Genomic DNA, 72089 nt, shown 5'->3' with positions numbered 1-72089 from the left:
TTTCCTGTGGTAGGGTGCACTATTACCCTGTAATATAATACCTGGTCCAATTTAAATATTATGGGTCAATATTAAGGTCTGATATTGCGCCTTACGCTAGTTAACCATTGAAAGATGTGTTTGAATTTTTAAAGCATTTTAGAACGCTTATTTCTTCATTTTAAGCTTCTCAGAACACTTTATTTCGCATAGGCATACATAGTAAAATTTAGGGTCACGCTGTGTACCCCCTAAATGACCTATAATTATTTCCTGTGGTAGGGCACACTATTACCCTGTAATATAATACGTGGTCCAATTTAAAAATTATAGGTCAAAATTAAGGTCCGATACCGTGCCGTTAGTTAACATAGAAAAATGTCTTTGAATTTTTAAAGCATTTTAGAACGCTTATTTCCTCATTTTAAGCTTCTCAGAACACTTTATTTCGCATAGGCATACATAGTAAACTTTAGGGTCACTCTGTGTACCCCCTAATTGACCTATAATTATTTCCTGTGGTAGGGTACACTATAACCCTGTAATATAATACGTGGTCCAGTTTAAAAATTATAGGTCAATATTAAGGTCCGATACCGTGCCGTTAGTTATTATAGAAAAGTGTCTTCGTATTTCCTTGTTTTAATGCACTATTTAAAATATACATAGTGTATCCCCTAATTGACCTATAATTATTTCCTGTGGTAGGGTACACTATTACCCTGTAATATAATACCTGGTCCAATTTAAATATTATGGGTCAATATTAAGGTCTGATATTGCGCCTTGCGTTAGTTAACCATTGAAAGATGTCTTTGAATTTTTAAAGCATTTTTGAACGCTTATTTCTTCATTTTAAGCATCTCAGAACACTCTATTTCGCATAGGCATACATAGTAAAATTTAGGGTCACGCTGTGTACCCCCTAAATGACCTATAATTATTTCCTGTGGTAGGGTACACTATTTCCCTGTAATATAATACGTGGTCCAATTTAAAAATTATAGGTCAATATTAAGGTCCGATACCGTGCCGTTAGTTAACATAGAAAAATGTCTTTGAATTTTTAAAGCATTTTAGAACGCTTATTTCCTCATTTTAAGCTTCTCAGAACACTTTATTTCGCATAGGCATACATAGTAAACTTTAGGGTCACTCTGTGTACCCCCTAATTGACCTATAATTATTTCCTGTGGTAGGGTACACTATAACCCTGTAATATAATACGTGGTCCAATTTAAAAATTATAGGTCAATATTAAGGTCCGATACCGTGCCGTTAGTTAACATAGAAAAGTGTCTTCGTATTTTCTTGTTTTAATGCACTATTTAAAACATACATAGTGTACCCCCTAATTGACCTATAATTATTTCCTGTTGTAGGGTACACTATTACCCTGTAATATAATACCTGGTCCAATTGAAATATTATGGTTCCATATTAAGGTCTGATATCGCGCCTTGCGTTAGTTAACCATTGAAAGATGTCTTTGAATTTTTAAAGCATTTTAGAACGCTTATTTCTTCATTTTAAGCTTCTCAGAACACTCTATTTCGCATAGGCATACATAATAAATTTTAGGGTCATGCTGTGTACCACCTAATTGACCTATAATTATTTCCTGTGGTAAGGTACACTATTACCCTGTAATATAATACGTGGTACAATTTAAAAATTATAGGTCAATATTAAGGTCCGATACCGTGCCGTTAGTTAACATAGAAAAGTGTCTTCGTATTTCCTTGTTTTAATGCACTATTTAAAATATACATAGTGTACCCCCTAATTGACCTATAATTATTTCCTGTGGTAGGGTGCACTATTACCCTGTAATATAATACCTGGTCCAATTTAAATATTATGGGTCAATATTAAGGTCTGATATTGCGCCTTGCGCTAGTTAACCATTGAAAGATGTCTTTGAATTTTTAAAGCATTTTAGAACCCTTTTTTCTTCATTTTAAGCTTCTCAGAACACTTTATTTCGCATAGGCATACATAGTAAAATTTAGGGTCACGCTGTGTACCCCCTAAATGACCTATAATTATTTCCTGTGGTAGGGCACACTATTACCCTGTAATATAATACGTGGTCCAATTTAAAAATTATAGGTCAATATTAAGGTCCGATACCGTGCCGTTAGTTAGCATAGAAAAATGTCTTTGAATTTTTAAAGCATTTTAGAACGCTTATTTCCTCATTTTAAGCTTCTCAGAACACTTTATTTCGCATAGGCATACATAGTAAACTTTAGAGTCACTCTGTGTACCCCCTAATTGACCTATAATTATTTCCTGTGGTAGGGTACACTATAACCCTGTAATATAATACGTGGTCCAATTTAAAAATTATAGGTCAATATTAAGGTCCGATACCGTGCCGTTAGTTAACATAGAAAAGTGTCTTCGTATTTCCTTGTTTTAATGCACTATTTAAAATATACATAGTGTACCCCCTAATTGACCTATAATTATTTCCTGTGGAAGGGTACACTAATACCCTGTAATATAATACCTGGTCCAATTTAAATGTTATGGGTCAATATTAAGGTCTGATATTGCGCCTTGCGTTAGTTAACCATTGAAAGATGTCTTTGAATTTTTAAAGCATTTTAGAACGCTTATTTCTTCATTTTAAGCTTCTCAGAACATTCTATTTCGCATAGGCATACATAGTAAATTTTAGGGTCATGCTGTGTACCACCTAATTGACCTATAATTATTTCCTGTGGTAAGGTACACTATTACCCTGTAATATAATACGTGGTACAATTTAAAAATTATAGGTCAATATTAAGGTCCGATACCGTGCCGTTAGTTAACATAGAAAAGTGTCTTCGTATTTCCTTGTTTTAATGCACTATTTAAAATATACATAGTGTACCCCTAATTGACCTATAATTATTTCCTGTGGTAGGGTGCACTATTACCCTGTAATATAATACCTGGTCCAATTTAAATATTATGGGTCAATATTAAGGTCTGATATTGCGCCTTACGCTAGTTAACCATTGAAAGATGTGTTTGAATTTTTAAAGCATTTTAGAACGCTTATTTCTTCATTTTAAGCTTCTCAGAACACTTTATTTCGCATAGGCATACATAGTAAAATTTAGGGTCACGCTGTGTACCCCCTAAATGACCTATAATTATTTCCTGTGGTAGGGCACACTATTACCCTGTAATATAATACGTGGTCCAATTTAAAAATTATAGGTCAAAATTAAGGTCCGATACCGTGCCGTTAGTTAACATAGAAAAATGTCTTTGAATTTTTAAAGCATTTTAGAACGCTTATTTCCTCATTTTAAGCTTCTCAGAACACTTTATTTCGCATAGGCATACATAGTAAACTTTAGGGTCACTCTGTGTACCCCCTAATTGACCTATAATTATTTCCTGTGGTAGGGTACACTATAACCCTGTAATATAATACGTGGTCCAGTTTAAAAATTATAGGTCAATATTAAGGTCCGATACCGTGCCGTTAGTTATTATAGAAAAGTGTCTTCGTATTTCCTTGTTTTAATGCACTATTTAAAATATACATAGTGTATCCCCTAATTGACCTATAATTATTTCCTGTGGTAGGGTACACTATTACCCTGTAATATAATACCTGGTCCAATTTAAATATTATGGGTCAATATTAAGGTCTGATATTGCGCCTTGCGTTAGTTAACCATTGAAAGATGTCTTTGAATTTTTAAAGCATTTTTGAACGCTTATTTCTTCATTTTAAGCATCTCAGAACACTCTATTTCGCATAGGCATACATAGTAAAATTTAGGGTCACGCTGTGTACCCCCTAAATGACCTATAATTATTTCCTGTGGTAGGGTACACTATTTCCCTGTAATATAATACGTGGTCCAATTTAAAAATTATAGGTCAATATTAAGGTCCGATACCGTGCCGTTAGTTAACATAGAAAAATGTCTTTGAATTTTTAAAGCATTTTAGAACGCTTATTTCCTCATTTTAAGCTTCTCAGAACACTTTATTTCGCATAGGCATACATAGTAAACTTTAGGGTCACTCTGTGTACCCCCTAATTGACCTATAATTATTTCCTGTGGTAGGGTACACTATAACCCTGTAATATAATACGTGGTCCAATTTAAAAATTATAGGTCAATATTAAGGTCCGATACCGTGCCGTTAGTTAACATAGAAAAGTGTCTTCGTATTTTCTTGTTTTAATGCACTATTTAAAACATACATAGTGTACCCCCTAATTGACCTATAATTATTTCCTGTTGTAGGGTACACTATTACCCTGTAATATAATACCTGGTCCAATTGAAATATTATGGTTCCATATTAAGGTCTGATATCGCGCCTTGCGTTAGTTAACCATTGAAAGATGTCTTTGAATTTTTAAAGCATTTTAGAACGCTTATTTCTTCATTTTAAGCTTCTCAGAACACTCTATTTCGCATAGGCATACATAATAAATTTTAGGGTCATGCTGTGTACCACCTAATTGACCTATAATTATTTCCTGTGGTAAGGTACACTATTACCCTGTAATATAATACGTGGTACAATTTAAAAATTATAGGTCAATATTAAGGACCGATACCGTGCCGTTAGTTAACATAGAAAAGTGTCTTCGTATTTCCTTGTTTTAATGCACTATTTAAAATATACATAGTGTACCCCCTAATTGACCTATAATTATTTCCTGTGGTAGGGTGCACTATTACCCTGTAATATAATACCTGGTCCAATTTAAATATTATGGGTCAATATTAAGGTATGATATTGCGCCTTGCGCTGGTTAACCATTGAAAGATGTCTTTGAATTTTTAAAGCATTTTAGAACGCTTATTTCTTCATTTTAAGCTTCTCAGAACACTTTATTTCGCATAGGCATACATAGTAAAATTTAGGGTCACGCTGTGTACCCCCTAAATGACCTATAATTATTTCCTGTGGTAGGGTACATTATTACCCTGTAATATAATACGTGGTCCAATTTAAAAATTATAGGTCAATATTAAGGTCCGATACCGTGCCGTTAGTTAACATAGAAAAATGTCTTTGAATTTTTAAAGCATTTTAGAACGCTTATTTCCTCATTTTAAGCTTCTCAGAACACTTTATTTCGCATAGGCATACATAGTAAAATTTAGGGTCACGCTGTGTACCCCCTAAATGACCTATAATTAATTCCTGTGGTAGGGTACACTATTACCCTGTAATATAATACGTGGTCCAATGTAAAAATTATAGGTCAATATTAAGTTCCGATACCGTGCCGTTAGTTAACATTGAAAAATGTCTTCGTATTTCCTTGTTTTAATGCACTATTTAAAATATACATAGTGTACCCCCTAATTGACCTATAATTATTTCCTGTGGTAGGGTACACTATTACCCTGTAATACAATACCTTGTTCAATTTAAATATTATGGGTCAATATTAAGGTTTGATATTGCGCCTTGCGTTAGTTAACCATTGAAAGATGTCTTTGAATTTTTAAAGCATTTTAGAACGCTTATTTCTTCATTTTAAGCTTCTCAGAACACTTTATTTCGCATAGGCATACATAGTAAACTTTAGGGTCACGCTGTGTACCCCCTAATTGACCTATAATTATTTCCTGTGGTAGGGTACACTATTACCCTGTAATATAATAGGTGGTCCAATTTAAAAATTATAGGTCAATATTAAGGTCCGATACCGTGCCGTTAGTTAGCATAGAAAAATGTCTTTGAATTTTAAAAGCATTTTAGAACGCTTATTTCCTCATTTTAAGCTTCTCAGAACACTTTATTTCGCATAGGCATACATAGTAAACTTTAGGGTCACACTGTGTACCCCCTAATTGACCTATAATTATTTCCTGTGGTAGGGTACACTATTACCCTGTAATATAATACGTGGTCCAATTTAAAAATTATGGGTCAATATTAAGGTCCGATACCGTGCCGTTAGTTAACATAGAAAAGTGTCTTCGTATTTCCTTGTTTTAATGCACAATTTAAAATATACATAGTGTACCCCCTAATTGACCTATAATTATTTCCTGTGGTAGGGTACACTATTACCCTGTAATATAATACCTGGTCCAATTTAAATATTATGGGTCAATATTAAGGTCTGATATTGCGCCTTGCGCTAGTTAACCATTGAAAGATGTCTTTGAATTTTTAAAGCATTTTAGAACGCTTATTTCTTCATTTTAAGCTTCTCAGAACACTTTATTTCGCATAGGCATACATAGTAAAATTTAGGGTCACGCTGTGTACCCCCTAAATGACCTATAATTATTTCCTGTGGTAGGGCACACTATTACCCTGTAATATAATACGTGGTCCAATTTAAAAATTATAGGTCAATATTAAGGTCCGATACCGTGCCGTTAGTTAACATAGAAAAATGTCTTTGAATTTTTAAAGCATTTTAGAACGCTTATTTCCTCATTTTAAGCTTCTCAGAACACTTTATTTCGCATAGGCATACATAGTAAACTTTAGGGTCACTCTGTGTACCCCCTAATTGACCTATAATTATTTCCTGTGGTAGGGTACACTATAACCCTGTAATATAATACGTGGTCCAATTTAAAAATTATAGGTCAATAATAAGGTCCGATACCGTGCCGTTAGTTAACATAGAAAAGTGTCTTCGTATTTTCTTGTTTTAATGCACTATTTAAAACATACATAGTGTACCCCCTAATTGACCTATAATTATTTCCTGTGGTAGGGTGCACTATTACCCTGTAATATAATACCTGGGCCAATTTAAATATTATGGGTCAATATTAAGGTCTGATATTGCGCCTTGCGCTAGTTAACCATTGAAAGATGTCTTTGAATTTTTAAAGCATTTTAGAACGCTTATTTCTTCATTTTAAGCTTCTCAGAACACTTTATTTCGCATAGGCATACATAGTAAAATTTAGGGTCACGCTGTGTACCCCCTAAATGACCTATAATTATTTCCTGTGGTAGGGCACACTATTACCCTGTAATATAATACGTGGTCCAATTTAAAAATTATAGGTCAATATTAAGATCCGATACCGTGCCGTTAGTTAACATAGAAAAATGTCTTTGAATTTTTAAAGCATTTTAGAACGCTTATTTCCTCATTTTAAGCTTCTCAGAACACTTTATTTCGCATAGGCATACATAGTAAACTTTAGGGTCACTCTGTGTACCCCCTAATTGACCTATAATTATTTCCTGTGGTAGGGTACACTATAACCCTGTAATATAATACGTGGTCCAATTTAAAAATTATAGGTCAATATTAAGGTCCGATACCGTGCCGTTAGTTAACATAGAAAAGTGTCTTCGTATTTCCTTGTTTTAATGCACTATTTAAAATATACATAGTGTACCCCCTAATTGACCTATAATTATTTCCTGTGGAAGGGTACACTTATACCCTGTAATATAATACCTGGTCCAATTTAAATGTTATGGGTCAATATTAAGGTCTGATATTGCGCCTTGCGTTAGTTAACCATTGAAAGATGTCTTTGAATTTTTAAAGCATTTTAGAACGCTTATTTCTTCATTTTAAGCTTCTCAGAACATTCTATTTCGCATAGGCATACATAGTAAATTTTAGGGTCATGCTGTGTACCACCTAATTGACCTATAATTATTTCCTGTGGTAAGGTACACTATTACCCTGTAATATAATACGTGGTACAATTTAAAAATTATAGGTCAATATTAAGGTCCGATACCGTGCCGTTAGTTAACATAGAAAAGTGTCTTCGTATTTCCTTGTTTTAATGCACTATTTAAAATATACATAGTGTACCCCTAATTGACCTATAATTATTTCCTGTGGTAGGGTGCACTATTACCCTGTAATATAATACCTGGTCCAATTTAAATATTATGGGTCAATATTAAGGTCTGATATTGCGCCTTGCGCTAGTTAACCATTGAAAGATGTCTTTGAATTTTTAAAGCATTTTAGAACGCTTATTTCTTCATTTTAAGCTTCTCAGAACACTTTATTTCGCATAGGCATACATAGTAAAATTTAGGGTCACGCTGTGTACCCCCTAAATGACCTATAATTATTTCCTGTGGTAGGGCACACTATTACCCTGTAATATAATACGTGGTCCAATTTAAAAATAATAGGTCAATATTAAGGTCCGATACCGTGCCGTTAGTTAACATAGAAAAATGTCTTTGAATTTTTAAAGCATTTTAGAACGCTTATTTCCTCATTTTAAGCTTCTCAGAACACTTTATTTCGCATAGGCATACATAGTAAACTTTAGGGTCACTCTGTGTACCCCCTAATTGACCTATAATTATTTCCTGTGGTAGGGTACACTATAACCCTGTAATATAATACGTGGTCCAGTTTAAAAATTATAGGTCAATATTAAGGTCCGATACCGTGCCGTTAGTTAACATAGAAAAGTGTCTTCGTATTTCCTTGTTTTAATGCACTATTTAAAATATACATAGTGTATCCCCTAATTGACCTATAATTATTTCCTGTGGTAGGGTACACTATTACCCTGTAATATAATACCTGGTCCAATTTAAATATTATGGGTCAATATTAAGGTCTGATATTGCGCCTTGCGTTAGTTAACCATTGAAAGATGTCTTTGAATTTTTAAAGCATTTTTGAACGCTTATTTCTTCATTTTAAGCATCTCAGAACACTCTATTTCGCATAGGCATACATAGTAAAATTTAGGGTCACGCTGTGTACCCCCTAAATGACCTATAATTATTTCCTGTGGTAGGGTACACTATTTCCCTGTAATATAATACGTGGTCCAATTTAAAAATTATAGGTCAATATTAAGGTCCGATACCGTGCCGTTAGTTAACATAGAAAAATGTCTTTGAATTTTTAAAGCATTTTAGAACGCTTATTTCCTCATTTTAAGCTTCTCAGAACACTTTATTTCGCATAGGCATACATAGTAAACTTTAGGGTCACTCTGTGTACCCCCTAATTGACCTATAATTATTTCCTGTGGTAGGGTACACTATAACCCTGTAATATAATACGTGGTCCAATTTAAAAATTATAGGTCAATATTAAGGTCCGATACCGTGCCGTTAGTTAACATAGAAAAGTGTCTTCGTATTTCCTTGTTTTAATGCACAATTTAAAATATACATAGTGTACCCCCTAATTGACCTATAATTATTTCCTGTGGTAGGGTACACTATTACCCTGTAATATAATACCTGGTCCAATTTAAATATTATGGGTCAATATTAAGGTCTGATATTGCGCCTTGCGCTTGTTAACCATTGAAAGATGTCTTTGAATTTTTAAAGCATTTTAGAACGCTTATTTCTTCATTTTAAGCTTCTCAGAACACTCTATTTCGCATAAGCATACATAGTAAAATTTAGGGTCACGCTGTGTACCCCCTAAATGACCTATAAATATTTCCTGTGGTAGGGTACACTATTACCCTGTAATATAATACGTGGTCCAATTTAAAAATTATAGGTCAATATTAAGGTCCGATACCGTGCCGTTAGTTAGCATAGAAAAATGTCTTTGAATTTTTAAAGCATTTTAGAACGCTTATTTCCTCATTTTAAGCTTCTCAGAACACTTTATTTCGCATAGGCATACATAGTAAACTTTAGGGTCACTCTGCGTACCCCCTAATTGACCTATAATTATTTCCTGTGGTAGGGTACACTATAACCCTGTAATATAATACGTGGTCCAATTTAAAAATTATAGGTCAATATTAAGGTCCGATACCGTGCCGTTAGTTAACATAGAAAAGTGTCTTCGTATTTCCTTGTTTTAATGCACTATTTAAAATATACATAGTGTACCCCCTAATTGACCTATAATTATTTCCTGTGGAAGGGTACACTAATACCCTGTAATATAATACCTGGTCCAACTTAAATGTTATGGGTCAATATTAAGGTCTGATATTGCGCCTTGCGTTAGTTAACCATTGAAAGATGTCTTTGAATTTTTAAAGCATTTTAGAACGCTTATTTCTTCATTTTAAGCTACTCAGAACACTCTATTTCGCATAGGCATACATAGTAAATTTTAGGGTCATGCTGTGTACCACCTAATTGACCTATAATTATTTCCTGTGGTAAGGTACACTATTACCCTGTAATATAATACGTGGTACAATTTAAAAATTATAGGTCAATATTAAGGTCCGATACCGTGCCGTTAGTTAACATAGAAAAGTGTCTTCCTATTTCCTTGTTTTAATGCACTATTTAAAATATACATAGTGTACCCCTAATTGACCTATAATTATTTCCTGTGGTAGGGTGCACTATTACCCTGTAATATAATACCTGGTCCAATTTAAATATTATGGATCAATATTAAGGTCTGATATTGCGCCTTGCGCTAGTTAACCATTGAAAGATGTCTTTGAATTTTTAAAGCATTTTAGAACGCTTATTTCTTCATTTTAAGCTTCTCAGAACACTTTATTTCGCATAGGCATACATAGTAAAATTTAGGGTCACGCTGTGTACCCCCTAAATGACCTATAATTATTTCCTGTGGTAGGGCACACTATTACCCTGTAATATAATACGTGGTCCAATTTAAAAATTATAGGTCAATATTAAGGTCCGATACCGTGCCGTTAGTTAACATAGAAAAATGTCTTTGAATTTTTAAAGCATTTTAGAACGCTTATTTCCTCATTTTAAGCTTCTCAGAACACTTTATTTCGCATAGGCATACATAGTAAACTTTAGGGTCACTCTGTGTACCCCCTAATTGACCTATAATTATTTACTGTGGTAGGGTACACTATAACCCTGTAATATAATACGTGGTCCAGTTTAAAAATTATAGGTCAATATTAAGGTCCGATACCGTGCCGTTAGTTAACATAGAAAAGTGTCTTCGTATTTCCTTGTTTTAATGCACTATTTAAAATATACATAGTGTATCCCCTAATTGACCTATAATTATTTCCTGTGGTAGGGTACACTATTACCCTGTAATATAATACCTGGTCCAATTTAAATATTATGGGTCAATATTAAGGTCTGATATTGCGCCTTGCGTTAGTTAACCATTGAAAGATGTCTTTGAATTTTTAAAGCATTTTTGAACGCTTATTTCTTCATTTTAAGCATCTCAGAACACTCTATTTCGCATAGGCATACATAGTAAAATTTAGGGTCACGCTGTGTACCCCCTAAATGACCTATAATTATTTCCTGTGGTAGGGTACACTATTTCCCTGTAATATAATACGTGGTCCAATTTAAAAATTATAGGTCAATATTAAGGTCCGATACCGTGCCGTTAGTTAACATAGAAAAATGTCTTTGAATTTTTAAAGCATTTTAGAACGCTTATTTCCTCATTTTAAGCTTCTCAGAACACTTTATTTCGCATAGGCATACATAGTAAACTTTAGGGTCACTCTGTGTACCCCCTAATTGACCTATAATTATTTCCTGTGGTAGGGTACACTATAACCCTGTAATATAATACGTGGTCCAATTTAAAAATTATAGGTCAATATTAAGGTCCGATACCGTGGCGTTAGTTAACATAGAAAAGTGTCTTCGTATTTTCTTGTTTTAATGCACTATTTAAAACATACATAGTGTACCCCCTAATTGACCTATAATTATTTCCTGTTGTAGGGTACACTATTACCCTGTAATATAATACCTGGTCCAATTGAAATATTATGGTTCCATATTAAGGTCTGATATCGCGCCTTGCGTTAGTTAACCATTGAAAGATGTCTTTGAATTTTTAAAGCATTTTAGAACGCTTATTTCTTCATTTTAAGCTTCTCAGAACACTCTATTTCGCATAGGCATACATAGTAAGTTTTAGGGTCATGCTGTGTACCACCTAATTGACCTATAATTATTTCCTGTGGTAAGGTACACTATTACCCTGTAATATAATACGTGGTACAATTTAAAAATTATAGGTCAATATTAAGGTCCGATACCGTGCCGTTAGTTAACATAGAAAAGTGTCTTCGTATTTCCTTGTTTTAATGCACTATTTAAAATATACATAGTGTACCCCCTAATTGACCTATAATTATTTCCTGTGGTAGGGTGCACTATTACCCTGTAATATAATACCTGGTCCAATTTAAATATTATGGGTCAATATTAAGGTCTGATATTGCGCCTTGCGCTAGTTAACCATTGAAAGATGTCTTTGAATTTTTAAAGCATTTTAGAACGCTTATTTCTTCATTTTAAGCTTCTCAGAACACTTTATTTCGCATAGGCATACATAGTAAAATTTAGGGTCACGCTGTGTACCCCCTAAATGACCTATAATTATTTCCTGTGGTAGGGTACATTATTACCCTGTAATATAATACGTGGTCCAATTTAAAAATTATAGGTCAATATTAAGGTCCAATACCGTGCCGTTAGTTAACATAGAAAAATGTCTTTGAATTTTTAAAGCATTTTAGAACGCTTATTTCCTCATTTTAAGCTTCTCAGAACACTTTATTTCGCATAGGCATACATAGTAAAATTTAGGGTCACGCTGTGTACCCCCTAAATGACCTATAATTAATTCCTGTGGTAGGGTACACTATTACCCTGTAATATAATACGTGGTCCAATGTAAAAATTATAGGTCAATATTAAGTTCCGATACCGTGCCGTTAGTTAACATTGAAAAATGTCTTCGTATTTCCTTGTTTTAATGCACTATTTAAAATATACATAGTGTACCCCCTAATTGACCTATAATTATTTCCTGTGGTAGGGTACACTATTACCCTGTAATACAATACCTTGTTCAATTTAAATATTATGGGTCAATATTAAGGTTTGATATTGCGCCTTGCGTTAGTTAACCATTGAAAGATGTCTTTGAATTTTTAAAGCATTTTAGAACGCTTATTTCTTTATTTTAAGCTTCTCAGAACACTTTATTTCGCATAGGCATACATAGTAAACTTTAGGGTCACGCTGTGTACCCCCTAATTGACCTATAATTATTTCCTGTGGTAGGGTACACTATTACCCTGTAATATAATAGGTGGTCCAATTTAAAAATTATAGGTCAATATTAAGGTCCGATACCGTGCCGTTAGTTAGCATAGAAAAATGTCTTTGAATTTTAAAAGCATTTTAGAACGCTTATTTCCTCATTTTAAGCTTCTCAGAACACTTTATTTCGCATAGGCATACATAGTAAACTTTAGGGTCACACTGTGTACCCCCTAATTGACCTATAATTATTTCCTGAGGTAGGGTACACTATTACCCTGTAATATAATACGTGGTCCAATTTAAAAATTATGGGTCAATATTAAGGTCCGATACCGTGCCGTTAGTTAACATAGAAAAGTGTCTTTGTATTTCCTTGTTTTAATGCACAATTTAAAATATACATAGTGTACCCCCTAATTGACCTATAATTATTTCCTGTGGTAGGGTACACTATTACCCTGTAATATAATACCTGGTCCAATTTAAATATTATGGGTCAATATTAAGGTCTGATATTGCGCCTTGCGCTAGTTAACCATTGAAAGATGTCTTTGAATTTTTAAAGCATTTTAGAACGCTTATTTCTTCATTTTAAGCTTCTCAGAACACTCTATTTCGCATAAGCATACATAGTAAAATTTAGGGTCACGCTGTGTACCCCCTAAATGACCTATAAATATTTCCTGTGGTAGGGTACACTATTACCCTGTAATATAATACGTGGTCCAATTTAAAAATTATAGGTCAATATTAAGGTCCGATACCGTGCCGTTAGTTAGCATAGAAAAATGTCTTTGAATTTTTAAAGCATTTTAGAACGCTTATTTCCTCATTTTAAGCTTCTCAGAACACTTTATTTCGCATAGGCATACATAGTAAACTTTAGGGTCACTCTGCGTACCCCCTAATTGACCTATAATTATTTCCTGTGGTAGGGTACACTATAACCCTGTAATATAATACGTGGTCCAATTTAAAAATTATAGGTCAATATTAAGGTCCGATACCGTGCCGTTAGTTAACATAGAAAAGTGTCTTCGTATTTCCTTGTTTTAATGCACTATTTAAAATATACATAGTGTACCCCCTAATTGACCTATAATTATTTCCTGTGGAAGGGTACACTAATACCCTGTAATATAATACCTGGTCCAATTTAAATGTTATGGGTCAATATTAAGGTCTGATATTGCGCCTTGCGTTAGTTAACCATTGAAAGATGTCTTTGAATTTTTAAACCATTTTAGAACGCTTATTTCTTCATTTTAAGCTTCTCAGAACACTCTATTTCGCATAGGCATACATAGTAAATTTTAGGGTCATGCTGTGTACCACCTAATTGACCTATAATTATTTCCTGTGGTAAGGTACACTATTACCCTGTAATATAATACGTGGTACAATTTAAAAATTATAGGTCAATATTAAGGTCCGATACCGTGCCGTTAGTTAACATAGAAAAGTGTCTTCGTATTTCCTTGTTTTAATGCACTATTTAAAATATACATAGTGTACCCCTAATTGACCTATAATTATTTCCTGTGGTAGGGTGCACTATTACCCTGTAATATAATACCTGGTCCAATTTAAATATTATGGGTCAATATTAAGGTCTGATATTGCGCCTTGCGCTAGTTAACCATTGAAAGATGTCTTTGAATTTTTAAAGCATTTTAGAACGCTTATTTCTTCATTTTAAGCTTCTCAGAACACTTTATTTCGCATAGGCATACATAGTAAAATTTAGGGTCACGCTGTGTACCCCCTAAATGACCTATAATTATTTCCTGTGGTAGGGCACACTATTACCCTGTAATATAATACGTGGTCCAATTTAAAAATTATAGGTCAATATTAAGGTCCGATACCGTGCCGTTAGTTAACATAGAAAAATGTCTTTGAATTTTTAAAGCATTTTAGAACGCTTATTTCCTCATTTTAAGCTTCTCAGAACACTTTATTTCGCATAGGCATACATAGTAAACTTTAGGGTCACTCTGTGTACCCCCTAATTGACCTATAATTATTTCCTGTGGTAGGGTACACTATAACCCTGTAATATAATACGTGGTCCAGTTTAAAAATTATAGGTCAATATTAAGGTCCGATACCGTGCCGTTAGTTAACATAGAAAAGTGTCTTCGTATTTCCTTGTTTTAATGCACTATTTAAAATATACATAGTGTATCCCCTAATTGACCTATAATTATTTCCTGTGGTAGGGTACACTATTACCCTGTAATATAATACCTGGTCCAATTTAAATATTATGGGTCAATATTAAGGTCTGATATTGCGCCTTGCGTTAGTTAACCATTGAAAGATGTCTTTGAATTTTTAAAGCATTTTTGAACGCTTATTTCTTCATTTTAAGCATCTCAGAACACTCTATTTCGCATAGGCATACATAGTAAAATTTAGGGTCACGCTGTGTACCCCCTAAATGACCTATAATTATTTCCTGTGGTAGGGTACACTATTTCCCTGTAATATAATACGTGGTCCAATTTAAAAATTATAGGTCAATATTAAGGTCCGATACCGTGCCGTTAGTTAACATAGAAAAATGTCTTTGAATTTTTAAAGCATTTTAGAACGCTTATTTCCTCATTTTAAGCTTCTCAGAACACTTTATTTCGCATAGGCATACATAGTAAACTTTAGGGTCACTCTGTGTACCCCCTAATTGACCTATAATTATTTCCTGTGGTAGGGTACACTATAACCCTGTAATATAATACGTGGTCCAATTTAAAAATTATAGGTCAATATTAAGGTCCGATACCGTGCCGTTAGTTAACATAGAAAAGTGTCTTCGTATTTTCTTGTTTTAATGCACTATTTAAAACATACATAGTGTACCCCCTAATTGACCTATAATTATTTCCTGTTGTAGGGTACACTATTACCCTGTAATATAATACCTGGTCCAATTGAAATATTATGGTTCCATATTAAGGTCTGATATCGCGCCTTGCGTTAGTTAACCATTGAAAGATGTCTTTGAATTTTTAAAGCATTTTAGAACGCTTATTTCTTCATTTTAAGCTTCTCAGAACACTCTATTTCGCATAGGCATACATAGTAAGTTTTAGGGTCATGCTGTGTACCACCTAATTGACCTATAATTATTTCCTGTGGTAAGGTACACTATTACCCTGTAATATAATACGTGGTACAATTTAAAAATTATAGGTCAATATTAAGGTCCGATACCGTGCCGTTAGTTAACATAGAAAAGTGTCTTCGTATTTCCTTGTTTTAATGCACTATTTAAAATATACATAGTGTACCCCCTAATTGACCTATAATTATTTCCTGTGGTAGGGTGCACTATTATCCTGTAATATAATACCTGGTCCAATTTAAATATTATGGGTCAATATTAAGGTCTGATATTGCGCCTTGCGCTAGTTAACCATTGAAAGATGTCTTTGAATTTTTAAAGCATTTTAGAACCCTTATTTCTTCATTTTAAGCTTCTCAGAACACTTTATTTCGCATAGGCATACATAGTAAAATTTAGGGTCACGCTGTGTACCCCCTAAATGACCTATAATTATTTCCTGTGGTAGGGCACACTATTACCCTGTAATATAATACGTGGTCCAATTTAAAAATTATAGGTCAATATTAAGGTCCGATACCGTGCCGTTAGTTAGCATAGAAAAATGTCTTTGAATTTTTAAAGCATTTTAGAACGCTTATTTCCTCATTTTAAGCTTCTCAGAACACTTCATTTCGCATAGGCATACATAGAAAACTTTAGGGTCACTCTGCGTACCCCCTAATTGACCTATAACTATTTCCTGTGGTAGGGTACACTATAACCCTGTAATATAATACGTGGTCCAATTTAAAAATTATAGGTCAATATTAAGGTCCGATACCGTGCCGTTAGTTAACATAGAAAAGTGTCTTCGTATTTTCTTGTTTTAATGCACTATTTAAAACATACATAGTGTACCCCCTAATTGACCTATAATTATTTCCTGTTGTAGGGTACACTATTACCCTGTAATATAATACCTGGTCCAATTGAAATATTATGGTTCCATATTAAGGTCTGATATCGCGCCTTGCGTTAGTTAACCATTGAAAGATGTCTTTGAATTTTTAAAGCATTTTAGAACGCTTATTTCTTCATTTTAAGCTTCTCAGAACACTCTATTTCGCATAGGCATACATAGTAAATTTTAGGGTCATGCTGTGTACCACCTAATTGACCTATAATTATTTCCTGTGGTAAGGTACACTATTACCCTGTAATATAATACGTGGTACAATTTAAAAATTATAGGTCAATATTAAGGTCCGATACCGTGCCGTTAGTTAACATAGAAAAGTGTCTTCGTATTTCCTTGTTTTAATGCACTATTTAAAATATACATAGTGTACCCCCTAATTGACCTATAATTATTTCCTGTGGTAGGGTGCACTATTACCCTGTAATATAATACCTGGTCCAATTTAAATATTATGGGTCAATATTAAGGTCTGATATTGCGCCTTGCGCTAGTTAACCATTGAAAGATGTCTTTGAATTTTTAAAGCATTTTAGAACGCTTATTTATTCATTTTAAGCTTCTCAGAACACTTTATTTCGCATAGGCATACATAGTAAAATTTAGGGTCACGCTGTGTACCCCCTAAATGACCTATAATTATTTCCTGTGGTAGGGCACACTATTACCCTGTAATATAAAACGTGGTCCAATTTAAAAATTATAGGTCAATATTAAGGTCCGATACCGTGCCGTTAGTTAACATAGAAAAATGTCTTTGAATTTTTAAAGCATTTTAGAACGCTTATTTCCTCATTTTAAGCTTCTCAGAACACTTTATTTCGCATAGGCATACATAGTAAACTTTAGGGTCACTCTGTGTACCCCCTAATTGACCTATAATTATTTCCTGTGGTAGGGTACACTATAACCCTGTAATATAATACGTGGTCCAGTTTAAAAATTATAGGTCAATATTAAGGTCCGATACCGTGCCGTTAGTTAACATAGAAAAGTGTCTTCGTATTTCCTTGTTTTAATGCACTATTTAAAATATACATAGTGTGTCCCCTAATTGACCTATAATTATTTCCTGTGGTAGGGTACACTATTACCCTGTAATATAATACCTGGTCCAATTTAAATATTATGGGTCAATATTAAGGTCTGATATTGCGCCTTGCGTTAGTTAACCATTGAAAGATGTCTTTGAATTTTTAAAGCATTTTAGAACGCTTGTTTCTTCATTTTAAGCATCTCAGAACACTCTATTTCGCATAGGCATATATAGTAAACTTTAGGGTCACTCTGTGTACCCCCTAATTGACCTATAATTATTTCCTGTGGTAGGGTACACTATAACCCTGTAGTATAATACGTGGTCAAATTTAAAAATTATAGGTCAATATTAAGGTCCGATACCGTGCCGTTAGTTAACATAGAAAAGTGTCTTCGTATTTCCTTGTTTTAATGCACTATTTAAAATATACATAGTGTACCCCCTAATTGACCTATAATTATTTCCTGTGGTAGGGTGCACTATTACCCTGTAATATAATACCTGGTCCAATTTAAATATTATGGGTCAATATTAAGGTCTGATATTGCGCCTTGCGCTAGTTAACCATTGAAAGATGTCTTTGAATTTTTAAAGCATTTTAGAACGCTTATTTCTTCATTTTAAGCTTCTCAGAACACTTTATTTCGCATAGGCATACATAGTAAAATTTAGGGTCACGCTGTGTACCCCCTAAATGACCTATAATTATTTCCTGTGGTAGGGCACACTATTACCCTGTAATATAATACGTGGTCCAATTTAAAAATTATAGGTCAATATTAAGGTCCGATACCGTGCCGTTAGTTAACATAGAAAAATGTCTTTGAATTTTTAAAGCATTTTAGAACGCTTATTTCCTCATTTTAAGCTTCTCAGAACACTTTATTTCGCATAGGCATACATAGTAAACTTTAGGGTCACTCTGTGTACCCCCTAATTGACCTATAATTATTTCCTGTGGTAGGGTACACTATAACCCTGTAATATAATACGTGGTCCAGTTTAAAAATTATAGGTCAATATTAAGGTCCGATACCGTGCCGTTAGTTAACATAGAAAAGTGTCTTCGTATTTCCTTGTTTTAATGCACTATTTAAAATATACATAGTGTATCCCCTAATTGACCTATAATTATTTCCTGTGGTAGGGTACACTATTACCCTGTAATATAATACCTGGTCCAATTTAAATATTATGGGTCAATATTAAGGTCTGATATTGCGCCTTGCGTTAGTTAACCATTGAAAGATGTCTTTGAATTTTTAAAGCATTTTTGAACGCTTATTTCTTCATTTTAAGCATCTCAGAACACTCTATTTCGCATAGGCATACATAGTAAAATTTAGGGTCACGCTGTGTACCCCCTAAATGACCTATAATTATTTCCTGTGGTAGGGTACACTATTTCCCTGTAATATAATACGTGGTCCAATTTAAAAATTATAGGTCAATATTAAGGTCCGATACCGTGCCGTTAGTTAACATAGAAAAATGTCTTTGAATTTTTAAAGCATTTTAGAACGCTTATTTCCTCATTTTAAGCTTCTCAGAACACTTTATTTCGCATAGGCATACATAGTAAACTTTAGGGTCACTCTGTGTACCCCCTAATTGACCTATAATTATTTCCTGTGGTAGGGTACACTATAACCCTGTAATATAATACGTGGTCCAATTTAAAAATTATAGGTCAATATTAAGGTCCGATACCGTGCCGTTAGTTAACATAGAAAAGTGTCTTCGTATTTTCTTGTTTTAATGCACTATTTAAAACATACATAGTGTACCCCCTAATTGACCTATAATTATTTCCTGTTGTAGGGTACACTATTACCCTGTAATATAATACCTGGTCCAATTGAAATATTATGGTTCCATATTAAGGTCTGATATCGCGCCTTGCGTTAGTTAACCATTGAAAGATGTCTTTGAATTTTTAAAGCATTTTAGAACGCTTATTTCTTCATTTTAAGCTTCTCAGAACACTCTATTTCGCATAGGCATACATAGTAAGTTTTAGGGTCATGCTGTGTACCACCTAATTGACCTATAATTATTTCCTGTGGTAAGGTACACTATTACCCTGTAATATAATACGTGGTACAATTTAAAAATTATAGGTCAATATTAAGGTCCGATACCGTGCCGTTAGTTAACATAGAAAAGTGTCTTCGTATTTCCTTGTTTTAATGCACTATTTAAAATATACATAGTGTACCCCCTAATTGACCTATAATTATTTCCTGTGGTAGGGTGCACTATTATCCTGTAATATAATACCTGGTCCAATTTAAATATTATGGGTCAATATTAAGGTCTGATATTGCGCCTTGCGCTAGTTAACCATTGAAAGATGTCTTTGAATTTTTAAAGCATTTTAGAACCCTTATTTCTTCATTTTAAGCTTCTCAGAACACTTTATTTCGCATAGGCATACATAGTAAAATTTAGGGTCACGCTGTGTACCCCCTAAATGACCTATAATTATTTCCTGTGGTAGGGCACACTATTACCCTGTAATATAATACGTGGTCCAATTTAAAAATTATAGGTCAATATTAAGGTCTGATACCGTGCCGTTAGTTAGCATAGAAAAATGTCTTTGAATTTTTAAAGCATTTTAGAACGCTTATTTCCTCATTTTAAGCTTCTCAGAACACTTCATTTCGCATAGGCATACATAGAAAACTTTAGGGTCACTCTGCGTACCCCCTAATTGACCTATAATTATTTCCTGTGGTAGGGTACACTATAACCCTGTAATATAATACGTGGTCCAATTTAAAAATTATAGGTCAATATTAAGGTCCGATACCGTGCCGTTAGTTAACATAGAAAAGTGTCTTCGTATTTTCTTGTTTTAATGCACTATTTAAAACATACATAGTGTACCCCCTAATTGACCTATAATTATTTCCTGTTGTAGGGTACACTATTACCCTGTAATATAATACCTGGTCCAATTGAAATATTATGGTTCCATATTAAGGTCTGATATCGCGCCTTGCGTTAGTTAACCATTGAAAGATGTCTTTGAATTTTTAAAGCATTTTAGAACGCTTATTTCTTCATTTTAAGCTTCTCAGAACACTCTATTTCGCATAGGCATACATAGTAAATTTTAGGGTCATGCTGTGTACCACCTAATTGACCTATAATTATTTCCTGTGGTAAGGTACACTATTACCCTGTAATATAATACGTGGTACAATTTAAAAATTATAGGTCAATATTAAGGTCCGATACCGTGCCGTTAGTTAACATAGAAAAGTGTCTTCGTATTTCCTTGTTTTAATGCACTATTTAAAATATACATAGTGTACCCCCTAATTGACCTATAATTATTTCCTGTGGTAGGGTGCACTATTACCCTGTAATATAATACCTGGTCCAATTTAAATATTATGGGTCAATATTAAGGTCTGATATTGCGCCTTGCGCTAGTTAACCATTGAAAGATGTCTTTGAATTTTTAAAGCATTTTAGAACGCTTATTTATTCATTTTAAGCTTCTCAGAACACTTTATTTCGCATAGGCATACATAGTAAAATTTAGGGTCACGCTGTGTACCCCCTAAATGACCTATAATTATTTCCTGTGGTAGGGCACACTATTACCCTGTAATATAAAACGTGGTCCAATTTAAAAATTATAGGTCAATATTAAGGTCCGATACCGTGCCGTTAGTTAACATAGAAAAATGTCTTTGAATTTTTAAAGCATTTTAGAACGCTTATTTCCTCATTTTAAGCTTCTCAGAACACTTTATTTCGCATAGGCATACATAGTAAACTTTAGGGTCACTCTGTGTACCCCCTAATTGACCTATAATTATTTCCTGTGGTAGGGTACACTATAACCCTGTAATATAATACGTGGTCCAGTTTAAAAATTATAGGTCAATATTAAGGTCCGATACCGTGCCGTTAGTTAACATAGAAAAGTGTCTTCGTATTTCCTTGTTTTAATGCACTATTTAAAATATACATAGTGTGTCCCCTAATTGACCTATAATTATTTCCTGTGGTAGGGTACACTATTACCCTGTAATATAATACCTGGTCCAATTTAAATATTATGGGTCAATATTAAGGTCTGATATTGCGCCTTGCGTTAGTTAACCATTGAAAGATGTCTTTGAATTTTTAAAGCATTTTAGAACGCTTATTTCTTCATTTTAAGCATCTCAGAACACTCTATTTCGCATAGGCATATATAGTAAACTTTAGGGTCACTCTGTGTACCCCCTAATTGACCTATAATTATTTCCTGTGGTAGGGTACACTATAACCCTGTAGTATAATACGTGGTCAAATTTAAAAATTATAGGTCAATATTAAGGTCCGATACCGTGCCGTTAGTTAACATAGAAAAGTGTCTTCGTATTTCCTTGTTTTAATGCACTATTTAAAATATACATAGTGTACCCCCTAATTGACCTATAATTATTTCCTGTGGTAGGGTGCACTATTACCCTGTAATATAATACCTGGTCCAATTTAAATATTATGGGTCAATATTAAGGTCTGATATTGCGCCTTGCGCTAGTTAACCATTGAAAGATGTCTTTGAATTTTTAAAGCATTTTAGAACGCTTATTTCTTCATTTTAAGCTTCTCAGAACACTTTATTTCGCATAGGCATACATAGTAAAATTTAGGGTCACGCTGTGTACCCCCTAAATGACCTATAATTATTTCCTGTGGTAGGGCACACTATTACCCTGTAATATAATACGTGGTCCAATTTAAAAATTATAGGTCAATATTAAGGTCCGATACCGTGCCGTTAGTTAACATAGAAAAATGTCTTTGAATTTTTAAAGCATTTTAGAACGCTTATTTCCTCATTTTAAGCTTCTCAGAACACTTTATTTCGCATAGGCATACATAGTAAACTTTAGGGTCACTCTGTGTACCCCCTAATTGACCTATAATTATTTCCTGTGGTAGGGTACACTATAACCCTGTAATATAATACGTGGTCCAGTTTAAAAATTATAGGTCAATATTAAGGTCCGATACCGTGCCGTTAGTTAACATAGAAAAGTGTCTTCGTATTTCCTTGTTTTAATGCACTATTTAAAATATACATAGTGTATCCCCTAATTGACCTATAATTATTTCCTGTGGTAGGGTACACTATTACCCTGTAATATAATACCTGGTCCAATTTAAATATTATGGGTCAATATTAAGGTCTGATATTGCGCCTTGCGTTAGTTAACCATTGAAAGATGTCTTTGAATTTTTAAAGCATTTTTGAACGCTTATTTCTTCATTTTAAGCATCTCAGAACACTCTATTTCGCATAGGCATACATAGTAAAATTTAGGGTCACGCTGTGTACCCCCTAAATGACCTATAATTATTTCCTGTGGTAGGGTACACTATTTCCCTGTAATATAATACGTGGTCCAATTTAAAAATTATAGGTCAATATTAAGGTCCGATACCGTGCCGTTAGTTAACATAGAAAAATGTCTTTGAATTTTTAAAGCATTTTAGAACGCTTATTTCCTCATTTTAAGCTTCTCAGAACACTTTATTTCGCATAGGCATACATAGTAAACTTTAGGGTCACTCTGTGTACCCCCTAATTGACCTATAATTATTTCCTGTGGTAGGGTACACTATAACCCTGTAATATAATACGTGGTCCAATTTAAAAATTATAGGTCAATATTAAGGTCCGATACCGTGCCGTTAGTTAACATAGAAAAGTGTCTTCGTATTTTCTTGTTTTAATGCACTATTTAAAACATACATAGTGTACCCCCTAATTGACCTATAATTATTTCCTGTTGTAGGGTACACTATTACCCTGTAATATAATACCTGGTCCAATTGAAATATTATGGTACCATATTAAGGTCTGATATCGCGCCTTGCGTTAGTTAACCATTGAAAGATGTCTTTGAATTTTTAAAGCATTTTAGAACGCTTATTTCTTCATTTTAAGCTTCTCAGAACACTCTATTTCGCATAGGCATACATAGTAAGTTTTAGGGTCATGCTGTGTACCACCTAATTGACCTATAATTATTTCCTGTGGTAAGGTACACTATTACCCTGTAATATAATACGTGGTACAATTTAAAAATTATAGGTCAATATTAAGGTCCGATACCGTGCCGTTAGTTAACATAGAAAAGTGTCTTCGTATTTCCTTGTTTTAATGCACTATTTAAAATATACATAGTGTACCCCCTAATTGACCTATAATTATTTCCTGTGGTAGGGTGCACTATTACCCTGTAATATAATACCTGGTCCAATTTAAATATTATGGGTCAATATTAAGGTCTGATATTGCGCCTTGCGCTAGTTAACCATTGAAAGATGTCTTTGAATTTTTAAAGCATTTTAGAACGCTTATTTCTTCATTTTAAGCTTCTCAGAACACTTTATTTCGCATAGGCATACATAGTAAAATTTAGGGTCACGCTGTGTACCCCCTAAATGACCTATAATTATTTCCTGTGGTAGGGTACATTATTACCCTGTAATATAATACGTGGTCCAATTTAAAAATTATAGGTCAATATTAAGGTCCGATACCGTGCCGTTAGTTAACATAGAAAAATGTCTTTGAATTTTTAAAGCATTTTAGAACGCTTATTTCCTCATTTTAAGCTTCTCAGAACACTTTATTTCGCATAGGCATACATAGTAAAATTTAGGGTCACGCTGTGTACCCCCTAAATGACCTATAATTAATTCCTGTGGTAGGGTACACTATTACCCTGTAATATAATACGTGGTCCAATGTAAAAATTATAGGTCAATATTAAGTTCCGATACCGTGCCGTTAGTTAACATTGAAAAATGTCTTCGTATTTCCTTGTTTTAATGCACTATTTAAAATATACATAGTGTACCCCCTAATTGACCTATAATTATTTCCTGTGGTAGGGTACACTATTACCCTGTAATACAATACCTTGTTCAATTTAAATATTATGGGTCAATATTAAGGTTTGATATTGCGCCTTGCGTTAGTTAACCATTGAAAGATGTCTTTGAATTTTTAAAGCATTTTAGAACGCTTATTTCTTTATTTTAAGCTTCTCAGAACACTTTATTTCGCATAGGCATACATAGTAAACTTTAGGGTCACGCTGTGTACCCCCTAATTGACCTATAATTATTTCCTGTGGTAGGGTACACTATTACCCTGTAATATAATAGGTGGTCCAATTTAAAAATTATAGGTCAATATTAAGGTCCGATACCGTGCCGTTAGTTAGCATAGAAAAATGTCTTTGAATTTTAAAAGCATTTTAGAACGCTTATTTCCTCATTTTAAGCTTCTCAGAACACTTTATTTCGCATAGGCATACATAGTAAACTTTAGGGTCACACTGTGTACCCCCTAATTGACCTATAATTATTTCCTGTGGTAGGGTACACTATTACCCTGTAATATAATACGTGGTCCAATTTAAAAATTATGGGTCAATATTAAGGTCCGATACCGTGCCGTTAGTTAACATAGAAAAGTGTCTTCGTATTTCCTTGTTTTAATGCACAATTTAAAATATACATAGTGTACCCCCTAATTGACCTATAATTATTTCCTGTGGTAGGGTACACTATTACCCTGTAATATAATACCTGGTCCAATTTAAATATTATGGGTCAATATTAAGGTCTGATATTGCGCCTTGCGCTAGTTAACCATTGAAAGATGTCTTTGAATTTTTAAAGCATTTTAGAACGCTTATTTCTTCATTTTAAGCTTCTCAGAACACTCTATTTCGCATAAGCATACATAGTAAAATTTAGGGTCACGCTGTGTACCCCCTAAATGACCTATAAATATTTCCTGTGGTAGGGTACACTATTACCCTGTAATATAATACGTGGTCCAATTTAAAAATTATAGGTCAATATTAAGGTCCGATACCGTGCCGTTAGTTAACATAGAAAAGTGTCTTCGTATTTCCTTGTTGTAATGCACTATTTAAAATATACATAGTGTACCCCTAATTGACCTATAATTATTTCCTGTGGTAGGGTGCACTATTACCCTGTAATATAATACCTGGTCCAATTTAAATATTATGGGTCAATATTAAGGTCTGATATTGCGCCTTGCGCTAGTTAACCATTGAAAGATGTCTTTGAATTTTTAAAGCATTTTAGAACGCTTATTTCTTCATTTTAAGCTTCTCAGAACACTTTATTTCGCATAGGCATACATAGTAAAATTTAGGGTCAAGCTGTGTACCCCCTAAATGACCTATAATTATTTCCTGTGGTAGGGCACACTATTACCCTGTAATATAATACGTGGTCCAATTTAAAAATTATAGGTCAATATTAAGGTCCGATACCGTGCCGTTAGTTAACATAGAAAAATGTCTTTGAATTTTTAAAGCATTTTAGAACGCTTATTTCCTCATTTTAAGCTTCTCAGAACACTTTATTTCGCATAGGCATACATAGTAAACTTTAGGGTCACTCTGTGTACCCCCTAATTGACCTATAATTATTTCCTGTGGTAGGGTACACTATAACCCTGTAATATAATACGTGGTCCAGTTTAAAAATTATAGGTCAATATTAAGGTCCGATACCGTGCCGTTAGTTAACATAGAAAAGTGTCTTCGTATTTCCTTGTTTTAATGCACTATTTAAAATATACATAGTGTATCCCCTAATTGACCTATAATTATTTTCTGTGGTAGGGTACACTATTACCCTGTAATATAATACCTGGTCCAATTTAAATATTATGGGTCAATATTAAGGTCTGATATTGCGCCTTGCGTTAGTTAACCATTGAAAGATGTCTTTGAATTTTTAAAGCATTTTTGAACGCTTATTTCTTCATTTTAAGCATCTCAGAACACTCTATTTCGCATAGGCATACATAGTAAAATTTAGGGTCACGCTGTGTACCCCCTAAATGACCTATAATTATTTCCTGTGGTAGGGTACACTATTTCCCTGTAATATAATACGTGGTCCAATTTAAAAATTATAGGTCAATATTAAGGTCCAATACCGTGCCGTTAGTTAACATAGAAAAATGTCTTTGAATTTTTAAAGCATTTTAGAACGCTTATTTCCTCATTTTAAGCTTCTCAGAACACTTTATTTCGCATAGGCATACATAGTAAACTTTAGGGTCACTCTGTGTACCCCCTAATTGACCTATAATTATTTCCTGTGGTAGGGTACACTATAACCCTGTAATATAATACGTGGTCCAATTTAAAAATTATAGGTCAATATTAAGGTCCGATACCGTGCCGTTAGTTAACATAGAAAAGTGTCTTCGTATTTTCTTGTTTTAATGCACTATTTAAAACATACATAGTGTACCCCCTAATTGACCTATAATTATTTCCTGTTGTAGGGTACACTATTACCCTGTAATATAATACCTGGTCCAATTGAAATATTATGGTTCCATATTAAGGTCTGATATCGCGCCTTGCGTTAGTTAACCATTGAAAGATGTCTTTGAATTTTTAAAGCATTTTAGAACGCTTATTTCTTCATTTTAAGCTTCTCAGAACACTCTATTTCGCATAGGCATACATAGTAAGTTTTAGGGTCATGCTGTGTACCACCTAATTGACCTATAATTATTTCCTGTGGTAAGGTACACTATTACCCTGTAATATAATACGTGGTACAATTTAAAAATTATAGGTCAATATTAAGGTCCGATACCGTGCCGTTAGTTAACATAGAAAAGTGTCTTCGTATTTCCTTGTTTTAATGCACTATTTAAAATATACATAGTGTACCCCCTAATTGACCTATAATTATTTCCTGTGGTAGGGTGCACTATTATCCTGTAATATAATACCTGGTCCAATTTAAATATTATGGGTCAATATTAAGGTCTGATATTGCGCCTTGCGCTAGTTAACCATTGAAAGATGTCTTTGAATTTTTAAAGCATTTTAGAACCCTTATTTCTTCATTTTAAGCTTCTCAGAACACTTTATTTCGCATAGGCATACATAGTAAAATTTAGGGTCACGCTGTGTACCCCCTAAATGACCTATAATTATTTCCTGTGGTAGGGCACACTATTACCCTGTAATATAATACGTGGTCCAATTTAAAAATTATAGGTCAATATTAAGGTCCGATACCGTGCCGTTAGTTAGCATAGAAAAATGTCTTTGAATTTTTAAAGCATTTTAGAACGCTTATTTCCTCATTTTAAGCTTCTCAGAACACTTCATTTCGCATAGGCATACATAGAAAACTTTAGGGTCACTCTGCGTACCCCCTAATTGACCTATAATTATTTCCTGTGGTAGGGTACACTATAACCCTGTAATATAATACGTGGTCCAATTTAAAAATTATAGGTCAATATTAAGGTCCGATACCGTGCCGTTAGTTAACATAGAAAAGTGTCTTCGTATTTTCTTGTTTTAATGCACTATTTAAAACATACATAGTGTACCCCCTAATTGACCTATAATTATTTCCTGTTGTAGGGTACACTATTACCCTGTAATATAATACCTGGTCCAATTGAAATATTATGGTTCCATATTAAGGTCTGATATCGCGCCTTGCGTTACTTAACCATTGAAAGATGTCTTTGAATTTTTAAAGCATTTTAGAACGCTTATTTCTTCATTTTAAGCTTCTCAGAACACTCTATTTCGCATAGGCATACATAGTAAATTTTAGGGTCATGCTGTGTACCACCTAATTGACCTATAGTTATTTCCTGTGGTAAGGTACACTATTACCCTGTAATATAATACGTGGTACAATTTAAAAATTATAGGTCAATATTAAGGTCCGATACCGTGCCGTTAGTTAACATAGAAAAGTGTCTTCGTATTTCCTTGTTTTAATGCACTATTTAAAATATACATAGTGTACCCCCTAATTGACCTATAATTATTTCCTGTGGAAGGGTACACTATTACCCTGTAATATAATACCTGGTCCAATTTAAATATTATGGGTCAATATTAAGGTCTGATATTGCGCCTTGCGTTAGTTAACCATTGAAAGATGTCTTTGAATTTTTAAAGCATTTTTGAACGCTTATTTCTTCATTTTAAGCATCTCAGAACACTCTATTTCGCATAGGCATACATAGTAAAATTTAGGGTCACGCTGTGTACCCCCTAAATGACCTATAAATATTTCCTGTGGTAGGGTACACTATTACCCTGTAATATAATACGTGGTCCAATTTAAAAATTATAGGTCAATATTAAGGTCCGATACCGTGCCGTTAGTTAACATAGAAAAATGTCTTTGAATTTTTAAAGCATTTTAGAATGCTTATTTCCTCATTTTAAGCTTCTCAGAACACTTTATTTCGCATAGGCATACATAGTAAAATTTAGGGTCACGCTGTGTACCCCCTAAATAACCTATAATTAATTCCTGTGGTAGGGTACACTATTACCCTGTAATATAATACGTGGTCCAATGTAAAAATTATAGGTCAATATTAAGTTCCGATACCGTGCTGTTAGTTAACATTGAAAAATATCGTCGTATTTCCTTGTTTTAATGCACTATTTAAAATATACATAGTGTACCCCCTAATTGACCTATAATTATTTCCTGTGGTAGGGTACACTATTACCCTGTAATACAATACCTTGTTCAATTTAAATATTATGGGTCAATATTAAGGTTTGATATTGCGCCTTGCGTTAGTTAACCATTGAAAGATGTCTTTGAATTTTTAAAGCATTTTAGAACGCTTATTTCTTCATTTTAAGTTTCTCAGAACACTTTATTTCGCATAGGCATACATAGTAAACTTTAGGGTCACGCTGTGTACCCCCTAATTGACCTATAATTTTTTCCTGTGGTAGGATACACTATTACCCTGTAATATAATAGGTGGTCCAATTTAAAAATTATAGGTCAATATTAAGGTCCGATACCGTGCCGTTAGTTAGCATAGAAAAATGTCTTTGAATTTTTAAAGCATTTTAGAACGCTTATTTCCTCATTTTAAGCTTCTCAGAACACTTTATTTCGCATAGGCATACATAGTAAACTTTAGGGTCACTCTGCGTACCCCCTAATTGACCTATAATTATTTCCTGTGATAGGGTACACTATAACCCTGTAATATAATACGTGGTCCAATTTACAAATTATAGGTCAATATTAAGGTCCGATACCGTGCCGTTAGTTAACATAGAAAAGTGTCTTCGTATTTCCTTGTTTTAATGCACTATTTAAAATATACATAGTGTACCCCCTAATTGACCTATAATTATTTCCTGTGGTAGGGTACACTATTACCCTGTAATATAATACCTGGTCCAATTTAAATATTATGGGTCAATATTAAGGTCTGATATTGCGCCTTGCGTTAGTTAAACATTAAAAGATGTCTTTGAATTTTTAAAGCATTTTTGAACTCTTATTTCTTCATTTTAAGCATCTCAGAACACTCTATTTCGCATAGGCATACATAGTAAAATTTAGGGTCACGCTGTGTACCCCCTAAATGACCTATAATTATTTCCTGTGGTAGGGTACACTATTTCCCTGTAATATAATACGTGGTCCAATTTAAAAATTATAGGTCAATATTAAGGTCCGATACCGAGCCGTTAGTTAACATAGAAAAATGTCTTTGAATTTTTAAAGCATTTTAGAACGCTTATTTCCTCATTTTAAGCTTCTCAGAACACTTTATTTCGCATAGGCATACATAGTAAACTTTAGGGTCACTCTGTGTACCCCCTAATTGACCTATAATTATTTCCTGTGGTAGGGTACACTATAACCCTGTAATATAATACGTGGTCCAGTTTAAAAATTATAGGTCAATATTAAGGTCCGATACCGTGCCGTTAGTTAACATAGAAAAGTGTCTTCGTATTTCCTTGTTTTAATGCACTATTTAAAATATACATAGTGTATCCCCTAATTGACCTATAATTATTTCCTGTGGTAGGGTACACTATTACCCTGTAATATAATACCTGGTCCAATTTAAATATTATGGGTCAATATTAAGGTCTGATATTGCGCCTTGCGTTAGTTAACCATTGAAAGATGTCTTTGAATTTTTAAAGCATTTTATAACGCTTATTTCTTCATTTTAAGCATCTCAGAACACTCTATTTCGCATAGGCATATATAGTAAACTTTAGGGTCACTCTGTGTACCCCCTAATTGACCTATAATTATTTCCTGTGGTAGGGTACACTATAACCCTGTAATATAATACGTGGTCAAATTTAAAAATTATAGGTCAATATTAAGGTCCGATACCGTGACGTTAGTTAACATAGAAAAGTGTCTTCGTATTTCCTTGTTTTAATGCACTATTTAAAATATACATAGTGTACCCCCTAATTGACCTATAATTATTTCCTGTGGTAGGGTACACTATTACCCTGTAATATATTACCTGGTCCAATTTAAATATTATGGGTCAATATTAAGGTCTGATATTGCGCCTAGCGTTAGTTAACCATTGAAAGATGTCTTTGAATTTTTAAAGCATTTTAGAACGCTTATTTCTTCATTTTAAGCTTCTCAGAACACTTTATTTCGCATAGGCATACATAGTAAACTTTAGGGTCACGCTGTGTACCCCCTAATTGACCTATAATTATTTCCTGTGGTAGGATACACTATAACCCTGTAATATAATACGTGGTCCAATTTAAAAATTATAGGTCAATATTAAGGTCCGATACCGTGCCGTTAGTTAACATAGAAAAGTGTCTTCGTATTTCCTTGTTTTAATGCACTATTTAAAATATACATAGTGTACCCCCTAATTGACCTATAATTATTTCCTGTGGAAGGGTACACTATTACCCTGTAATATAATACCTGGTCCAATTTAAATATTATGGGTCAATATTAAGGTCTGATATTGCGCCTTGCGTTAGTTAACCATTGAAAGATGTCTTTGAATTTTTAAAGCATTTTTGAACGCTTATTTCTTCATTTTAAGCATCTCAGAACACTCTATTTCGCATAGGCATACATAGTAAAATTAAGGGTCACGCTGTGTACCCCCTAAATGACCTATAAATATTTCCTGTGGTAGGGTACACTATTACCCTGTAATATAATACGTGGTCCAATTTAAAAATTATAGGTCAATATTAAGGTCCGATACCGTGCCGTTAGTTAACATAGAAAAATGTCTTTGAATTTTTAAAGCATTTTAGAATGCTTATTTCCTCATTTTAAGCTTCTCAGAACACTTTATTTCGCATAGGCATACATAGTAAAATTTAGGGTCACGCTGTGTACCCCCTAAATGACCTATAATTAATTCCTGTGGTAGGCTACACTATTACCCTGTAATATAATACGTGGTCCAATGTAAAAATTATAGGTCAATATTAAGTTCCGATACCGTGCTGTTAGTTAACATTGAAAAATGTCGTCGTATTTCCTTGTTTTAATGCACTATTTAAAATATACATAGTGTACCCCCTAATTGACCTATAATTATTTCCTGTGGTAGGGTACACTATTACCCTGTAATACAATACCTTGTTCAATTTAAATATTATGGGTCAATATTAAGGTTTGATATTGCGCCTTGCGTTAGTTAACCATTGAAAGATGTCTTTGAATTTTTAAAGCATTTTAGAACGCTTATTTCTTCATTTTAAGCTTCTCAGAACACTTTATTTCGCATAGGCATACATAGTAAACTTTAGGGTCACGCTGTGTACCCCCTAATTGACCTATAATTATTTCCTGTGGTAGGGTACACTATTACCCTGTAATATAATAGGTGGTCCAATTTAAAAATTATAGGTCAATATTAAGGTCCGATACCGTGCCGTTAGTTAGCATAGAAAAATGTCTTTGAATTTTTAAAGCATTTTAGAACGCTTATTTCCTCATTTTAAGCTTCTCAGAACACTTTATTTCGCATAGGCATACATAGTAAACTTTAGGGTCACTCTGCGTACCCCCTAATTGACCTATAATTATTTCCTGTGATAGGGTACACTATAACCCTGTAATATAATACGTGGTCCAATTTACAAATTATAGGTCAATACTAAGGTCCGATACCGTGCCGTTAGTTAACATAGAAAAGTGTCTTCGTATTTCCTTGTTTTAATGCACTATTTAAAATATAAATAGGGTACCCCCTAATTGACCTATAATTATTTCCTGTGGTAGGGTACACTATTACCCTGTAATACAATACCTTGTTCAATTTAAATATTATGGGTCAATATTAAGGTTTGATATTGCGCCTTGCGTTAGTTAACCATTGAAAGATGTCTTTGAATTTTTAAAGCATTTTAGAAGGCTTATTTCTTCATTTTAAGCTTCTCAGAACACTTTATTTCGCATACGCATACATAGTAAACTTTAGGGTCACGCTGTGTACCCCCTAATTGACCTATAATTATTTCCTGTGGTAGGGTACACTATTACCCTGTAATATAATAGGTGGTCCAATTTAAAAATTATAGGTCAATATTAAGGTCCGATACCGTGCCGTTAGTTAGCATAGAAAAATGTCTTTGAATTTTTAAAGCATTTTAGAACGCTTATTTCCTCATTTTAAGCTTCTCAGAACACTTTATTTCGCATAGGCATACATAGTAAACTTTAGGGTCACACTGCGTACCCCCTAATTGACCTATAATTATTTCCTGTGGTAGGGTACACTATAACCCTGTAATATAATACGTGGTCCAATTTAAAAATTATAGGTCAATATTAAGGTCCGATACCGTGCCGTTAGTTAACATAGAAAAGTATCTTCGTATTTTCTTGTTTTAATGCACTATTTAAAACATACATAGTGTACCCCCTAATTGACCTATAATTATTTCCTGTTGTAGGGTACACTATTACCCTGTAATATAATACCTGGTCCAATTGAAATATTATGGTTCCATATTAAGGTCTGATATCGCGCCTTGCGTTAGTTAACCATTGAAAGATGTCTTTGAATTTTTAAAGCATTTTAGAACGCTTATTTCTTCATTTTAAGCTTCTCAGAACACTCTATTTCGCATAGGCATACATAGTAAATTTTAGGGTCATGCTGTGTACCACCTAATTGACCTATAATTATTTCCTGTGGTAAGGTACACTATTACCCTGTAGAATAATACGTGGTACAATTTAAAAATTATAGGTCAATATTAAGCTCCGATACCGTGCCGTTAGTTAACATAGAAAAGTGTCTTCGTATTTCCTTGTTTTAATGCACTATTTAAAATATACATAGTGTACCCCCTAATTGACCTATAATTATTTCCTGTGGTAGGGTGCACTATTACCCTGTAATATAATACCTGGTCCAATTTAAATATTATGGGTCAATATTAAGGTCTGATATTGCGCCTTGCGCTAGTTAAACATTGAAAGATGTCTTTGAATTTTTAAAGCATTTTAGAACGCTTATTTCTTCATTTTAAGCTTCTCAGAATACTTTATTTCGCATAGGCATACATAGTAAAATTTAGGGTCACGCTGTGTACCCCCTAAATGACCTATAATTATTTCCTGTGGTAGGGCACACTATTACCCTGTAATATAATACGTGGTCCAATTTAAAAATTATAGGTCAATATTAAGGTCCGATACCGTGCCGTTAGTTAACATAGAAAAATGTCTTTGAATTTTTAAAGCATTTTAGAACGCTTATTTCCTCATTTTAAGCTTCTCAGAACACTTTATTTCGCATAATAATACATAGTAAACTTTAGGGTCACTCTGTGTACCCCCTAATTGACCTATAATTATTTCCTGTAGTAGGGTACACTATAACCCTGTAATATAATACGTGGTCCAGTTTAAAAATTATAGGTCAATATTAAGGTCCGATACCGTGCCGTTAGTTAACATAGAAAAGTGTCTAAGTATTTCCTTGTTTTAATGCACTATTTAAAATATACATAGTGTATCCCCTAATTGACCTATAATTATTTCCTGTGGTAGGGTACACTATTACCCTATAATATAATACCTGGTCCAATTGAAATATTATGGTTCCATATTAAGGTCTGATATCGCGCCTTGCGTTAGTTAACCATTGAAGGATGTCTTTGAATTTTTAAAGCATTTTAGAACGCTTATTTCTTCATTTTAAGCTTCTCAGAACACTCTATTTCGCATAGGCATACATAGTAAATTTTAGGGTCATGCTGTGTACCACCTAATTGACCTATAATTATTTCCTGTGGTAAGGTACACTATTACCCTGTAATATAATACGTGGTACAATTTAAAAATTATAGGTCAATATTAAGGTCCGATACCGTGCCGTTAGTTAACATAGAAAAGTGTCTTCGTATTTCCTTGTTTTAATGCACTATTTAAAATATACATAGTGTACCCCCTAATTGACCTATAATTATTTCCTGTGGTAGGGTGCACTATTACCCTGTAATATAATACCTGGTCCAATTTAAATATTATGGGTCAATATTAAGGTCTGATATTGCGCCTTGCGCTAGTTAACCATTGAAAGATGTCTTTGAATTTTTAAAGCATTTTAGAACGCTTATTTCTTCATTTTAAGCTTCTCAGAACACTCTATTTCGCATAAGCATACATAGTAAAATTTAGGGTCACGCTGTGTACCCCCTAAATGACCTATAATTATTTCCTGTGGTAGGGTACACTATTACCCTGTAATATAATACGTGGTCCAATTTAAAAATTATAGGTCAATATTAAGGTCCGATACCGTGCCGTTAGTTAACATTGAAAAATGTCTTTGAATTTTTAAAGCATTTTAGAACGCTTATTTCCTCATTTTAAGCTTCTCAGAACACTTTATTTCGCATAGGCATACATAGTAAACTTTAGGGTCACGCTGTGTACCCCCTAATTGACCTATAATTATTTCTTGTATTAGGATACACTATAACCCTGCAATATAATACGTGGTCCAATTTAAAAATTATAGGTCAATATTAAGGTCAGATACCGTGCCGTTAGTTAACATAGAAAAGTGTCTTCGAATTTCCTTGTTTTAATGCACTATTTAAAATATACATAGTGTACCCCCTAATTGACCTATAATTATTTCCTGTGGTAGGGTACACTATTACCCTCAGATATAATACCTGGTTCAAGTTAAATATTAAGGGTCAATATTAAGGTCTGATATTGCGCCTTGCGTTAGTTAACCATTGAAAGATGTCTTTGAATTTTTAAAGCATTTTAGAACGCTTATTTCTTCATTTTAAGCATCTCAGAACACTCTATTTCGCATAGGCATACATAGTAAACTTTAGGGTCACGCTGTGTACCCCCTAATTGACCTATAATTATTTCCTGTTGTAGGGTACACTATTACCCTGTAATATAATAGGTGGTCCAATTTAAAAATTATAGGTCAATATTAAGGTCCGATACCGTGCCGTTAGTTAGCATAGAAAAATGTCTTTGAATTTTTAAAGCATTTTAGAACGCTTATTTCCTCATTTTAAGCTTCTCAGAACACTTCATTTCGCATAGGCATACATAGAAAACTTTAGGGTCACTCTGCGTACCCCCTAATTGACCTATAATTATTTCCTGTGGTAGGGTACACTATAACCCTGTAATATAATACGTGGTCCAATTTAAAAATTATAGGTCAATATTAAGGTCCGATACCGTGCCGTTAGTTAACATAGAAAAGTGTCTTCGTATTTTCTTGTTTTAATGCACTATTTAAAACATACATAGTGTACCCCCTAATTGACCTATAATTATTTCCTGTTGTAGGGTACACTATTACCCTGTAATATAATACCTGGTCCAATTGAAATATTATGGTTCCATACTAAGGTCTGATATCGCGCCTTGCGTTAGTTAACCATTGAAAGATGTCTTTGAATTTTTAAAGCATTTTAGAACGCTTATTTCTTCATTTTAAGCTTCTCAGAACACTCTATTTCGCATAGGCATACATAGTAAATTTTAGGGTCATGCTGTGTACCACCTAATTGACCTATAATTATTTCCTGTGGTAAGGTACACTATTACCCTGTAATATAATACGTGGTACAATTTAAAAATTATAGGTCAATATTAAGGTCCGATACCGTGCCGTTAGTTAACATAGAAAAATGTCTTTGAATTTTTAAAGCATTTTAGAACGCTTATTTCCTCATTTTAAGCTTCTCAGAACACTTTATTTCGCTTAGGCATACATAGTAAACTTTATGGTCACTCTGTGTACCCCCTAATTGACCTATAATTATTTCCTGTGGTAGGGTACACTATAACCCTGTAATATAATACGTGGTCCAGTTTAAAAATTATAGGTCAATATTAAGGTCCGATACCGTGCCGTTAGTTAACATAGAAAAGTGTCTTCGTATTTCCTTGTTTTAATGCACTATTTAAAATATACATAGTGTATCCCCTAATTGACCTATAATTATTTCCTGTGGTAGGGTACACTATTACCCTGTAATATAATACCTGGTCCAATTTAAATATTATGGGTCAATATTAAGGTCTGATATTGCGCCTTGCGTTAGTTAACCATTGAAAGATGTCTTTGAATTTTTAAAGCATTTTAGAACGCTTATTTCTTCATTTTAAGCATCTCAGAACACTCTATTTCGCATAGGCATATATAGTAAACTTTAGGGTCACTCTGTGTACCCCCTAATTGACCTATAATTATTTCCTGTGGTAGGGTACACTATAACCCTGTAATATAATACGTGGTCAAATTTAAAAATTTTAGGTCAATATTAAGGTCCGATACCGTGCCGTTAGTTAACATAGAAAAGTGTCTTCGTATTTCCTTGTTTTAATGCACTATTTAAAATATACATAGTGTACCCCCTAATTGACCTATAATTATTTCCTGTGGTAGGGTACTCTATTACCCTGTAATATAATACCTGGTCCAATTTAAATATTATGGGTCAATATTAAGGTCTGATATTGCGCCTAGCGTTAGTTAACCATTGAAAGATGTCTTTGAATTTTTAAAGCATTTTAGAACGCTTATTTCTTCATTTTAAGCTTCTCAGAACACTTTATTTCGCATAGGCATACATAGTAAACTTTAGGGTCACGCTGTGTACCCCCTAATTGACCTATAATTATTTCCTGTGGTAGGATACACTATAACCCTGTAATATAATACGTGGTCCAATTTAAAAATTATAGGTCAATATTAAGGTCCGATACCGTGCCGTTAGTTAACATAGAAAAGTGTCTTCGTATTTCCTTGTTTTAATGCACTATTTAAAATATACATAGTGTACCCCCTAATTGACCTATAATTATTTCCTGTGGAAGGGTACACTATTACCCTGTAATATAATACCTGGTCCAATTTAAATATTATGGGTCAATATTAAGGTCTGATATTGCGCCTTGCGTTAGTTAACCATTGAAAGATGTCTTTGAATTTTTAAAGCATTTTTGAACGCTTATTTCTTCATTTTAAGCATCTCAGAACACTCTATTTCGCATAGGCATACATAGTAAAATTTAGGGTCACGCTGTGTACCCCCTAAATGACCTATAAATATTTCCTGTGGTAGGGTACACTATTACCCTGTAATATAATACGTGGTCCAATTTAAAAATTATAGGTCAATATTAAGGTCCGATACCGTGCCGTTAGTTAACATAGAAAAATGTCTTTGAATTTTTAAAGCATTTTAGAATGATTATTTCCTCATTTTAAGCTTCTCAGAACACTTTATTTCGCATAGGCATACATAGTAAAATTTAGGGTCACGCTGTGTACCCCCTAAATAACCTATAATTAATTCCTGTGGTAGGGTACACTATTACCCTGTAATATAATACGTGGTCCAATGTAAAAATTATAGGTCAATATTAAGTTCCGATACCGTGCTGTTAGTTAACATTGAAAAATGTCGTCGTATTTCCTTGTTTTAATGCACTATTTAAAATATACATAGTGTACCCCCTAATTGACCTATAATTATTTCCTGTGGTAGGGTACACTATTACCCTGTAATACAATACCTTGTTCAATTTAAATATTATGGGTCAATATTAAGGTTTGATATTGCGCCTTGCGTTAGTTAACCATTGAAAGATGTCTTTGAATTTTTAAAGCATTTTAGAACGCTTATTTCTTCATTTTAAGCTTCTCAGAACACTTTATTTCGCATAGGCATACAGGTCACGCTGTGTACCCCCTAATTGACCTATAATTATTTCCTGTGGTAGGGTACACTATTACCCTGTAATATAATAGGTGGTCCAATTTAAAAATTATAGGTCAATATTAAGGTCCGATACCGTGCCGTTAGTTAGCATAGAAAAATGTCTTTGAATTTTTAAAGCATTTTAGAACGCTTATTTCCTCATTTTAAGCTTCTCAGAACACTTTATTTCGCATAGGCATACATAGTAAACTTTAGGGTCACTCTGCGTACCCCCTAATTGACCTATAATTATTTCCTGTGATAGGGTACACTATAACCCTGTAATATAATACGTGGTCCAATTTACAAATTATAGGTCAATATTAAGGTCCGATACCGTGCCGTTAGTTAACATAGAAAAGTGTCTTCGTATTTCCTTGTTTTAATGCACTATTTAAAATATACATAGTGTATCCCCTAATTGACCTATAATTATTTCCTGTGGTAGGGTACACTATTACCCTGTAATATAATACCCGGTCCAATTGAAATATTATGGTTCCATATTAAGGTCTGATATCGCGCCTTGCGTTAGTTAACCATTGAAAGATGTCTTTGAATTTTTAAAGCATTTTAGAACGCTTATTTCTTCATTTTAAGCTTCTCAGAACACTCTATTTCGCATAGGCATACATAGTAAATTTTAGGGTCATGCTGTGTACCACCTAATTGACCTATAATTATTTCCTGTGGTAGGGTACACTATTACCCTGTAATATAATACGTGGTACAATTTAAAAATTATAGGTCAATATTAAGGTCCGATACCGTGCCGTTAGTTAACATAGAAAAGTGTCTTCGTATTTCCTTGTTTTAATGCACTAATTAAAATATACATAGTGTACCCCCTAATTGACCTATAATTATTTCCTGTGGTAGGGTGCACTAATACCCTGTAATATAATACCTGGTCCAATTTAAATATTATGGGTCAATATTAAGGTCTGATATTGCGCCTTGCGCTAGTTAACCATTGAAAGATGTCTTTGAATTTTTAAAGCATTTTAGAGCGCTTATTTCTTCATTTTAAGCTTCTCAGAACACTCTATTTCGCATAAGCATACATAGTAAAATTTAGGGTCACGCTGTGTACCCCCTAAATGACCTATAATTGTTTCCTGTGGTAAGGTACACTATTACCCTGTAATATAATACGTGGTCCAATTTAAAAATTATAGGTCAATATTAAGGTCCGATACCGTGCCGTTAGTTAACATTGAAAAATGTCTTTGAATTTTTAAAGCATTTTAGAACGCTTATTTCCTCATTTTAAGCTTCTCAGAACACTTTATTTCGCATAGGCATACATAGTAAACTTTAGGGTCACGCTGTGTACCCCCTAATTGACCTATAATTATTTCCTGCGGTAGGATACACTATAACCCTGTAATATAATACGTGGTCCAATTTAAAAATTATAGGTCAATATTAAGGTCAGATACCGTGCCGTTAGTTAACATAGAAAAGTGTCTTCGAATTTCCTTGTTTTAATGCACTATTTAAAATATACATAGTGTACCCCCTAATTGACCTATAATTATTTCCTGTGGTAGGGTACACTATTACCCTGTAATATAATACCCGGTCCAATTGAAATATTATGGTTCCATATTAAGGTCTGATATCGCGCCTTGCGTTAGTTAACCATTGAAAGATGTCTTTGAATTTTTAAAGCATTTTAGAACGCTTATTTCTTCATTTTAAGCTTCTCAGAACACTCTATTTCGCATAGGCATACATAGTAAATTTTAGGGTCATGCTGTGTACCACCTAATTGACCTATAATTATTTCCTGTGGTAGGGTACACTATTACCCTGTAATATAATACGTGGTACAATTTAAAAATTATAGGTCAATATTAAGGTCCGATACCGTGCCGTTAGTTAACATAGAAAAGTGTCTTCGTATTTCCTTGTTTTAATGCACTAATTAAAATATACATAGTGTACCCCCTAATTGACCTATAATTATTTCCTGTGGTAGGGTGCACTAATACCCTGTAATATAATACCTGGTCCAATTTAAATATTATGGGTCAATATTAAGGTCTGATATTGCGCCTTGCGCTAGTTAACCATTGAAAGATGTCTTTGAATTTTTAAAGCATTTTAGAGCGCTTATTTCTTCATTTTAAGCTTCTCATAACACTCTATTTCGCATAAGCATACATAGTAAAATTTAGGGTCACGCTGTGTACCCCCTAAATGACCTATAATTGTTTCCTGTGGTAAGGTACACTATTACCCTGAAATATAATACGTGGTCCAATTTAAAAATTATAGGTCAATATTAAGGTCCGATACCGTGCCGTTAGTTAACATTGAAAAATGTCTTTGAATTTTTAAAGCATTTTAGAACGCTTATTTCCTCATTTTAAGCTTCTCAGAACACTTTATTTCGCATAGGCATACATAGTAAACTTTAGGGTCACGCTGTGTACCCCCTAATTGACCTATAATTATTTCCTGCGGTAGGATACACTATAACCCTGTAATATAATACGTGGTCCAATTTAAAAATTATAGGTCAATATTAAGGTCAGATACCGTGCCGTTAGTTAACATAGAAAAGTGTCTTCGAATTTCCTTGTTTTAATGCACTATTTAAAATATACATAGTGTACCCCCTAATTGACCTATAATTATTTCCTGTGGTAGGGTACACTATTACCCTCAGATATAATACCTGGTTCAAGTTAAATATTATGGGTCAATATTAAGGTCTGATATTGCGCCTTGCGTTAGTTAACCATTGAAAGATGTCTTTGAATTTTTAAAGCATTTTAGAACGCTTATTTCTTCATTTTAAGCATCTCAGAACACTCTATTTCGCATAGGCATACATAGTAAACTTTAAGGTCACGCTGTGTACCCCTAATTGACCTATAATTATTTCCTGTTGTAGGGTACACTATTACCCTGTAATATAATAGGTGGTTTAATTTAAAAATTATAGGTCAATATTAAGGTCCGATACCGTGCCGTTAGTTAGCATAGAAAAATGTCTTTGAATTTTTAAAGCATTTTAGAACGCTTATTTCCTCATTTTAAGCTTCTCAGAACACTTCATTTCGCATAGGCATACATAGAAAACTTTAGGGTCACTCTGCGTACCCCCTAATTGACCTATAATTATTTCCTGTGGTAGGGTACACTATAACCCTGTAATATAATACGTGGTCCAATTTAAAAATTATAGGTCAATATTAAGGTCCGATACCGTGCCGTTAGTTAACATAGAAAAGTGTCTTCGTATTTTCTTGTTTTAATGCACTATTTAAAACATACATAGTGTACCCCCTAATTGACCTATAATTATTTCCTGTTGTAGGGTACACTATTACCCTGTAATATAATACCTGGTCCAATTGAAATATTATGGTTCCATATTAAGGTCTGATATCGCGCCTTGCGTTAGTTAACCATTGAAAGATGTCTTTGAATTTTTAAAGCATTTTAGAACGCTTATTTCTTCATTTTAAGCTTCTCAGAACACTCTATTTCGCATAGGCATACATAGTAAATTTTAGGGTCATGCTGTGTACCACCTAATTGACCTATAATTATTTCCTGTGGTAAGGTACACTATTACCCTGTAATATAATACGTGGTACAATTTAAAAATTATAGGTCAATATTAAGGTCCGATACCGTGCCGTTAGTTAACATAGAAAAGTGTCTTCGTATTTCCTTGTTTTAATGCACTATTTAAAATATACATAGTGTACCCCCTAATTGACCTATAATTATTTCCTGTGGTAGGGTGCACTATTACCCTGTAATATAATACCTGGTCCAATTTAAATATTATGGGTCAATATTAAGGTCTGATATTGCGCCTTGCGCTAGTTAACCATTGAAAGATGTCTTTGAATTTTTAAAGCATTTTAGAACGCTTATTTCTTCATTTTAAGCTTCTCAGAACACTTTATTTCGCATAGGCATACATAGTAAAATTTAGGGTCACGCTGTGTACCCCCTAAATGACCTATAATTATTTCTGTGGTAGGGTACACTATTACCCTGCAATATAATAGGTGGTCCAATTTAAAAATTATAGGTCAATATTAAGGTCCGATACCGTGCCGTTAGTTAGCATAGAAAAATGTCTTTGAATTTTAAAAGCATTTTAGAACGCTTATTTCCTCATTTTAAGCTTCTCAGAACACTTTATTTCGCATAGTCATACATAGTAAACTTTAGGGTCACACTGTGTACCCCCTAATTGACCTATAATTATTTCCTGTGGTAGGGTACACTATTACCCTGTAATATAATACCTGGTCCAATTTAAATATTATGGGTCAATATTAAGGTCTGATATTGCGCCTTGCGTTAGTTAACCATTGGAAGATGTCTTTGAATTTTTAAAGCATTTTAGAACGCTTATTTCTTCTTTTTAAGCATCTCAGAACACTCTATTTCGCATAGGCATACATAGTAAAATTTAGGGTCACGCTGTGTACCCCCTAAATGACCTATAATTATTTCCTGTGGTAGGGTACACTATTACCCTGTAATATAATACGTGGTCCAATTTAAAAATTATAGGTCAATATTAAGGTCCGATACCGTGCCGTTAGTTAACATAGAAAAATGTCTTTGAATTTTTAAAGCATTTTAGAACGCTTATTTCCTCATTTTAAGCTTCTCAGAACACTTTATTTCGCATAGGCATACATAGTAAACTTTAGGGTCACGCTGTGTACCCCCTAATTGACCTATAATTATTTCCTTTGGTAGGGTACACTATTACCCTGTAATATAATACCTGGTCCAATTTAAATTTTATGGGTCAATATTAAGGTCTGATATTGCGCCTTGCGTTAGTTAACCATTGAAAGATGTCTTTGAATTTTTAAAGCATTTTAGACCGCTTATTTCTTCATTTTAAGCTTCTCAGAACACTCTATTTCGCATAGGCATACATAGTAAAATTTAGGGTCACGCTGTGTACCCCCTAAATGACCTATAATTATTTCCTGTGGTAGGGTACACTATTACCCTGTAATATAATACGTGGTCCAATTTAAAAATTATAGGTCAATATTAAGTTCCGATACCGTGCCGTTAGTTAACATTGAAAAATGTCTTCGTATTTCCTTGTTTTAATGCACTATTTAAAATATACATAGTGTACCCCCTAATTGACCTATAATTATTTCCTGTGGTAGGGTACACTATTACCCTGTAATACAATACCTTGTTCAATTTAAATATTATGGGTCAATATTAAGGTTTGATATTGCGCCTTGCGTAAGTTAACCATTGAAAGATGTCTTTGAATTTTTAAAGCATTTTAGAACGCTTATTTCTTCATTTTAAGCTTCTCAGAACACTTTATTTCGCATAGGCATACATAGTAAACTTTAGGGTCACGCTGTGTACCCCCTAATTGACCTATAATTATTTCCTGTGGTAGGGTACACTATTACCCTGTAATATAATAGGTGGTCCAATTTAAAAATTATAGGTCAATATTAAGGTCCGATACCGTGCCGTTAGTTAGCATAGAAAAATGTCTTTGAATTTTAAAAGCATTTTAGAACGCTTATTTCCTCATTTTAAGCTTCTCAGAACACTTTATTTCGCATAGGCATACATAGTAAACTTTAGGGTCACACTGTGTACCCCCTAATTGACCTATAATTATTTCCTTTGGAAGGGTACACTATTACCCTGTAATATAATACCTGGTCCAATTTAAATATTATGGGTCAATATTAAGGTCTGATATTGCGCCTTGCGTTATTTAACCATTGAAAGATGTCTTTGAATTTTTAAAGCATTTTAGAACGCTTATTTCTTCATTTTAAGCTTCTCAGAACACTCTATTTCCCATAGGCATACATAGTAAAATTTAGGGTCACGCTGTGTACCCCCTAAATGACCTATAATTATTTCCTGTGGTAGGGTACACTATTACCCTGTAATATAATACGTGGTCCAATTTAAAAATTATAGGTCAATATTAAGTTCCGATACCGTGCCGTTAGTTAACATTGAAAAATGTCTTCGTATTTCCTTGTTTTAATGCACTATTTAAAATACACATAGTGTACCCCCTAATTGACCTATAATTATTTCCTGTGGTAGGGTACACTATTACCCTGTAATACAATACCTGGTTCAATTTAAATATTATGGGTCAATATTAAGGTTTGATATTGCGCCTTGCGTTAGTTAACCATTGAAAGATGTCTTTGAATTTTTAAAGCATTTTAGAACGCTTATTTCTTCATTTTAAGCTTCTCAGACCACTTTATTTCGCATAGGCATACATAGTAAACTTTAGGGTCACGCTGTGTACCTTCTAATTGACCTATAATTATTTCCTGTGGTAGGGTACACTATTACCCTGTAATATAATAGGTGGTCCAATTTAAAAATTATAGGTCAATATTAAGGTCCGATACCGTGCCGTTAGTTAACATTGAAAAATGTCTTTGAATTTTTAAAGCATTTTAGAACGCTTATTTCCTCATTTTAAGCTTCTCAGAACACTTTATTTCGCATAGGCATACATAGTAAACTTTAGGGTCACGCTGTGTACCCCCTAATTGACCTATAATTATTTCCTGCGGTAGGATACACTATAACCCTGTAATATAATACGTGGTCCAATTTAAAAATTATAGGTCAATATTAAGGTCAGATACCGTGCCGTTAGTTAACATAGAAAAGTGTCTTCGAATTTCCTTGTTTTAATGCACTATTTAAAATATACATAGTGTACCCCCTAATTGACCTATAATTATTTCCTGTGGTAGGGTACACTATTACCCTCAGATATAATACCTGGTTCAAGTTAAATATTATGGGTCAATATTAAGGTCTGATATTGCGCCTTGCGTTAGTTAACCATTGAAAGATGTCTTTGAATTTTTAAAGCATTTTAGAACGCTTATTTCTTCATTTTAAGCATCTCAGAACACTCTATTTCGCATAGGCATACATAGTAAACTTTAAGGTCACGCTGTGTACCCCTAATTGACCTATAATTATTTCCTGTTGTAGGGTACACTATTACCCTGTAATATAATAGGTGGTTTAATTTAAAAATTATAGGTCAATATTAAGGTCCGATACCGTGCCGTTAGTTAGCATAGAAAAATGTCTTTGAATTTTTAAAGCATTTTAGAACGCTTATTTCCTCATTTTAAGCTTCTCAGAACACTTCATTTCGCATAGGCATACATAGAAAACTTTAGGGTCACTCTGCGTACCCCCTAATTGACCTATAATTATTTCCTGTGGTAGGGTACACTATAACCCTGTAATATAATACGTGGTCCAATTTAAAAATTATAGGTCAATATTAAGGTCCGATACCGTGCCGTTAGTTAACATAGAAAAGTGTCTTCGTATTTTCTTGTTTTAATGCACTATTTAAAACATACATAGTGTACCCCCTAATTGACCTATAATTATTTCCTGTTGTAGGGTACACTATTACCCTGTAATATAATACCTGGTCCAATTGAAATATTATGGTTCCATATTAAGGTCTGATATCGCGCCTTGCGTTAGTTAACCATTGAAAGATGTCTTTGAATTTTTAAAGCATTTTAGAACGCTTATTTCTTCATTTTAAGCTTCTCAGAACACTCTATTTCGCATAGGCATACATAGTAAATTTTAGGGTCATGCTGTGTACCACCTAATTGACCTATAATTATTTCCTGTGGTAAGGTACACTATTACCCTGTAATATAATACGTGGTACAATTTAAAAATTATAGGTCAATATTAAGGTCCGATACCGTGCCGTTAGTTAACATAGAAAAGTGTCTTCGTATTTCCTTGTTTTAATGCACTATTTAAAATATACATAGTGTACCCCCTAATTGACCTATAATTATTTCCTGTGGTAGGGTGCACTATTACCCTGTAATATAATACCTGGTCCAATTTAAATATTATGGGTCAATATTAAGGTCTGATATTGCGCCTTGCGCTAGTTAACCATTGAAAGATGTCTTTGAATTTTTAAAGCATTTTAGAACGCTTATTTCTTCATTTTAAGCTTCTCAGAACACTTTATTTCGCATAGGCATACATAGTAAAATTTAGGGTCACGCTGTGTACCCCCTAAATGACCTATAATTATTTCTGTGGTAGGGTACACTATTACCCTGCAATATAATAGGTGGTCCAATTTAAAAATTATAGGTCAATATTAAGGTCCGATACCGTGCCGTTAGTTAGCATAGAAAAATGTCTTTGAATTTTAAAAGCATTTTAGAACGCTTATTTCCTCATTTTAAGCTTCTCAGAACACTTTATTTCGCATAGTCATACATAGTAAACTTTAGGGTCACACTGTGTACCCCCTAATTGACCTATAATTATTTCCTGTGGTAGGGTACACTATTACCCTGTAATATAATACCTGGTCCAATTTAAATATTATGGGTCAATATTAAGGTCTGATATTGCGCCTTGCGTTAGTTAACCATTGGAAGATGTCTTTGAATTTTTAAAGCATTTTAGAACGCTTATTTCTTCTTTTTAAGCATCTCAGAACACTCTATTTCGCATAGGCATACATAGTAAAATTTAGGGTCACGCTGTGTACCCCCTAAATGACCTATAATTATTTCCTGTGGTAGGGTACACTATTACCCTGTAATATAATACGTGGTCCAATTTAAAAATTATAGGTCAATATTAAGGTCCGATACCGTGCCGTTAGTTAACATAGAAAAATGTCTTTGAATTTTTAAAGCATTTTAGAACGCTTATTTCCTCATTTTAAGCTTCTCAGAACACTTTATTTCGCATAGGCATACATAGTAAACTTTAGGGTCACGCTGTGTACCCCCTAATTGACCTATAATTATTTCCTTTGGTAGGGTACACTATTACCCTGTAATATAATACCTGGTCCAATTTAAATTTTATGGGTCAATATTAAGGTCTGATATTGCGCCTTGCGTTAGTTAACCATTGAAAGATGTCTTTGAATTTTTAAAGCATTTTAGACCGCTTATTTCTTCATTTTAAGCTTCTCAGAACACTCTATTTCGCATAGGCATACATAGTAAAATTTAGGGTCACGCTGTGTACCCCCTAAATGACCTATAATTATTTCCTGTGGTAGGGTACACTATTACCCTGTAATATAATACGTGGTCCAATTTAAAAATTATAGGTCAATATTAAGTTCCGATACCGTGCCGTTAGTTAACATTGAAAAATGTCTTCGTATTTCCTTGTTTTAATGCACTATTTAAAATATACATAGTGTACCCCCTAATTGACCTATAATTATTTCCTGTGGTAGGGTACACTATTACCCTGTAATACAATACCTTGTTCAATTTAAATATTATGGGTCAATATTAAGGTTTGATATTGCGCCTTGCGTAAGTTAACCATTGAAAGATGTCTTTGAATTTTTAAAGCATTTTAGAACGCTTATTTCTTCATTTTAAGCTTCTCAGAACACTTTATTTCGCATAGGCATACATAGTAAACTTTAGGGTCACGCTGTGTACCCCCTAATTGACCTATAATTATTTCCTGTGGTAGGGTACACTATTACCCTGTAATATAATAGGTGGTCCAATTTAAAAATTATAGGTCAATATTAAGGTCCGATACCGTGCCGTTAGTTAGCATAGAAAAATGTCTTTGAATTTTAAAAGCATTTTAGAACGCTTATTTCCTCATTTTAAGCTTCTCAGAACACTTTATTTCGCATAGGCATACATAGTAAACTTTAGGGTCACACTGTGTACCCCCTAATTGACCTATAATTATTTCCTTTGGAAGGGTACACTATTACCCTGTAATATAATACCTGGTCCAATTTAAATATTATGGGTCAATATTAAGGTCTGATATTGCGCCTTGCGTTATTTAACCATTGAAAGATGTCTTTGAATTTTTAAAGCATTTTAGAACGCTTATTTCTTCATTTTAAGCTTCTCAGAACACTCTATTTCCCATAGGCATACATAGTAAAATTTAGGGTCACGCTGTGTACCCCCTAAATGACCTATAATTATTTCCTGTGGTAGGGTACACTATTACCCTGTAATATAATACGTGGTCCAATTTAAAAATTATAGGTCAATATTAAGTTCCGATACCGTGCCGTTAGTTAACATTGAAAAATGTCTTCGTATTTCCTTGTTTTAATGCACTATTTAAAATACACATAGTGTACCCCCTAATTGACCTATAATTATTTCCTGTGGTAGGGTACACTATTACCCTGTAATACAATACCTGGTTCAATTTAAATATTATGGGTCAATATTAAGGTTTGATATTGCGCCTTGCGTTAGTTAACCATTGAAAGATGTCTTTGAATTTTTAAAGCATTTTAGAACGCTTATTTCTTCATTTTAAGCTTCTCAGACCACTTTATTTCGCATAGGCATACATAGTAAACTTTAGGGTCACGCTGTGTACCTTCTAATTGACCTATAATTATTTCCTGTGGTAGGGTACACTATTACCCTGTAATATAATAGGTGGTCCAATTTAAAAATTATAGGTCAATATTAAGGTCCGATACCGTGCCGTTAGTTAGCATAGAAAAATGTCTTTGAATTTTTAAAGCATTTTAGAACGCTTATTTCCTCATTTTAAGCTTCTCAGAACACTTTATTTCGCATAGGCATACATAGTAAACTTTAGGGTCACTCTGCGTACCCCCTAATTGACCTATAATTATTTCCTGTGGTAGGGTACACTATAACCCTGTAATATAATACGTGGTCCAATTTAAAAATTATAGGTCAATATTAATTTCCGATACCGTGCCGTTAGTTAACATAGAAAAGTGTCTTCGTATTTCCTTGTTTTAATGCACTATTTAAAATATACATAGTGTACCCCCTAATTGACCTATAATTATTTCCTGTGGTAGGGTACACTATTACCCTGTAATATAATACCTGGTCCAATTTAAATATTATGGGTCAATATTAAGGTCTGATATTGCGCCTTGCGTTAGTTAACCATTGAAAGATGTCTTTGAATTTTTAAAGCATTTTTGAACGCTTATTTCTTCATTTTAAGCATCTCAGAACACTCTATTTCGCATAGGCATACATAGTAAAATTTAGGGTCACGCTGTGTACCCCCTAAATGACCTATAATTATTTCCTGTGGTAGGGTACATTATTAGCCTGTAATATAATACGTGGTCCAATTTAAAAATTATAAGTCAATATTAAGGTCCGATACCGTGCCGTTAGTTAACATAGAAAAATGTCTTTGAATTTTTAAAGCATTTTAGAACGCTTATTTCCTCATTTTAAGCTTCTCAGAACACTTTATTTCGCATAGGCATACATAGTAAAATTTAGGGTCACGCTGTGTACCCCCTAAATGACCTATAATTAATTCCTGTGGTAGGGTACACTATTACCCTGTAATATAATACGTGGTCCAATGTAAAAATTATAGGTCAATATTAAGTTACGATACCGTGCCGTTAGTTAACATTGAAAAATGTCTTCGTATTCCCTTGTTTTAATGCACTATTTAAAATATACATAGTGTACCCCCTAATTGACCTATAATTATTTCCTGTGGTAGGGTACACTATTACCCTGTAATACAATACCTTGTTCAATTTAAATATTATGGGTCAATATTAAGGTTTGATATTGCGCCTTGCGTTAGTTAACCATTGAAAGATGTCTTTGAATTTTTAAAGCATTTTAGAACGCTTATTTCTTCATTTTAAGCTTCTCAGAACACTTTATTTCGCATAGGCATACATAGTAAACTTTAGGGTCACGCTGTGTACCCCCTAATTGACCTATAATTATTTCCTGTGGTAGGGTACACTATTACCCTGTAATATAATAGGTGGTCCAATTTAAAAATTATAGGTCAATATTAAGATCCGATACCGTGCCGTTAGTTAGCATAGAAAAATGTCTTTGAATTTTAAAAGCATTTTAGAACGCTTATTTCCCCATTTTAAGCTTCTCAGAACACTTTATTTCGCATAGGCATACATAGTAAACTTTAGGGTCACACTGTGTACCCCCTAATTGACCTATAATTATTTCCTGTGGTAGGGTACACTATTACCCTGTAATATAATACGTGGTCCAATTTAAAAATTATGGGTCAATATTAAGGTCCGATACCGTGCCGTTAGTTAACATAGAAAAGTGTCTTCGTATTTCCTTGTTTTAATGCACAATTTAAAATATACATAGTGTACCCCCTAATTGACCTATAATTATTTCCTGTGGTAGGGTACACTATTACCCTGTAATATAATACCTGGTCCAATTTAAATATTATGGGTCAATATTAAGGTCTGATATTGCGCCTTGCGCTAGTTAACCATTGAAAGATGTCTTTGAATTTTTAAAGCATTTTAGAACGCTTATTTCTTCATTTTAAGCTTCTCAGAACACTCTATTTCGCATAAGCATACATAGTAAAATTTAGGGTCACGCTGTGTACCCCCTAAATGACCTATAAATATTTCCTGTGGTAGGGTACACTATTACCCTGTAATATAATACGTGGTCCAATTTAAAAATTATAGGTCAATATTAAGGTCCGATACCGTGCCGTTAGTTAGCATAGAAAAATGTCTTTGAATTTTAAAGCATTTTAGAACGCTTATTTCCTCATTTTAAGCTTCTCAGAACACTTTATTTCGCATAGGCATACATAGTAAACTTTAGGGTCACTCTGCGTACCCCCTAATTGACCTATAATTATTTCCTGTGGTAGGGTACACTATAACCCTGTAATATAATACGTGGTCCAATTTAAAAATTATAGGTCAATATTAAGGTCCGATACCGTGCCGTTAGTTAACATAGAAAAGTGTCTTCGTATTTCCTTGTTTTAATGCACTATTTAAAATATACATAGTGTACCCCCTAATTGACCTATAATTATTTCCTGTGGAAGGGTACACTAATACCCTGTAATATAATACCTGGTCCAATTTAAATGTTATGGGTCAATATTAAGGTCTGATATTGCGCCTTGCGTTAGTTAACCATTGAAAGATGACTTTGAATTTTTAAAGCATTTTAGAACGCTTATTTCTTCATTTTAAGCTTCTCAGAACATTCTATTTCGCATAGGCATACATAGTAAATTTTAGGGTCATGCTGTGTACCACCTAATTGACCTATAATTATTTCCTGTGGTAAGGTACACTATTACCCTGTAATATAATACGTGGTACAATTTAAAAATTATAGGTCAATATTAAGGTCCGATACCGTGCCGTTAGTTAACATAGAAAAGTGTCTTCGTATTTCCTTGTTTTAATGCACTATTTAAAATATACATAGTGTACCCCTAATTGACCTATAATTATTTCCTGTGGTAGGGTGCACTATTACCCTGTAATATAATACCTGGTCCAATTTAAATATTATGGGTCAATATTAAGGTCTGATATTGCGCCTTGCGCTAGTTAACCATTGAAAGATGTCTTTGAATTTTTAAAGCATTTTAGAACGCTTATTTCTTCATTTTAAGCTTCTCAGAACACTTTATTTCGCATAGGCATACATAGTAAAATTTAGGGTCACGCTGTGTACCCCCTAAATGACCTATAATTATTTCCTGTGGTAGGGCACACTATTACCCTGTAATATAATACGTGGTCCAATTTAAAAATTATAGGTCAATATTAAGGTCCGATACCGTGCCGTTAGTTAACATAGAAAAATGTCTTTGAATTTTTAAAGCATTTTAGAACGCTTATTTCCTCATTTTAAGCTTCTCAGAACACTTTATTTCGCATAGGCATACATAGTAAACTTTAGGGTCACTCTGTGTACCCCCTAATTGACCTATAATTATTTCCTGTGGTAGGGTACACTATAACCCTGTAATATAATACGTGGTCCTGTTTAAAAATTATAGGTCAATATTAAGGTCCGATACCGTGCCGTTAGTTAACATAGAAAAGTGTCTTCGTATTTCCTTGTTTTAATGCACTATTTAAAATATACATAGTGTATCCCCTAATTGACCTATAATTATTTCCTGTGGTAGGGTACACTATTACCCTGTAATATAATACCTGGTCCAATTTAAATATTATGGGTCAATATTAAGGTCTGATATTGCGAATTGCGTTAGTTAACCATTGAAAGATGTCTTTGAATTTTTAAAGCATTTTTGAACGCTTATTTCTTCATTTTAAGCATCTCAGAACACTCTATTTCGCATAGGCATACATAGTAAAATTTAGGGTCACGCTGTGTACCCCCTAAATGACCTATAATTATTTCCTGTGGTAGGGTGCACTATTTCCCTGTAATATAATACGTGGTCCAATTTAAAAATTATAGGTCAATATTAAGGTCCGATACCGTGCCGTTAGTTAACATAGAAAAGTGTCTTCGTATTTTCTTGTTTTAATGCACTATTTAAAACATACATAGTGTACCCCCTAATTGACCTATAATTATTTCCTGTTGTAGGGTACACTATTACCCTGTAATATAATACCTGGTCCAATTGAAATATTATGGTTCCATATTAAGGTCTGATATCGCGCCTTGCGTTAGTTAACCATTGAAAGATGTCTTTGAATTTTTAAAGCATTTTAGAACGCTTATTTCTTCATTTTAAGCTTCTCAGAACACTCTATTTCGCATAGGCATACATAATAAATTTTAGGGTCATGCTGTGTACCACCTAATTGACCTATAATTATTTCCTGTGGTAAGGTACACTATTACCCTGTAATATAATACGTGGTACAATTTAAAAATTATAGGTCAATATTAAGGTCCGATACCGTGCCGTTAGTTAACATAGAAAAGTGTCTTCGTATTTCCTTGTTTTAATGCACTATTTAAAATATACATAGTGTACCCCCTAATTGACCTATAATTATTTCCTGTGGTAGAGTGCACTATTACCCTGTAATATAATACCTGGTCCAATTTAAATATTATGGGTCAATATTAAGGTCTGATATTGCGCCTTGCGCTAGTTAACCATTGAAAGATGTCTTTGAATTTTTAAAGCATTTTAGAACGCTTATTTCTTCATTTTAAGCTTCTCAGAACACTTTATTTCGCATAGGCATACATAGTAAAATTTAGGGTCACGCTGTGTACCCCCTAAATGACCAATAATTAATTCCTGTGGTAGGGTACACTATTACCCTGTAATATAATACGTGGTCCAATGTAAAAATTATAGGTCAATATTAAGTTCCGATACCGTGCCGTTAGTTAACATTGAAAAATGTCTTCGTATTTCCTTGTTTTAATGCACTATTTAAAATATACATAGTGTACCCCCTAATTGACCTATAATTATTTCCTGTGGTAGGGTACACTATTACCCTGTAATACAATACCTTGTTCAATTTAAATATTATGGGTCAATATTAAGGTTTGATATTGCGCCTTGCGTTAGTTAACCATTGAAAGATGTCTTTGAATTTTTAAAGCATTTTAGAACGCTTATTTCTTCATTTTAAGCTTCTCAGAACACTTTATTTCGCATAGGCATACATAGTAAACTTTAGGGTCACGCTGTGTACCCCCTAATTGACCTATAATTATTTCCTGTGGTAGGGTACACTATTACCCTGTAATATAATAGGTGGTCCAATTTAAAAATTATAGGTCAATATTAAGGTCCGATACCGTGCCGTTAGTTAGCATAGAAAAATGTCTTTGAATTTTAAAAGCATTTTAGAACGCTTATTTCCTCATTTTAAGCTTCTCAGAACACTTTATTTCGCATAGGCATACATAGTAAACTTTAGGGTCACACTGTGTACCCCCTAATTGACCTATAATTATTTCCTGTGGTAGGGTACACTATTACCCTGTAATATAATACGTGGTCCAATTTAAAAATTATGGGTCAATATTAAGGTCCGATACCGTGCCGTTAGTTAACATAGAAAAGTGTCTTCGTATTTCCTTGTTTTAATGCACAATTTAAAATATACATAGTGTACCCCCTAATTGACCTATAATTATTTCCTGTGGTAGGGTACACTATTACCCTGTAATATAATACCTGGTCCAATTTAAATATTATGGGTCAATATTAAGGTCTGATATTGCGCCTTGCGCTAGTTAACCATTGAAAGATGTCTTTGAATTTTTAAAGCATTTTAGAACGCTTATTTCTTCATTTTAAGCTTCTCAGAACACTTTATTTCGCATAGGCATACATAGTAAAATTTAGGGTCACGCTGTGTACCCCCTAAATGACCTATAATTATTTCCTGTGGTAGGGCACACTATTACCCTGTAATATAATACGTGGTCCAATTTAAAAATTATAGGTCAATATTAAGGTCCGATACCGTGCCGTTAGTTAACATAGAAAAATGTCTTTGAATTTTTAAAGCATTTTAGAACGCTTATTTCCTCATTTTAAGCTTCTCAGAACACTTTATTTCGCATAGGCATACATAGTAAACTTTAGGGTCACTCTGTGTACCCCCTAATTGACCTATAATTATTTCCTGTGGTAGGGTACACTATAACCCTGTAATATAATACGTGGTCCTGTTTAAAAATTATAGGTCAATATTAAGGTCCGATACCGTGCCGTTAGTTAACATAGAAAAGTGTCTTCGTATTTCCTTGTTTTAATGCACTATTTAAAATATACATAGTGTACCCCCTAATTGACCTATAATTATTTCCTGTGGAAGGGTACACTAATACCCTGTAATATAATACCTGGTCCAATTTAAATGTTATGGGTCAATATTAAGGTCTGATATTGCGCCTTGCGTTAGTTAACCATTGAAAGATGACTTTGAATTTTTAAAGCATTTTAGAACGCTTATTTCTTCATTTTAAGCTTCTCAGAACATTCTATTTCGCATAGGCATACATAGTAAATTTTAGGGTCATGCTGTGTACCACCTAATTGACCTATAATTATTTCCTGTGGTAAGGTACACTATTACCCTGTAATATAATACGTGGTACAATTTAAAAATTATAGGTCAATATTAAGGTCCGATACCGTGCCGTTAGTTAACATAGAAAAGTGTCTTCGTATTTCCTTGTTTTAATGCACTATTTAAAATATACATAGTGTACCCCTAATTGACCTATAATTATTTCCTGTGGTAGGGTGCACTATTACCCTGTAATATAATACCTGGTCCAATTTAAATATTATGGGTCAATATTAAGGTCTGATATTGCGCCTTGCGCTAGTTAACCATTGAAAGATGTCTTTGAATTTTTAAAGCATTTTAGAACGCTTATTTCTTCATTTTAAGCTTCTCAGAACACTTTATTTCGCATAGGCATACATAGTAAAATTTAGGGTCACGCTGTGTACCCCCTAAATGACCTATAATTATTTCCTGTGGTAGGGCACACTATTACCCTGTAATATAATACGTGGTCCAATTTAAAAATTATAGGTCAATATTAAGGTCCGATACCGTGCCGTTAGTTAACATAGAAAAATGTCTTTGAATTTTTAAAGCATTTTAGAACGCTTATTTCCTCATTTTAAGCTTCTCAGAACACTTTATTTCGCATAGGCATACATAGTAAACTTTAGGGTCACTCTGTGTACCCCCTAATTGACCTATAATTATTTCCTGTGGTAGGGTACACTATAACCCTGTAATATAATACGTGGTCCTGTTTAAAAATTATAGGTCAATATTAAGGTCCGATACCGTGCCGTTAGTTAACATAGAAAAGTGTCTTCGTATTTCCTTGTTTTAATGCACTATTTAAAATATACATAGTGTATCCCCTAATTGACCTATAATTATTTCCTGTGGTAGGGTACACTATTACCCTGTAATATAATACCTGGTCCAATTTAAATATTATGGGTCAATATTAAGGTCTGATATTGCGAATTGCGTTAGTTAACCATTGAAAGATGTCTTTGAATTTTTAAAGCATTTTTGAACGCTTATTTCTTCATTTTAAGCATCTCAGAACACTCTATTTCGCATAGGCATACATAGTAAAATTTAGGGTCACGCTGTGTACCCCCTAAATGACCTATAATTATTTCCTGTGGTAGGGTGCACTATTTCCCTGTAATATAATACGTGGTCCAATTTAAAAATTATAGGTCAATATTAAGGTCCGATACCGTGCCGTTAGTTAACATAGAAAAGTGTCTTCGTATTTTCTTGTTTTAATGCACTATTTAAAACATACATAGTGTACCCCCTAATTGACCTATAATTATTTCCTGTTGTAGGGTACACTATTACCCTGTAATATAATACCTGGTCCAATTGAAATATTATGGTTCCATATTAAGGTCTGATATCGCGCCTTGCGTTAGTTAACCATTGAAAGATGTCTTTGAATTTTTAAAGCATTTTAGAACGCTTATTTCTTCATTTTAAGCTTCTCAGAACACTCTATTTCGCATAGGCATACATAATAAATTTTAGGGTCATGCTGTGTACCACCTAATTGACCTATAATTATTTCCTGTGGTAAGGTACACTATTACCCTGTAATATAATACGTGGTACAATTTAAAAATTATAGGTCAATATTAAGGTCCGATACCGTGCCGTTAGTTAACATAGAAAAGTGTCTTCGTATTTCCTTGTTTTAATGCACTATTTAAAATATACATAGTGTACCCCCTAATTGACCTATAATTATTTCCTGTGGTAGAGTGCACTATTACCCTGTAATATAATACCTGGTCCAATTTAAATATTATGGGTCAATATTAAGGTCTGATATTGCGCCTTGCGCTAGTTAACCATTGAAAGATGTCTTTGAATTTTTAAAGCATTTTAGAACGCTTATTTCTTCATTTTAAGCTTCTCAGAACACTTTATTTCGCATAGGCATACATAGTAAAATTTAGGGTCACGCTGTGTACCCCCTAAATGACCAATAATTAATTCCTGTGGTAGGGTACACTATTACCCTGTAATATAATACGTGGTCCAATGTAAAAATTATAGGTCAATATTAAGTTCCGATACCGTGCCGTTAGTTAACATTGAAAAATGTCTTCGTATTTCCTTGTTTTAATGCACTATTTAAAATATACATAGTGTACCCCCTAATTGACCTATAATTATTTCCTGTGGTAGGGTACACTATTACCCTGTAATACAATACCTTGTTCAATTTAAATATTATGGGTCAATATTAAGGTTTGATATTGCGCCTTGCGTTAGTTAACCATTGAAAGATGTCTTTGAATTTTTAAAGCATTTTAGAACGCTTATTTCTTCATTTTAAGCTTCTCAGAACACTTTATTTCGCATAGGCATACATAGTAAACTTTAGGGTCACGCTGTGTACCCCCTAATTGACCTATAATTATTTCCTGTGGTAGGGTACACTATTACCCTGTAATATAATAGGTGGTCCAATTTAAAAATTATAGGTCAATATTAAGGTCCGATACCGTGCCGTTAGTTAGCATAGAAAAATGTCTTTGAATTTTAAAAGCATTTTAGAACGCTTATTTCCTCATTTTAAGCTTCTCAGAACACTTTATTTCGCATAGGCATACATAGTAAACTTTAGGGTCACACTGTGTACCCCCTAATTGACCTATAATTATTTCCTGTGGTAGGGTACACTATTACCCTGTAATATAATACGTGGTCCAATTTAAAAATTATGGGTCAATATTAAGGTCCGATACCGTGCCGTTAGTTAACATAGAAAAGTGTCTTCGTATTTCCTTGTTTTAATGCACAATTTAAAATATACATAGTGTACCCCCTAATTGACCTATAATTATTTCCTGTGGTAGGGTACACTATTACCCTGTAATATAATACCTGGTCCAATTTAAATATTATGGGTCAATATTAAGGTCTGATATTGCGCCTTGCGCTAGTTAACCATTGAAAGATGTCTTTGAATTTTTAAAGCATTTTAGAACGCTTATTTCTTCATTTTAAGCTTCTCAGAACACTTTATTTCGCATAGGCATACATAGTAAAATTTAGGGTCACGCTGTGTACCCCCTAAATGACCTATAATTATTTCCTGTGGTAGGGCACACTATTACCCTGTAATATAATACGTGGTCCAATTTAAAAATTATAGGTCAATATTAAGGTCCGATACCGTGCCGTTAGTTAACATAGAAAAATGTCTTTGAATTTTTAAAGCATTTTAGAACGCTTATTTCCTCATTTTAAGCTTCTCAGAACACTTTATTTCGCATAGGCATACATAGTAAACTTTAGGGTCACTCTGTGTACCCCCTAATTGACCTATAATTATTTCCTGTGGTAGGGTACACTATAACCCTGTAATATAATACGTGGTCCTGTTTAAAAATTATAGGTCAATATTAAGGTCCGATACCGTGCCGTTAGTTAACATAGAAAAGTGTCTTCGTATTTCCTTGTTTTAATGCACTATTTAAAATATACATAGTGTATCCCCTAATTGACCTATAATTATTTCCTGTGGTAGGGTACACTATTACCCTGTAATATAATACCTGGTCCAATTTAAATATTATGGGTCAATATTAAGGTCTGATATTGCGAATTGCGTTAGTTAACCATTGAAAGATGTCTTTGAATTTTTAAAGCATTTTTGAACGCTTATTTCTTCATTTTAAGCATCTCAGAACACTCTATTTCGCATAGGCATACATAGTAAAATTTAGGGTCACGCTGTGTACCCCCTAAATGACCTATAATTATTTCCTGTGGTAGGGTGCACTATTTCCCTGTAATATAATACGTGGTCCAATTTAAAAATTATAGGTCAATATTAAGGTCCGATACCGTGCCGTTAGTTAACATAGAAAAGTGTCTTCGTATTTTCTTGTTTTAATGCACTATTTAAAACATACATAGTGTACCCCCTAATTGACCTATAATTATTTCCTGTTGTAGGGTACACTATTACCCTGTAATATAATACCTGGTCCAATTGAAATATTATGGTTCCATATTAAGGTCTGATATCGCGCCTTGCGTTAGTTAACCATTGAAAGATGTCTTTGAATTTTTAAAGCATTTTAGAACGCTTATTTCTTCATTTTAAGCTTCTCAGAACACTCTATTTCGCATACCCATGCAGCAGAGATAAGTATTAATTACGTGAAAATAACGTTAAAATGCCACAAGGTTTAGAGCAAAAAAACGTTTATTTAAAACGTTTTATTTCCGTTTCGAGTGGTAGTCTCGAATTAGGTAAAAAAGCGTTTATATTTGGGCTGTTTTTAACGTAAAAATGACGGATTTTTGCCGTTATTTTGACTAAGGTGAATTTCGTAACCAATTTTTAACGTATTTTTTACGTTTTTTTCACCAAACTATTTACGTATATTTTTGGTTCTATAAATTCGTTATTTTCACCAAGAATATTTACGTGTTTTTAACGCTTATTTTTATTAAAATAACGTACATTTTACGTTATTTTAACCAAAATACAAACGTATTTTATCCATACTATTTACGTATTATTAACGCTTATTTTGAGCTTTATTTACGCATTATTAACGCTTATATATCAATATTTTTAACGCTTATTTTGAGCTAGGTGAATTGATAAATTTTTCGCGAAAATTTAACTAAATTAATTTCAATTTATCGTAATTTTAACCGGATTGTTAACAATAGCATATTTTAAGTTTTTTTTTTAACTAAGAAGGAAAGAAACCATTCCGTATTTTAATGTTTACGCTGCACTAATTACACTAAAAAATATAGCATTTACTTTTTATTTTAAAAAAAACTTTTAATTCTTTTCGAACTAAAACTAAAATAAAGGAAAATAGCCGATATTCATGTTTTTTTTTTAGAATCCTAGAAAAAGCTTTTGTTTTTAATCTCACACTTTCTGTAAATTTTTACAATTCAAATTATAACTCAACGAATATGGAATGCAAATCTTTCTACCTCTTCACAGCAGCATACTAGTTTATTTATTTAGTTTAATCTAGTTTATTTATCTAGTTTATTTATTTAGTTTAAGTTTCATGTCCCTCAGGAATTTTTTACATTTTTCATTCCTAAAAGTTTGTAATATAAAGAATTGGTAGAAGAAAAAATTACTCAATACTTACATGATTTTCCAAACCCATATGGAAAAAAAAATATTTTTTTTTTAGTTTAAATTAATAATTAAGAAATCTACTGCTGTCCTGAAGTCCATGTTTCCAAATTGCTTGCTGGAAATTATCTACTCTTCTAGAATGCTTTTGGGTTCATTATTTTTTTTTAAATGCATATATTTTAATTTTTAGCTTGAAAAATTTGACTAAAATTTACTTTAACACACACACGAAGTAAAAAAAAAAATATTAACCAAATTTACCATTTGATTTGTTTACTTACTAAAATTACAATTTTTCTAAACCTTATGTTCGTAAAACTAAAATTTTTAATCCAGAAGAGCAGTTAACTAAATAATTTTAAATACAGAAAAAAACATTAAATCAAATAAGATTTATTAAGTTTTATTTATTTTACAACTATCATACAATATATTTACAATATATAGATTTACAATTATAACACATCGCCACAGATCTGAAACATTCATAACTTCTTCCATCCCGCTGTTACTATCACCTCTTCACTGCAATGTTCCTGGAAAACAAATAAATATTTTAGCATATGAAAAAAAAATATACCGGACAATAATATTAAATTGTTACAACCAACAGTAGATTTCTAAAACGAAGCAATACTGACTAGATAAAATACAGTTAAATAAAAATTTTTAAAAAAATATTAAAACTGTTTATTATTTTCATGGAATTTCTACTAAGTATATATCGATTGAGTACATCCAAATACTTAGATATAAGAAAATCTATTTTACAAATTTTAGTCACATATTACACAACAAAATTACATACATATACAGCACAAATCTGAATTGGAATATTTCATAATTTTTTTTTATCCTAACTAAATCTTACATTGAAGCCAGCAGTAAGTTATAAACAAAACATAAAATTATTTTTCGTGTGGCTTTGAGGAGAACTCCTCCAGAGTTTTAGTCTGGTGCTGTTGGCTGCTTTGGTAACAAGTAAGAGCACATTTCTAATAGGAGAACAATGAAGGAATAAAGGTGTCAATTGGTTTACCCACGCTGACCTAAAATCAAGACAAAACTATTCACAAAACACTCCTATTTGAAATTACTTTTTTTCATAACCGCAGTACTTGCCACGACATGTGCCCATTGTCAGGTAAAGTACTCCTAAAAGCTGCCCTATACTTTCTGTTTATTTACTTATCATCAGAATTTTATTTTCCTCTCTCATTCTTTTCATTTTTTTATTGCTCCTTGGCTGCAATTTTCATTCCTCTTCAGAATATTTTGCAAGAACTTTGTAGTTCAGAAACACAATTCGATTAGTTTCAGTTACGTAATTTTTAATTTCTCATTTATTAAAACAGTAAAAATACTATGCCTTTTAACACTAACAGTATCTTTAATATACAAAAGGAGTAATTTTAACAAATTCAGTAATTTGTTAAACTATATATTATTTAGTTCAAGTGAAGAATTACATTTTACAATTTCCTCTGTTAAAGCTTTTTTAAACAAAAAATGGTTATTTTGAAAATTCTTTAATTTCTGTAAAATCGCTGCTAAAACGTAACACTTTACTCCAAAATACATTAGAAAGCTGTTTGGTGATATAGAAATTCATTTCCACAACGGAATTCTTAGTAATGGTGGGAAAAATAGGAAGGGTGGGAAAAATAGGTTCTGTGTTCCTTGACCCTAGTGTGTTACAATCAGGTTGCTTGGGGGCAGTAAAAACTTTATTTGTTTAAACCACTTAAAAAGGACTGGATAAAAAAATTTCAAAAAAAAAAACTTCACACACAAAACACAGTTTTTGGAGAAATATTTTAATAAATATTTCTTCGAAAAATGTGATTAAATGAAAGGAACACAATGGTGTAAGTTAATTGTAGCAACATGACAGAATGTTTGGAGTAATGCAGTATAGCAATTTTGGACTATAAAAACAATTCGGAGGAACAGCCTTAAACTTAAAATTGTTTCAAAAAATAATAATTTTATGCTTGGAACTAATTAGAAATTATCTTTTTTAATGCTGCATATATATATATATGAGCAAAACAAAATTACCAACTTTCCACACCCATGCAAAAAAATAAAATAAAAATTTTTTTGAACAAGTATAGAGCAGATATATCAAAATTTTTTTAACTTATTTAAAGATGTGAAAACAAATATATATTTTTTTGTCAAACTGTAATTCATATAGTTTGTAGTAGTGATAATTTCCATTGCATGAACTACTTAACTTACAAGTTTTCTGCAATATTAGACATTTAACGTAAATTTTACTTAATAGTTTTTGTTAAAATAAAAAGTTGGAACATAAGTATGCTAAATGTATACAGTAAAATGCAAGAAAATATAATAAATTAATGAAAACTAGTCAGTGTAACTCTTTTAGAGAAAAGTAAGCATTTTTTGCAACCTTGATATACACAATGAATCGTGTTTCAAAGCATTTTAATCATTAATACTTCAACACCAAATAATAGACACAAAAACATTCACTTGGAAAAATAAGATATTTAAATAAAAGATGTTTTCAAACAGTATGAAATCAAAAATTTTTCATTTAATGTAAGCATAATAATATAGTGCAGAAGTTATTGAAAAAAAAAAACTTTATAAAAATAAAGTGATAATATCATAGAGAGATATATCATATAAATAGAAAATATCATATGTATAGTCATAGATATAAAATCATTGATTAAAGTTAACAATATTGAAAGTTCAATTTCTAATATGCGGAATTGTAGAAAACTGCAGATGTACACAAAAAAAATATATATATATATATATATATAAACATATATACAATTGGCTTATTTTAATTAAAACAAGGATAATTTGAAATCTTGTGGCAGAATGTTTTTGAGCTATCTGCGACTAAACTCTCCAGCACTAAGATCTAATTGCAAAATACTTTTAATACAAACAAACATATATGTTGCTAATTTAAAATGGCAAATATGCTGTGTTAACAAAAAATAATAATAATGATTTTCTTAATTTAACACGAAATAATTTTTTTTTAATATTATGGGTGATATTCTCACATTTTGTTGGTGGGAAGACACACACTTTATTAGCTTCTTCGCATTTTGTAAATAATCATCACAATAAAAAAATATTAAATATCATGAAATCTGTAGTAGCAATTGCCCCCCGCCCCCCCCAAAAAAAAATATATGATGTAATTACGTAAATTGGACTCCTCAAAAGCGTGTTACACTTTGAAATTAGGTTGTAATAAATAGTATCGTATAAAAAATATCTGATTTAAAATTTAAGGAGAAATCAACATCTATAACTTCTAAAAATTCAATAGAATTTAAAAAAAAAAAAAAATAGATAGCCTTAAAAAATAGATACTCAAATGCACGATTCGAGTTTTCCATATTGTTTAAATATATCAAGATGGTTAAGAACCAAATGAAAATCAATATCAATAACTGCCGAAAATATTATCAAAACATTACGTCGATTTATGATACTATCGGTGAAAATTGAGCGTGTCAAAAACTGATTATCTAAATGCATGATTCAAATATTGCATGTTCAAATATTTCTGTAAAAAAGAAAAGTAATATTTTCATCTTTTCAAGAGAAAAATCTTTCTGCAAGAGATCTGTAAAATTTTGCAACAATGTCGCCGTTTCGTTGCGATTCTGCCACGGAGATTTGAAATACTGAGCAATATGCATAAATCTTAATTCCCCGAGAATTTCTAATTGATGTTGTTTATTCATTTTATAATTCATTTTAATGTTTGCCAAATGTTTGGTTTGAGTAGCCTTAGCCTTTGAGGGATTCATCAATCTGCATAATCGCTGAAGAATTCTCAAAAGCAAAATAGAAGTTTCAGAATTTGTTTGAACTTATGGAGGACTATGAATAAAAAGACTAATTTAATGCAGATAAAACACATTTTTTTTTAAGTGTCAGTGAAATAAAACATTGGAACAGCAAAAATAGTGGTGGTAAAAACAGTAACAGTTTACCATTCTACTTGATACTAACGATGAAACTTACACCAGAAACTTCTATTATAAATTAGTTGAATAGTGCAAAGGCTGATGATTGTGCATGAAATAATTAGGATTCTACAGTACATGGAAAATATATTTACAATATATGATAATTCATTTTAAGAGACAAATTTTTGAGTACTTTTATTTGTTGTTATTGAAGCATGGGCAGCCTATGTAAACAATGTTTAATTACTTTTTTTAATATCAGCAAAAGTAATCTGAAATAATTTTTAACAATTGATTTGATCATGTTTATAATTTCACGAATTTTTTTACCCATTTTTAAGCACAAGAAAAAAGGAAACAATTCAAATACAGTTATTTCTTTAGACATACTTAATTCAGGTACCTTTAAATGAGACTTGATGGAGGTTCATTCTCAAAGCTAGATCCTTTTCAAAGATCTTCCTCAGAAGTACATCAATAGATTATGAAAAAGAAAATTCATTCAGTTAATACGTTTAAAAACATAGAAATAATTCAAACATATTTTGTTTTGTTTATACGGGCACATTTATTATTCAGAACTAGAGAAGTAAGGAGTAATGGTTTGGCAGAATGTTAGCTAAAAAAAATGGTGAAATGCAGAATATATTTTTATAGTAATATTTTTTAAAAAAAAAATTCATTAATAAATATTTTTTACGAATAAATAAGTTTATTTATTATTGGAAATTACTCCATGCTTATCTATGTTAGTGGAATGGGCTAAAGGGAAAACAAAAAACTAAACCAGAAATACTTAATAAAGTTATGAAGTAAAATAGAAAGAGAAAAAAAAATTATCATAATTGTTACAACAAAACTTCCATGCTAAGAATAATATTTTTTGTAAAGTAGTATCCATAAAGCAACATTAACTAAAATATAATCTATTAGAAATATGTTATTAAAATGCTGTGTTATCTTAAAAATGCTAAAAAAAACAAAAGATTATATACAAATGTAAAACAGAAAAATCTATTTTAATTCTCAAAATGAAATTTTAAAGCTTTACATCTCAGTCTTTCCAATTATCATATTTTCCAGATAAGAATAAAGACAATAGAAACATTCTTAATTACTGTGTCATACAGTTAATAAAAACAAAGTTTTTTAGAAATGTAAAAAGCTAGGTAAAAACCAAGACAAAAATTGTTTAAAAGAAAAATTTAGCAATAAAAATTTCAATTGAACTTTTTCACCTAGCAAGGGTCTGTCTAGGTTTTTCTGATAGGTACCTATTTTATGAAAATTTAGACATAATTTGTGAAAAATTAAAAACTACATTAAAAAATCAACACAAAAATATCGATTTATCGTTTCTTAAGGAATACAAAAATAAAATTATAAGAAAAAGTATTTTGTAAAACTAATGTTTTTTCTAAAGTTGAATTTGTGAAGGTACTGCTAAACGGTAGTAAATTTGGCCTTGACAGACCTCTGCCTAGGCATATTTTTAGAATACAGTGACTATAAAAGAATTAAAAAAGTTTTAAACAGCAATGTAAATTTAAATAAAAGCTTGAATAAGAATAATTCTAAAGATAATTTAATATTGAAAATTACTGCAATTATTTTCCATATCGTTTTAGCTGATAAATTTCAAAAACTGTTTCAAAAATAAGAAGAAAAATTTCCAGTAAATGTTCAACTGGGTGTTTTTTTTTCTTTTTAAAGATATCATGTTGCAAAATAAATAGTCAAAAAACTATTTTGTCCATGTGAGATTTTCTCTTGCAATAGCTTGTTAAGATGATACTTCCACGACATTTTGGTTGAAGAACCATCTGCTATAGACTCTTGTAAAATTTACACCAATCAAGCGTGTTTAACCCTTGGTTCTTTAAAAAGGTAAAGTTAAAAGAAAATGCCACTACTCAACTTTTTTAAAAATGCAACAACTAATAGTTTTTATACTTTATAAGACAATAGTAGGTAAGTAGATAAGACAGCTCAAATTAATAACAATATGATAGGACTGTTTCACACATAACACTTGTCTCGTCTCATTTGCTAATAAAAATGCCATCTCGTACTGAGTAGGCAAAACAGTAAGAAAAATGCCCGTATCATGATCTGCCGGTGAATAATCACTATATCTTCTAAGCAACTTCCACGCAGCAACCAGGAGGAACTAAAAAAAATTAACGAACGGAGATCAACTTGAAGAGTATAACTCGTAGCTACCTTTCGCACACCTTTACATATTCTTTTAAAAAGTTAGCAGTTAGAAATCTATTTAGTGCCTGGACGATAGCAGTTGGCATAACTGCTCACAATACAGAAGTAACCCTAATAGGGAATTAAAAGTTTAATGAGTATTTCTATGTTGTTACCTATGGATAAATATTTATAAACTTCCAGCGGTCCACGAAAATTTAAGAAAATATCTCAGAATGGGAGTAACTCAGAGAATATAAGTTGAAGCAACCCTCAGGAAAACTTCTACATACTTCTTTTTAAATTTTTGCAAAGTACAAAATATATATATTTTTTTTTGTTTCAACATTTTTAGTTGGCACAATCTAGTTCAAATAGGGAAACATCCCCTTTTATTTGATTCATAAAATCAGGGGAGATCTCTATAAAAGGAACAATGGCAGAATAATCAGCACGTCTTGGCAACTTCTGGTATCGGAGAAACTGAAAGAAAGTTAAAAAATCACAGAAAGGGACCAACTCGAAAGATATAATTCGTAACCATTTGGCAAACATTCATGTTTTTTTCAAAAAAAATTTCAAGTTTATATCTATTTGGTAGCTTGGCTATTGTAGTTAGTGTAACAGGTTAATATATGGAAATATCCCCTAAAATTAGTGAAACAGAAAAATTTACATTATAAATCTAGCTAAAATTCTTTTCCACTCCGGAAAATTAGTTTATCATCACCTGTGGCAGAATAATCAACAGGTCTTGGTAACTTCCAGTGGCTATCATCACACTGAAAACAAAACATGGGAAGAAACTCAACAGGGTATATCTTGTAGCCACTACCCCCTGGCAAACCTCTACAAGTTTTCTTTTATAAATGTATGCAAGTTTGAAATCCACAATAGTAGGCGCAGCAAATCACAGAAGGAAAATATCCCCTCTACTCATATTTTGGTGTGTAAAGTCAACCATGATTAATGACATTTAAGTATTATCTTCAGAATAATGCTTATAATTGTTACTTTTTGTTAATTGTTATTTATTATAGCAACAAAATTTGTCAGGTGAATAAAATAATGCAGCATTAATTTAATAATTTTGATAATTAAAGCTTTAAAATAGAATTTTTTTTTTACATAAGATCGCAACTAGTTTAACTCAGTATTTCAGATTAATATTCCTTGATTAAGCTTAGGTACCATCAGAAAACTTTCCAAAAATTCATGATTTTATTAAAAATATCTTAACTGCATAACAATCGTATATAACGGGTCTGTATTTCGTCTCTTTACATTAAGCACAGTAAATGAGATTCAACAAATTCTCTTGCTTTTTTCCAAAATCGTTACGTTTTGTCATAGTTTGTTAAACTTCGCAAATGATAGGCTTAGAATATTTGTGTTTATTTCAAGCAGAATTAACTACAATTATTATTTACTTTTTTTGACAGTGAAGCATTATAATGAATTAACATTCTAAAATAGTAATAATTAGAGTAAGGAATAAAAGAACTTACCATTGAATCCGGCGTATGTAAACACACGCGTGCAACAATGTAAATAAATGTAGGGGTAGCTAGTGTAGGGGTAGCAATCTTTGTGTAGAACTTGCTCCCACGGAAAAGGAGTGAAAAGTTGAAACTTAGTATCGTTTAATCCACTTGTAAAACAAAAACTCAAATAACTGAAAGCAATGTGGAGAGTACTTTTGAATCTATATTGTTAATCAATTTTTTCTCTATTTTTGATTTTTCTTTTTATTTTTCTTATTATTATTCTAATTAAACCTGGAATAAAATGCTACATTGTAGAATAACTTTCATATATAAATAACTTTCATATATTTCATTTTTAAAAAAGTTAAATAAAACTGTCAAGCTTTTTTTTAAAAAAATATTACTATTTTACCTGATGACTTAAAGAAAAATGGAATTATATTGTTATGTAATGTTATTTTCATTACAGAGATATAATAGTATTTTATTTTTACTAGTATAATATTATTTGAATAGCTTGTACATAAAAAAACTCGATTTTAATGCTTTTTATAATTTTCATGAATTCATAAAAATTGCTGTTTTATGCTCTGGAAATGTAAAATTATTATAACAATAATTTATTATTAAAAGATAAACATGAATAAATATTATAAATTAAGATCACTGATTCGTAAGACATACAAGATTATTTAAAATACGTGATTATTTATTTTAAAACTTTACACTTTTTTGCTTCCTCTAACCAGGAACTTCATATCCAATCGTTAGGAATTAGAGGATCGTACTATAGTAATTTAACTAAATGAGACATTAATTATGTTATATTTTAAAACTGTAAAACTAACAATATACATTGATTTTTTTGTGCATCATATAGGCTGATCAATGAACCATAAATTGTAGGATTTCCATTTAATCCGAAATGAGAGTAAGAAAGATATTGTAGAATACATTCTACGTTAGGTCTTCCATCAAATCAAAAAGATTTAATCTAACTACATCCACCAATGTAAAAGTTTTATCGATTAACATAATATGGGATCAACATGTGCATTTATTTATCTCTGGTTAATTTTAATTATTATATCATGATTACATGTTATTTCTCAAATTTCGTGCTTATTTTTTGTTTTTCTCGTCTGCGTAGGTGAAGATTTTGGCATGCATAAAGGCATGGTCTCACGATTTAGGTATCATTTTTAGTTGTTGGTGATGACCGTGTTAAAAATAATAGTTTGAAAAAATTCATAAAATATTTATTACATAAAAAAATACACATTTAAATAAAAAGCACCTTTTAAATCACGATTTCGTTTGGAGAAAAGAAAAAAAAAAGAGGTAATATCATGCATTTGAAAACTTGATTATAACAATAAGGGTAAAAAAGGGTGTCAAGTTGTTAACATTTCTAGTGGATCAAGTTATTTTCATATAATATATTAAAAATTTTATATTTAATTTCAGCTGGAAGGATCCATTTTCGTTAAACGTTCCGTTTCCCTCTTCAGTGCTTTAGATAAAAAAAAAAAAAGTAAATTCTTATGAATCTGTTTTTTCGCTTGCTGATATTTGTCTTCATTTTAAAAGCAATGTATGTATACATTAAAAAGATTTTGTTGAAATTTTATTCCCAGATAACACAGTGTAAACAGATAATGTGTCAACGAATTAATGAAGGTAGGAGTTTTAGTTACGTCGCACTAGAGCTGTACATTAGGCTTATCATCCATTTAGACTTAAATCTGAAGGGGTAGGAAATTTTCTCCAGATCCCTGTACATTTGGCACAGTAATGCGATCGACCACAGGCCTCTCGATTCCACAGATTTTAATAGCACATATATCGCATGTACTCGGTGGTGTCAAGGATCGAGCACCGCCCCCGTCAAGGACTAGAATGGCCCTTAAAACTCCTATTAACCGGGAACTAAGCCTAAATGAAAAAATCTTGGTCAAAAAACAAAGAAAAAAATTTGTCGCACTGATGTCAAAATATGAAAAAAACAAATATTTAATTTCTCTCTTCTTTTTTTTCTTGCTGTTGTTGTTAATTTACGTCGCACTAGAGCTGCACAATGGGCTATTGGCGACGGTCTGGGAAACATCCCGGAGGATGATCCGAAGACATGCCATCACAATTTTGATCCTCTGCGGAGGGGATGGCACCCCCGCTTCGGTAGCCCGACGACGTGCGCGCGAAGTCGAGCACTTTACGGTAGCACAGTTTAACGAGGACCAATACCGCACACCCTCGGTCCCTACGCAGACTGATCCAAGTGGCACCCGCACACTGACCGCAGCCAGTGATGTTTGACTTCGGTGATCTGTTGGGAACCGTGTCTTAACGATCAGTTCACTGCGGGACCTTTTTTTTCTTCTTAAAGGTGGTTTTTTTTTTTTTTTTTTTTTTTTTTTTTTTTTTAGGATCTATGTATTAGCATTGCAAAATTTAGGTCTTAACTTCAATTTTTGAGGAACTTTCTCTTTTCCTTACTTAATTCCTTTTCTTTTTTATTTATATGATCTAGATAATTAAAAACAATTTATTTAACTTCATTAACTATTTAAAACCTTCCAAGCATTGTGTCCCTAGGTAAATTTTACTAAAATTCCCTGTTATGTAACATTATTGCCCGATATGATAAAAAAAAAAAAAAAAAAAAAAAAAAACAGACTATTCAATGCAAGAAAGCCTAAAACTGACAGCTCGGAAAAATAAACCGAACTAACGCTCTAACTATTTTTAAAAGTACTTCAAATTCACATACACAAAAACTCACTCATAAATAATATTTTGCAAAGAAATAAAGAATTATCATTACTTGCTCTTATAAAAACTTACAATTATTATTTATATTTTATGCTATTTTATATTATTTTTTATATTTTATAAATTTATATTATTTTTTACTATATATGATTTTCATAAATAATTTACTTATTACAATTAAGATTTTATAATTAAGCAATTTCCAGATTATAAAATTCAAGATTCAAAGCAAAATTTAATAAATTTGTAAAAACGTTGTTGTGTGTAAAAACGTCTTTTAATAACAACCAGTATTTTAAAACTTCCCACACTAAATTTTATTACGAAAACTAATTATGAGAATTATCTTTTTACCTGTTATTTGATATGTATTTTTTTTTTCATTAATAAATATTATATACATTAAAGAATCAAGATTGATAAATTTTTCAAAATACTTTAATTCTATTTTTACAATTTATGAAGTTTTTGGAAGGAAAAAAAAATTAAATCAGTATTTTAAAATAAAGTAAATGTCTCTTTCACGCAGTAAGAACATGGAATTTAAAAGTAGAC

At 32.5% G+C, this 72089-nt stretch overlaps 1 long non-coding RNA gene across 1 annotated transcript; it reads right to left on the bottom strand.

Moving 5' to 3' along the window:
* Positions 1-61492: 61492 nt before the first annotated feature.
* Positions 61493-71424, bottom strand: LOC147800821 (uncharacterized). Its single transcript, XR_015431150.1, has 2 exons — positions 65483-71424; positions 61493-61641 (listed from the first exon to the last, which is right to left on the bottom strand). It is a non-coding gene; the product is annotated as an uncharacterized LOC147800821 (long non-coding RNA).
* Between the last annotated feature and the right edge of the window lie 665 nt (positions 71425-72089).

This window comes from Parasteatoda tepidariorum, unplaced genomic scaffold (genome assembly GCF_982258835.1).
Source record: "Parasteatoda tepidariorum strain Cologne lab strain unplaced genomic scaffold, Ptep-v5.0 scaffold_41, whole genome shotgun sequence".
Classification (NCBI taxonomy): domain Eukaryota; kingdom Metazoa; phylum Arthropoda; class Arachnida; order Araneae; family Theridiidae; genus Parasteatoda; species Parasteatoda tepidariorum.
The sequence above is the reverse complement of the archived record's forward strand: the minus strand, read 5'-3'. Positions and strand labels throughout refer to the sequence as shown.